Source organism: Lagopus muta, chromosome 20 (genome assembly GCF_023343835.1).
Source record: "Lagopus muta isolate bLagMut1 chromosome 20, bLagMut1 primary, whole genome shotgun sequence".
Classification (NCBI taxonomy): domain Eukaryota; kingdom Metazoa; phylum Chordata; class Aves; order Galliformes; family Phasianidae; genus Lagopus; species Lagopus muta.
Genome location: NC_064452.1, coordinates 10,000,338 through 10,072,426, shown reverse-complemented (window position 1 = coordinate 10,072,426; position 72,089 = coordinate 10,000,338). Strand labels below are relative to the sequence as shown.

Genomic DNA, 72,089 nt, shown 5'->3' with positions numbered 1-72,089 from the left:
TCGCTTATTTTCATAGAAATCCCTGTTTTTAAACCATAAATATCGCTTATTTTCATAGAAATCCCTGTTTTTAACCCTAAAATATCGCTTATTTTCATAGAAATCCCTGTTTTTCCCCTTAAATATCGCTTATTTACATAGAAATCCCTGTTTTTCCCCTAAAATATCGCTTTTTTTCATAGAAATCCCTGTTTTTCCCCTAAAATATCGCTTATTTTCATAGAAATCCCTGTTTTTAACCTAAAATATCACTTATTTTCCTGGAAATCCCTGTTTTTAACCTAAAATATCGCTTATTTTCATAGAAATCCCTGTTTTTAACCCAAAAATATCGCTTATTTTCATAGAAATCCCTGTTTTTAACCCAAAAATATCGCTTATTTTCATAGAAATCCCTGTTTTTAACCTAAAATATCACTTATTTTCATGGAAATCCCTGTTTTTAACCTTAAATACTGCTTATTTTCATGGAAATCCCTGTTTTTCACCTAAAATATCGCTTATTTTCATAGAAATCCCTGTTTTTAACCTTAAATATCGCTTATTTTCACTGAAATCCCTGTTTTTAACCCTAAAATATCGCTTATTTTCATGGAAATCCCTGTTTTTAACCCTAAAATATTGCTTATTTTCATGGAAATCCCTGTTTTTCCCCTAAAATATCGCTTATTTTCATGGAAATCCCTGTTTTTCCCCTAAAATATCGCTTATTTTCATAGAAATCCCTGTTTTTAACCTTAAATATCGCTTATTTTCATTGAAATCCCTGTTTTTCCCCTTAAATATCGCTTATTTTCATAGAAATCCCTGTTTTTCCCCTGAAATATCGCTTATTTTCATAGAAATCCCTGTTTTTAACCCAAAAATATCGCTTATTTTCATAGAAATCCCTGATTTTCCCCTTAAATATCGCTTATTTTCATAGAAATCCCTGTTTTTAACCCAAAAATATCGCTTATTTTCATAGAAATCCCTGTTTTTAACCTTAAATATCACTTATTTTCATTGAAATCCCTGTTTTTCCCCTTAAATATCGCTTATTTTCATAGAAATCCCTGTTTTTAACCTAAAATATCGCTTATTTTCATCGAAATCCCTGTTTTTCCCCTAAAATATCGCTTTTTTTTTCATAGAAATCCCTGTTTTTAACCCTAAAATATCGCTTATTTTCATATAAATCCCTGTTTTTAACCTAAAATATCACTTATTTTCATGGAAATCCCTGTTTTTAACCTTAAATACTGCTTATTTTCATGGAAATCCCTGTTTTTCACCTAAAATATCGCTTATTTTCATAGAAATCCCTGTTTTTAACCTTAAATATCGCTTATTTTCACTGAAATCCCTGTTTTTAACCCAAAAATAGCGCTTATTTTCATGGAAATCCCTGTTTTTAACCCTAAAATATTGCTTATTTTCATGGAAATCCCTGTTTTTCCCCTAAAATATCGCTTATTTTCATGGAAATCCCTGTTTTTCCCCTAAAATATCGCTTATTTTCATAGAAATCCCTGTTTTTAACCCAAAAATATCGCTTATTTTCATTGAAATCCCTGTTTTTCCCCTAAAATTTCGCTTATTTTCATAGAAATCCCTGTTTTTAACCTAAAATATCACTTATTTTCATGGAAATCCCTGTTTTTAACCTTAAATATTGCTTATTTTCATGGAAATCCCTGTTTTTCCCCTAAAATATTGCTTATTTTCATCGAAATCCCTGTTATTAACCCTAAAATATCGCTTATTTTCATAGAAATCCCTGTTTTTAACCCTAAAATAACGCTTTTTTTCATCAAAATCCCTGTATTTCCCCTAAAAAATCGCTTATTTTCATAGAAATCCCTGTTTTTCCCGTAAAATATTGCTTATTTTCATAGAAATCCCTGTATTTAACCCAAAAATATCGCTTATTTTCATGGAAATCCCTGTTATTAACCCTAAAATATCGCTTATTTTCATAGAAATCCCTGTTTTTCCCCTGAAATATCGCTTATTTTCATAGAAATCCCTGTTTTTAACCCAAAAATATCGCTTATTTTCATGGAAATCCCTGTTTTTCCCCTTAAATATCGCTTATTTTCATAGAAATTCCTGTTTTTAACCCTAAAATATCGCTTATTTTCATAGAAATCCCTGTTTTTCCCCTTAAATATCGCTTATTTACATAGAAATCTTTGTTTTTCCCCTAAAATATCGCTTTTTTTCATAGAAATCCCTGTTTTTCCCCTAAAATATCGCTTATTTTCATAGAAATCCCTGTTTTTAACCTAAAATATCACTTATTTTCCTGGAAATCCCTGTTTTTAACCTTAAATATCGCTTATTTTCATGGAAATCCCTGATTTTAACCCAAAAATAGCGCTTATTTTCATAGAAATCCCTGTTTTTAACCCAAAAATATCGCTTATTTTCATAGAAATCCCTGTTTTTAACCTAAAATATCACTTATTTTCATAGAAATCCCTGTTTTTAAACCAAAAATATCGCTTATTTTCATAGAAATCCCTGTTTTTAACCTTAAATATCGCTTATTTTCATTGAAATCCCTGTTTTTCCCCTTAAATATTGCTTATTTTCATATAAATCCCTGTTTTTAACCCAAAAATATCGCTTATTTTCATAGAAATCCCTGTTTTTCCCCTAAAATATCGCTTATTTTCATAGAAATCCCTGTTTTTCCCCTGAAATATAGCTTATTTTCATAGAAATCCCTGTTTTTCCCCTAAAATATTGCTTATTTTCATAGAAATCCCTGTTTTTCCCCAAAAATATCGCTTATTTTCATAGAAATCCCTATTTTTAAACCAAAAATATCGCTTATTTTCATAGAAATCCCTGTTTAACCTTAAATATCACTTATTTTCATTGAAATCCCTGTTTTTAACCCAAAAATATCGCTTATTTTCATTGAAATCCCTGTTTTTAACCTAAAATATCGCTTATTTTCATAGAAATCCCTGTTTTTAACCCAAAAATATCGCTTATTTTCATAGAAATCCCTGTTTTTAACCCAAAAATATCGCTTATTTTCATAGAAATCCCTGTTTTTAACCTAAAATATCACTTATTTTCATGGAAATCCCTGTTTTTAACCTTAAATACTGCTTATTTTCATGGAAATCCCTGTTTTTCACCTAAAATATCGCTTATTTTGATAGAAATCCCTGTTTTTAACCTTAAATATCGCTTATTTTCACGGAAATCCCTGTTTTTAACCCAAAAATAGCGCTTATTTTCATGGAAATCCATGTTTCTAACCCTAAAATATCGCTTTTTTTCATAGAAATCCCTGTTTTTCCCCTAAAATATCGCTTATTTTCATGGAAATCCCTGTTTTTCCCCTAAAATATTGATTATTTTCATAGAAATCCCTGTTTTTAACCCTAAAATATCGCTTATTTTCATAGAAATCCCTGTTTAACCTTAAATATCGCTTATTTTCATTGAAATCCCTGTTTTTAACCTTAAATATCGCTTATTTTCATATAAATCCCTGTTTTTAACCTAAAATATCGCTTATTTTCATAGAAATCCCTATTTTTAAACCAAAAATATCGCTTTTTTTCATAGAAATCCCTGTTTTTCCCCTAAAATTTCGCTTATTTTCATAGAAATCCCTGTTTTTAACCTAAAATATCGCTTATTTTCATGGAAATCCCTGTTTTTAACCTTAAATATTGCTTATTTTCATGGAAATCCCTGTTTTTCCCCTAAAATATTGCTTATTTTCATCGAAATCCCTGTTTTTCCCCAAAAATATCGCTTATTTTCAAAGAAATCCCTGTTATTAACCCTAAAATATCGCTTATTTTCATGGAAATCCCTGTTTCTAACCCTAAAATAACGCTTTTTTTCATCAAAATCCCTGTATTTCCCCTAAAAAATCGCTTATTTTCATAGAAATCCCTGTTCTTCCCGTAAAATATTGCTTATTTTCATAGAAATCCCTGTATTTAACCCAAAAATATCGCTTATTTTCATGGAAATCCCTGTTATTAACCCTAAAATATCGCTTATTTTCATAGAAATCCCTGTTTTTCCCCTGAAATATCGCTTATTTTCATAGAAATCCCTGTTTTTAACCCAAAAATATCGCTTATTTTCATGGAAATCCCTGTTTTTCCCCTTAAATATCGCTTATTTTCATAGAAATCCCTGTTTTTAAACCATAAATATCGCTTATTTTCATAGAAATCCCTGTTTCTAACCCTAAAATATCGCTTATTTTCATAGAAATCCCTGTTTTTCCCCTTAAATATCGCTTATTTACATAGAAATCCCTGTTTTTCCCCTAAAATATCGCTTTTTTTCATAGAAATCCCTGTTTTTCCCCTAAAATATCGCTTATTTTCATAGAAATCCCTGTTTTTAACCTAAAATATCACTTATTTTCCTGGAAATCCCTGTTTTTAACCTAAAATATCGCTTATTTTCATAGAAATCCCTGTTTTTAACCCAAAAATATCGCTTATTTTCATAGAAATCTTTGTTTTTAACCCAAAAATATCGCTTATTTTCATATAAATCCCTGTTTTTAACCTAAAATATCACTTATTTTCATGGAAATCCCTGTTTTTAACCTTAAATACTGCTTATTTTCATGGAAATCCCTGTTTTTCACCTAAAATATCGCTTATTTTCATAGAAATCCCTGTTTTTAACCTTAAATATCGCTTATTTTCACTGAAATCCCTGTTTTTAACCCAAAAATAGCGCTTATTTTCATGGAAATCCCTGTTTCTAACCCTAAAATATCGCTTTTTTTCATAGAAATCCCTGTTTTTCCCCAAAAATATCGCTTATTTTCATCGAAATCCCTGTTTTTAACCCCAAAATATCGCTTATTTTCATAGAAATCCCTGTTTTTAACCCAAAAATATCGCTTATTTTCATAGTTTTATTTTCATTTTTATTTTCATAATTGTTATAGATGTTCTTTGATCCTGGAAAATCATAAAAATAGTCTTGGGGGGCAGGGAGGGGGGTAGAAAAAAAAGCAGGTAACAGTCAGAATGGTAGCAAAATACACTAAACACTAATACGCCTGTATATACGTATGTATATACACAGGTATGTAATATACGTGTAGTGGAATACTGTTGAGAAGGTACATCCTCTATTGTCACACCACCAGCATCGGCCTCTGATATTGTGGATGAATATAATCAAATAGGAGACGTTACTGTTGAAGCAGACCTCATACATACACATTGAATCAGCTGTACAATTTTCTCTTCAGAGGCCTAATTTGCTTAGGCAATCAACACCATCAGTAAGAACATCTATTGTATAATGCACCAAGATCTACCTGACTTCCTAGTAATCGAGGTGCTGAGACTGTAGCTTGTCAACTGAATTAATGTATATTGATTTTATATTGCTTTTGCCACAGTGTATTTGGTGTGTTGATTTTATGGGCACCAGACACTCACTCAGCCTTTCTCTCACTCCCCCTCCACAGAAAGCCAGAGAGAGAGGGGAAAGCCCATGGGAATATTACCTCAGAAGTAAAACAAATTTGACTTAGGGAAAATAAATTTCATTTCTTCATCCCATTCCCCTGCTCAGCAGGTCTTCCTCACCCCTCCGTTTCTGACTCCTTCATCTGTCAAAGAGTAGCTCCTCTCCGCTTTCCCTTCCTCCTCACACCTCTCCCTGATCCAGCATACGCTCTTCAGGAGCTGCAGGGTGAGCGTTGCTGGGGGCACATATTGAACTGTGCATAAGCTTTACTTAAGAAGCCCCTTATGCAAAAAGCCACTTTTTCTAGTGGATGAGCACACACACTTTCTCTCAAAACAGTTTAATAAAAGGTTTATCTTAGTGCAAGTTAAAAGATTTTCAATGAAGTTGTTTTGGAGGTTATTCTTCTTACCAGACAGTGGCATGAAGATGTTGATTGGCTTTTTACTGTGTAGCTTACTGTACAGATGCTAGGTGGGAGCCTGCTCAGTATCTTTCTTTGTATTCAATTTGCAGTGTCATTAGGGGACATACAGCAACATGTATCTTTAACCTTTCTCAGCCACCAGCCATTTTTTTTCTTCATGAATTTTCAGTTATTCTCAACGTATTTGGAGCACATAGTAATGGGAATGTCTGATAGCTTTTTATCCAACTGTTGTTTAACCCATAGTGAAATCACTTGTGTACATGAATGTTGTTCCTAGATGATGTTGCATATTAACAGGAGTAAGAGGTAAAAACATGAGTAAAATGCAAGATATTTCATGATAAAATCAGCAAACACTCCAGGCATAGCAATTATAGCCTGATTATTCTATGGAAACATGGACATATGCTTGAAACATATATATACATGAAAGAATTCTATTAAGCGTGTTAAAATAACTGAAAGTAGATTTGTCCCAAGAAAACATATGTAACTAAGCTTCTGCTTGGCTTTAAGATGCACACACATTATTTCTTTGACTTGCAAAGACAAGCATGGGTGATACTTTACTGAGTACTGAGTTATTTCAGCTTTCTGGGAGCTGTATACTAATGCTGTGTTGTCAGAAGTCTTCTGAAATGAGGGTTTGATACTCCGACATCAGTAAACAGTATAGTGCTACTGATCTGTAACCTCTCAGCAGCAAAATGGAGAACTGCATGTAATCGATTCAGTGTCTGTGAGGAGAAGCAACACCTTTTAATACACCACCTCAGAGAGCTGGAAGAAAAAATAGACAAATTTTATTTTACCTGCTTCATCAAAGTACATACAATGGAATTTGTTTGAGAGAAGAATGAACTCCTATATATTGCAGATGGAAGGACAGAACCTGCCTGTACAAATCTACATGAATACATGGCAGAATACCTTAGCCATGAGCAGATAACTCTTTTCTTAAAAGCGCAACTTTTGACACTCTTGACAGCAATACCTGAAATGCAGTTTGTGAGTCTTGGAAAGGGAAGGCAGACAGAAAAAGACACCATTTAGTCTGGATTTGATTAACATTAGTCTGTTGCTCTCAGTTTGTTGCAGAACTTAACTTCTACAATGACAGGGGACGTCACTGACACTTTGCATCATATCTCTTTGAAATTCTAGGCCCCTTTCAGTCAAATTTGGCAGAGAGGAAAGAGTTTTGAAATTTTTTTTTTTTTTTTTGATTTATTGAAGAGGATAATGATCCAGTTGTAGCAGTAACATATTTCTATTTGAAAAGTGAGTCATAGTGGTATTCCCCAAGATCTATTTTCCAGCGTTTTTCAGACTTCACATATAGGAACTTCCTACCAGGTCAGTGACAGGTGAACACAGCTCCAACAGATAGCTGATCTCTCTGAAGGATAAAATGCACACAAGGCATGCGATTCTGAAGTTCAAAGGAGATTTCAAATGGTTGTATTTCAGTATGCTTAAATAATGTTCTACCTATTCTGCACTTCCTTAGAAAAATCTAAAATCTATTTTTCAGTAATTATCTTTTTTTCAGTTAAGAAGACATTCCAATAATTCATAAGCTTTACCTTAATTATCTCGTGTTCATTTTCATAGTTCCTCATTGCAGGAAACTGATGTGGCCCAATTTAACTAGCCATGATAACACAAAGCAGACTCATCCGTGCTAATAGACACGGCCACAAAGGGGTGCAGAGTTCAGTTGACAGCTACACACTAGCACAATAATGGTGATCAGGATACTGTAGGAACAAAGTAGTTATTTCCAAATTGTAAAGCCTCTAAAGCCTCCTCCTACTTCTGTTTACATTGCCTGACCGATGTGAATTTGACAACTACTGCCAGTACACACACACACACGCAGAAGGGAAATCAGATGAGTGTACTAGGCTTGTGAGATTTCTAATAATGTCTCTTACCCATTCTCCAGGGAAACCAAAGACTTCCCGATGTGTTGGATCTGGTTTACATATCAGGCCCTCTTTTTGCCTCGGAAGGTTGTCACTTAGAGCAACAGCCCTTCTTTTTTGTCTTGATGGAGGAGCTCACAATATTGGAGACAGGTTGACTATCTCAGGTGACCCTCCAGCCTCTTTCTCTTCCTTTGATATCTCAGAAAAAATATGTGATTTATATTTGCATTTTTTGCTTTTTTTGCTTTTTTTCTGTATATATAATATACAGATATATATATAATATATAATAATAATATATATATAGAAATATATATATTATATATATTATATATAACTAACCCTAACCCTAACCCTATATATATATATAAATATATATAAATATATATAATATAATAATATACTAATATATATATTTTCTGTATATAAGTATTTCTGATGTACAGTAAAATCAAATATTTTCCTTTTAAAAGAGTTTGGCAGCATTGAATGTTTTTTGGTACTCAATCCAGTTCTTTGATCTTCCTCCAACATTACCTAATTCTGTTTATAAGTTGTTGTGTTTAAGTGGAAAGAACTGACTTGTGGATAAGACAAAGCAGTACTCCCCTAGCATCTGATTCACCAACTGCTCTTGCATACATGCAGTTTCTCCAAAGGCGATAAAGGATTACATATTTTCTATGGATATTTTCTATGAGAATTCTTTTTTTGCCTTTGAATATACAAAATCTGAACATCCATGCTGCTTGTGATTTCATGCTCCTTCTGAAAATTCTTGCTTTTTTCCAGACAAGAAAACGTATATTTGTGTGATCCGTCTTGTATTATTTTTAGATAAAGTGATGACCGTTAGTCTACTCAGTAAGACTGACATTCACTACCTAATTTTTCCATAAGAGTGCAATCCTTATTCTTGAGATGTAGTTAATATAGCAAGGCTAGAAATGATGGAAGCCACACAGAGCTTGGTCTCTACTTTAAAGGTATCATTTTAAATCATATGTATTGAAAGTGAAAATGCCTAATCATTTCTGTAAGCTAGTTGAGCTTATTTTGATAGCATACGTTTAAAGCGTTGATCTGAGTGATCTTTTGTAAAATCTGGTGATATTCAGAAGGCAGACACCTTTGAAGTCTATAGAATAATATCACTTAGTTATACCAGTTATTAATCCACGTTTGCTCACGTTACTCATCAACTCATCAAGTCCGCACTCTCGGACTTGCCCTGCCCTCCATCAGGAGAGGGGTGGCCAGCAGGGACAGGGAGGTGATTGTCCCTCTCTACTCGGCTCTACTCGGCTCTTGTGAGGCCCCATCTGGAGTACTGTGTCCAGGTGTGGAGCCCTCAGTGCAAGAAAGACATTGAGATTTTGGAAAGGGTCCAGAGGAGGGCGACTAAGATGATCAGGGGGCTGGAGCACCTCCCCTATAAGGACAGGCTGAGGGAGTTGGGCTTGTTCAGCCTGGAGAAGAGAAGGCTGCGGGGTGACCTCATTGCAGCCTATCAATACCTGAAGGGAACCTACACCCAGGAGGGGAGTAAACTCTTCAAAAGGGCTGACAACAGCAGGACTAGGGGAAATGGTTTTAAGTTGAAGGAGGGAAGATTTAGGTTGGATGTTAGGGGGAAGTTCTTTACAAGGAGAGTGGTTAGGCCCTGGAACGGGCTGCCCAGGGAGGTTGTGGATGCCCCGTCCTTGGACGTGTTTAAGGCCAGGTTGGACGGGGTCCTGGGCAACCTGATCTGAATGTGTATGTTTGGTGGCCCTGCTAGGCAGGGGGGTTGGAACTACATGATCCTTGGGGTCCCTTCCAACCCGGGTGATTCTGTGATTCTGTGATTCTGTGTAAATGTCCATTTTCATTATGAAATGATGATTCAAAACTATTTTTTGAAAACTTCCCAGAGCCATGAAGAGTAGCGATCTTAAGATTATAGAGACAATATAGCTGAGAAATGAGTGTGATCAGGAGGATATAAAGGAAAACGAGTTCCCTACTCTTGCTTACCCACACGTGTTTTTTTTCCTATGCACCTTAGGTGCAAGCGTAAACACTCATAACTACTGGAAAACCACCTTGAAACAGAAACACGATCATGATGTATGTTCCACCGCCAAATGCTCTAGGAGTTCCGTAAACCAAGGTTGACGGAACCAAAATCAGATTCCTAGTTTCTGAAAGAGATTTGGTGAAGGCAATGGCTTTGAGGTTTTCAAAGGAATAAGCCATTGTGAGTATAAAAGACAACCAAGGACTAGGTAACAGTACCGAAACTGGTAGGTATGAGTTTGCGTCTCATCCAAGAGTAATGGCAGAGAGGTGTACCTATCGGTGGTAGAAAAAGAGACCTACATCACACGGATAGGTGGCAAGTTTCAATAAAGTGCAGGCCACATGGGCAGATGATGTACAAAAGAAAAAGAAAACAAATGAAATCAGAGTCAGCCTGAAGATATTTCTACTAGAAACACCTAAGAGCCATCACCTCCTTTCCTATCGCTGTTGTATCACTGTTCCCTGGGAGAAGAAGCTGACCTTCACCACACCTCAAACATGTTTCAGGGAGTTGCAGAGAGTGATAAGGTCTCCCTTGGAGCCTTATCTTCTCCAGACTCAACAAGCCTAGCTCCCTCAGCCACTCCCCAAAAGACTTGGATTCCAGACCATTCTCCACCTTCGCTGCCCCTCTCCGGACACATTCCATGGCCTCAAGGTCTTTCTTGGAGTGAGTGAGTGGCCCAAAACTGGATGCAGAGCTCATGTTGTGGCCTCACCAGGCAGGCAATCACCTCCTTAGTCCTCTTGAATGATCTTTGAACTCTCTAATATGTACTGGCTTTGTGTCTTTGTATACTTGCCTGTGAATTATTCAGGCCCCTCGATGAATTCTGTGAAAAGCATCATCATAAACTGCTAGCAAAGAAATCAATACGGCATAAAACTGCACAGTGATTAAACTAGAAACCTGGAATCATATACATGGATCATCTAAAAGTAATGGTTCCTATGTATTTATTTCCACGGAAACGAAAACTGATACAAAGGGCATAATAACAGAGTTTGATAGAGAAAATTCTCAGCTACAAAGCCTTTTTTTTCCCAACATAATCACTGTCATCAGCCAATTTATGCAGACGAGCTGCTTGAGACACTTTATTTCACGGTGTGACAGCAGTGCATGGCCATCCAGAAGGTGGCTTGCTTTTCACATTGCTGTTGCCACTGTTGAAATGCACTCCACGTGCTCACATCCACTGTTTGGTCTCCATAAACGTTCAGCAAGTGTTGATGAATAGTAATGGATGCCAATTTTTCCCTGCTGTGGAATTCAAATCCAAACCTTTGCTTCATAGATACTTCCACGTCACGCGCCACGTTGTCAGACTTGCACCTCTGTAGCTGTCAAGATGGCCACCAAGTGTAATGAAATAGGAACAGAAAGGTTCCACTTCTACCGCCGAACCAGAAACACCCACTTCTGAAACCATGAGCAAACATAATAGAACAGGAGGCGTTAATTTCAATGCAGCTCTTGTACAGCGTATGAATAAATACAAAATATTGGTATTCCAGAATTATTTGGATAAAACATCATGCTCATCAGTTATGAATTTTTGTCCAAATTAAAAAGGACTACAAGTTGCCATTATGCCTCTCGTTAGTGCCACATAGCTTACAGGTGTGTCCTTAGTGCCACATAGCTTACAAGATGCCTGCCTTCTGCATGGTCTCGAACAGGGGTGATGGCAGTGACCACACCATTTCATCTCGTCTCTACTGCAATGAAAGAACAACCTGGGCTATCCTATTGGTTGGTTTCACCCCAGGAAATTCAGCCAAATCTCATCTTTGTCTTTTGTAGTGAATTCCAACACAGTGGGACTCATGGTGGCTATACAAGCCAGTAAAAAAGGCGTTGCAGTTTCTTGTCACAGGCTACAGCTTTCTAATATGCCAGCACCACATGGCTCTGAGCTTGCTTAGGCCTGCCTGGAGACTTATTTGAGCTTCTTTAGCAACTGTCAGCAACTGTCTAATCACCAAGCCAATAGTACTTGCTTTTTCTTTACCTGGCTTGAAACAAGCTCCTGCTCTGACACCTAATGTATAATTGCAGCTATTGGACATTGTCCTGCTATGTGTACCTGCCGAGGTGCATTTAGAAAGACTACAGCACAAACACAGCGGAATCTGCCCAGGCAGAATATCAAAGACAGGAGGGGCTTGTAGAAATACATATGCAGTAAAAGGAAGGCTAGGGTGAATGTGCACCCCCAGTAGAACGGGGCAGGGCAGGCATTAAGGGCATGGAGGGCATGGAGACTCCTGTGCTGCATGTGATCATCCAAAACAAGATTGGAGAAAATCGTGAAGAGCTCAGAACCACAGTGTGACTCCATCAGTGCCAAGACAGAGATGTCATGGACAGCTCTGGGCAAGAAATTGTGGGGGGGACCAGGCACTGTGCAAGACACCAATGAAAAAGAGTGCCACGCATTTGTGAGAAAACTGGTGTTTCATGAGGGAAAATGCCACATATTTCGGGTACAAATGGTATTTCTGTGATCAAATGCCAAAAGTCTGGGAGTGAGTGTCATGATGAGGAGTGTAATGCAGTCTGTTTGGGAGGAAATGTTTGGGAGGTATTTCTAAGAGTACTCTATTTTTCTGGGAGAGAATGTCCTATTCAGGGAAGAAAAGTGGTATTTCTTACCAAAAACGCCATCCAGTTCGGAGACAATCTCCTATATGTGGGAGAAGAGTAGTATTTCTGTGAGAAGATGTCCTATTCTTGGTTGCAAGTGCAAAATTTGGCCTTGTCCTCTGATATTTTGGGGAGAAAACCTGTGGTAGTTGTAAGAAAATGGGTATTTCTGGGAGAAAATCTCCTATTTTTGGAAGAAAAGGTCAGCTTTCCAACCGAAATGTGGTATTTCTGTGAGAAAAAGACCTACTTGTTGGAGAAAAGGGGGAAATTCTGGGAAGGAATGTCTTGTATTTGAGAGCAACTGTCTTCTTTTTGGAGTGCAAACCGGTCCTTTGGGGAGAAAATAGGGTCTATATGGGAGAAAATGTCCTCTTCAGGAGTGTAAAGTAGCACTTTTGAGAGAAAATGGAAGGTATTTCTCAGAAAACTGCCATTTCTGGGAGAAGACAGCATGCTTTGTTGGAAAATGACATCTATTGGTGAGCAAGCTGGGATTTTGGGTAGAAAACGCCGCATTTTAAAAAATAAGCTGGTATTTCCGGGGGAATATGTCCCATCTTTGTTAGACAACTGGAATATCTGTGATGAAATGTCATTTTGATGGGAGTAAACATGATCTTGAGGAGTGTAAAGTAGTGCTCTTGGGATGAAATGTGAAGAATTTCTAAGGGTACTGGTATTCCTGAGAGAAAATGTGGTCGTATTTTGGGGGGAGAAACTGGTATTTCTGTGATAAAATGCCCTATTTCTGGGAATAAGTGTCATATTGAGGAGTGTGAAGTCGTATTTTTGGTAGAAAATGGGAGGCGTTTCTAAGAGAACTGGTATTTCTGGGAGAAAATGTCTTATCTTGGGGGGGAAAGTTCCTATGTCTGTGAGAGAACTGTGTTTCCGGGAGAAACTGTCTTCTTTAGGCAGAAAAGATCCCATATTTGCGAGAAAGCTGGTATTTCTGGGAGGAAATTTCATGTTTTTGTTGGAAAATGTCACATTTGCTACTGTCATGTAGTATTTTGTGGATGAAACATGAAGTATACCTAAGAAAACCTGTATTTCTGGTAGAAAACGTCATCTCTTTGGGGAGAAGACTGGTATTTCAGGGAGAAAAGATCCTTGTTTGGGGAGAAAGTGTCCTATTTTTGATGGAAAAGTGCTACTTGTGGGAGAAAATGCCATGTATTTGGGTGAAGGGTGGGATTTCTGGGAGGAAATACCGGAATACCAGAATACCGGAAGAAAGTGTCCTCTTTCAGGTTGAAATGTGATACTTGTGGTCGAAACTGTCCTATGTTTGGGCGAAAACTGGTATTTCTGGGAGAGAATGTCATTTTATTGGAGCAAGCCATGATTTCGGGGAGAGACTGTCTTATTTTTGGAAGAAAATGCGGTACCTGGGGGGGGGGGGAACTGGCATTTCTGGGAGAAAATGTCATCTTTTGGGGAGAAGATGTCACCTTGAGGATTGTCGTGTTGTCGTATTGTTTGGAGAAGGCCTGAGGTATTTCTAAGAAAAGTGGTATTCCCAGGAGACAGCATCATATTTTGGGGGAGTGGGGGAGGGGTGATCATCTATTTGCGAGAAAGCTGGTATTTCTGGGAGAAAACATCCTCTGTTGAAGAGCCAAGTGGTATTTCTGGCAGGAAATGTCCCACAGTTGGGAGTCAAGTGGCATTTCTGTGATAAATGCCGTATTGTTGGGAGTAAGTGTCATATGAAGGTGTGCAAAGTAGTCTAGTAGGGAGGAAATTGGAGGTATTGCTTTGAAAGCTGGTATTTCAGGGATAAAAACCATGGATTCTAACTACCACTGTTGCTGTATTTGTTTATAAAGCCAAGATCATGGCCTCAATCTACTGTGTAAAACTGCATCACTTGACATGCTGCCTTCCTCTAAAGAGGGATTAAAAACACAAATGAAATCTTAGAATCCATTTGAAAATCAATTTTACTTGATTTCCCTCAACTTCAATAATATAATGAAACCCAACCTTCAGTTAGAAGGATGAGTAACGTGAGCAAACGTGGATTAATAACTGGTATAACTAAGTGATATTATTCTATAGACTTCAAAGGTGTCTGCCTTCTGAATATCACCAGATTTTACAAAAGATCACTCAGATCAACGCTTTAAACGTATGCTATCAAAATAAGCTCAACTAGCTTACAGAAATGACTAGGCATTTTCACTTTCAATACATATGATTTAAAATGATACCTTTAAAGTAGAGACCAAGCTCTGTGTGGCTTCCATCATTTCTAGCCTTGCTATATTAACTACATCTCAAGAATAAGGATTGCACTCTTATGGAAAAATTAGGTAGTGAATGTCAGTCTTACTGAGTAGACTAACGGTCATCACTTTATCTAAAAATAATACAAGACGGATCACACAAATATACGTTTTCTTGTCTGGAAAAAAGCAAGAATTTTCAGAAGGAGCATGAAATCACAAGCAGCATGGATGTTCGGATTTTGTATATTCAAAGGCAAAAAAAGAATTCTCATAGAAAATATCCATAGAAAATATGTAATCCTTTATCGCCTTTGGAGAAACTGCATGTATGCAAGAGCAGTTGGTGAATCAGATGCTAGGGGAGTACTGCTTTGTCTTATCCACAAGTCAGTTCTTTCCACTTAAACACAACAACTTATAAACAGAATTAGGTAATGTTGGAGGAAGATCAAAGAACTGGATTGAGTACCAAAAAACATTCAATGCTGCCAAACTCTTTTAAAAGGAAAATATTTGATTTTACTGTACATCAGAAATACTTATATACAGAAAATATATATTAGTATATTATTATATTATATATATTTTATATATATTTATATATATATATAGGGTTAGGGTTAGGGTTAGTTATATATAATATATATAATATATATATTTCTATATATATATTATTATTATATATTATATATATATCTGTATATTATATATACAGAAAAAAAGCAAAAAATGCAAATATAAATCACATATTTTTTCTGAGATATCAAAGGAAGAGAAAGAGGCTGGAGGGTCACCTGAGATAGTCAACCTGTCTCCAATATTGTGAGCTCCTCCATCAAGACAAAAAAGAAGGGCTGTTGCTCTAAGTGACAACCTTCCGAGGCAAAAAGAGGGCCTGATATGTAAACCAGATCCAACACATCGGGAAGTCTTTGGTTTCCCTGGAGAATGGGTAAGAGACATTATTAGAAATCTCACAAGCCTAGTACACTCATCTGATTTCCCTTCTGCGTGTGTGTGTGTGTACTGGCAGTAGTTGTCAAATTCACATCGGTCAGGCAATGTAAACAGAAGTAGGAGGAGGCTTTAGAAGTTAGGAAAAAGTGCTGATACCTTGTACAATTTGGAAATAACTACTTTGTTCCTACAGTATCCTGATCACCATTATTGTGCTAGTGTGTAGCTGTCAACTGAACTCTGCACCCCTTTGTGGCCGTGTCTATTAGCACGGATGAGTCTGCTTTGTGTTATCATGGCTAGTTAAATTGGGCCACATCAGTTTCCTGCAATGAGGAACTATGAAAATGAACACGAGATAATTAAGGTAAAGCTTATGAATTATTGGAATGTCTTCTTAACTGAAAAAAAGATAATTACTGAAAAATAGATTTTAGATTTTTCTAAGGAAGTGCAGAATAGGTAGAACATTATTTAAGCATACTGAAATACAACCATTTGAAATCTCCTTTGAACTTCAGAATCGCATGCCTTGTGTGCATTTTATCCTTCAGAGAGATCAGCTATCTGTTGGAGCTGTGTTCACCTGTCATTGACCTGGTAGGAAGTTCCTATATGTGAAGTCTGAAAAACGCTGGAAAATAGATCTTGGGGAATACCACTATGACTCACTTTTCAAATAGAAATATGTTACTGCTACAACTGGATCATTATCCTCTTCAATAAATCAAAAAAAAAAAAAAAAATTTCAAAACTCTTTCCTCTCTGCCAAATTTGACTGAAAGGGGCCTAGAATTTCAAAGAGATATGATGCAAAGTGTCAGTGACGTCCCCTGTCATTGTAGAAGTTAAGTTCTGCAACAAACTGAGAGCAACAGACTAATGTTAATCAAATCCAGACTAAATGGTGTCTTTTTCTGTCTGCCTTCCCTTTCCAAGACTCACAAACTGCATTTCAGGTATTGCTGTCAAGAGTGTCAAAAGTTGCGCTTTTAAGAAAAGAGTTATCTGCTCATGGCTAAGGTATTCTGCCATGTATTCATGTAGATTTGTACAGGCAGGTTCTGTCCTTCCATCTGCAATATATAGGAGTTCATTCTTCTCTCAAACAAATTCCATTGTATGTACTTTGATGAAGCAGGTAAAATAAAATTTGTCTATTTTTTCTTCCAGCTCTCTGAGGTGGTGTATTAAAAGGTGTTGCTTCTCCTCACAGACACTGAATCGATTACATGCAGTTCTCCATTTTGCTGCTGAGAGGTTACAGATCAGTAGCACTATACTGTTTACTGATGTCGGAGTATCAAACCCTCATTTCAGAAGACTTCTGACAACACAGCATTAGTATACAGCTCCCAGAAAGCTGAAATAACTCAGTACTCAGTAAAGTATCACCCATGCTTGTCTTTGCAAGTCAAAGAAATAATGTGTGTGCATCTTAAAGCCAAGCAGAAGCTTAGTTACATATGTTTTCTTGGGACAAATCTACTTTCAGTTATTTTAACACGCTTAATAGAATTCTTTCATGTATATATATGTTTCAAGCATATGTCCATGTTTCCATAGAATAATCAGGCTATAATTGCTATGCCTGGAGTGTTTGCTGATTTTATCATGAAATATCTTGCATTTTACTCATGTTTTTACCTCTTACTCCTGTTAATATGCAACATCATCTAGGAACAACATTCATGTACACAAGTGATTTCACTATGGGTTAAACAACAGTTGGATAAAAAGCTATCAGACATTCCCATTACTATGTGCTCCAAATACGTTGAGAATAACTGAAAATTCATGAAGAAAAAAAATGGCTGGTGGCTGAGAAAGGTTAAAGATACATGTTGCTGTATGTCCCCTAATGACACTGCAAATTGAATACAAAGAAAGATACTGAGCAGGCTCCCACCTAGCATCTGTACAGTAAGCTACACAGTAAAAAGCCAATCAACATCTTCATGCCACTGTCTGGTAAGAAGAATAACCTCCAAAACAACTTCATTGAAAATCTTTTAACTTGCACTAAGATAAACCTTTTATTAAACTGTTTTGAGAGAAAGTGTGTGTGCTCATCCACTAGAAAAAGTGGCTTTTTGCATAAGGGGCTTCTTAAGTAAAGCTTATGCACAGTTCAATATGTGCCCCCAGCAACGCTCACCCTGCAGCTCCTGAAGAGCGTATGCTGGATCAGGGAGAGGTGTGAGGAGGAAGGGAAAGCGGAGAGGAGCTACTCTTTGACAGATGAAGGAGTCAGAAACGGAGGGGTGAGGAAGACCTGCTGAGCAGGGGAATGGGATGAAGAAATGAAATTTATTTTCCCTAAGTCAAATTTGTTTTACTTCTGAGGTAATATTCCCATGGGCTTTCCCCTCTCTCTCTGGCTTTCAGTGGAGGGGGAGTGAGAGAAAGGCTGAGTGAGTGTCTGGTGCCCATAAAATCAACACACCAAATACACTGTGGCAAAAGCAATATATAAGATAAACCTTTTATTAAACTGTTTTGAGAGAAAGTGTGTGTGCTCATCCACTAGAAAAAGTGGCTTTTTTCCTAAGGAGCTTCTCAAGTAAAGCTTATGCACAGTTCAACGAGTGCTTTGAAAATTTAGGCTGTTTAAAATGATTCTGATTTTGTAAGAATCAATTAGTATAGCGTCTACACTTCCTGAACAATTGAACTAACATTGTATTCCTAATAAACATCAATGCAATTTTAATCAATACACGTGTTGTATGTTTACACAATCCCAACTCACCTTTCTGAAACATTCCCTATTTAGTATGTGTGTACATCTCAGTGTGAATTGTAGTGTATGCTATCTGCGGTTCATCCTGTACTCCGTAATGTGGCAGTATGGCTTTACTCTTTCCAAAGCAGCATGCCTTTTCAGAAAGCACTTCACTGACAGCTGAAGTTGTTCCTGTTTTATTGAACTGTAAATGGGATAAGAAATGCCACGTGGAAGAAGCAGCTGTGCTGGCCGCCTCTTCTCTGTTGTCTGGGCGAACATCTGATAAGGTGACCATCTTGTACCTATCTGTGGCTCCAGTAGAATGTGTGGCAAGGCAGAAGCAAAAGACTTGAACTTTGCAGCTGGGAAAAAAGCCTACAAAATAAGGCAGTTACACACAGATTGAGATAAAAGTGACAGATGTGAATGATGAAGAAGTCCGTGTAATAACTGACCTTCTTCCTCAGAACAGAGATTCACTGTCAGACAGGCTGCTTCAGACATTGATCTCATGACACAGCTGAAGCAATGACAGCGTTTGCTTACTGCTTAAAGGGAGACCTCCAGGGTAAATGCACAGACAGGTGTACAAGAAGAGTTAGCAGTCTTGTCACTCTTCCCAAATGCACTGTGATATGGGATGTGTTCAAGGTAGCAGACTTGCTGGAGGGGCAGAATTACTTGCAGTTTTATAGGAGACCTGAGATATCAGTGCAGAACTTTACAATAAAAAACCGTTAGTAAAATCTATTGAAGAGGTGAATCCTCCTAGTTTCTGATTTCCATGAAGTTTGTGACTCCCTAGTAATGAAATTAAAATTTGTATTATTGAAAATCATGTGTTTGGTTATTTTGATCCAGCTGGACTTTAGTTTTAGTATTTACCTTCCTGCCTATCGGGGAACTTGAGTAATTTTAACCTGCTATGATACTGTGCAGCTCCTCCCTTTGACAGAGTGTTGTAGGCTGTTATCAGCTTGTCTGAGGGAGCTGGGATTGTTCGATCTGCTGAAGAGGAGGCTCAGGGGAGACCTTACAGCTCTCTCTAACTACCTGAAGGGAAGTTGCAGTGAGCTGGACTCGGCCTCTTCTCCCATGTAACCAGGGACACGACCGGAGGAAATGGCCTCAAGCTGCACCAGGAGAGATTCACGTTGGACGTTAGGAAATACTGCTGCTCTGAACGAGTGGTCAGGCACTGGAATGGGCTTTCCCAGGAGGTGGTGGAGTCACCGACCCCGGAGGCATTCAAGGAATGTTTGGATTTTGTACTGAGGGACGTGGTTTAGTGAGAACTGTTGGTGATGATCTTGCAGGTCTTTTCCAACCTCGGTGATTCTCTGACAGCAGGAGAAACAGTTATTGCTTATGTTTTTTTCTATTCTACGTCACTTTGTATTTGGGCTGCTGCTTGGGATCTGCTCAGGAACACAGATTATCTTAGATACTTTTGATCTGTAAAGATGAAAATGAGAATGAAGATGGGGTGGATTTTAATATTAGCTATTGGGTGAATACCAAGGATGTAAAAAGGGATTTGAAATATTTGATGGATTGAGATAAAAAAGACCTAGTGGAGATTGTAGTGATTGAATTGTCTTTCCTTCTTCATGTATCAAATTGGAAAGTGCTCTTCAATATCAGGCGAAGGTGACAAATTTCAATTAAATCATATCTCTACAGATTTTTTTCTGTTCTCATAAAAACGAGGTACAGAAGACTGCAATATTGAAGAGGAAGAGTGAGATTCAATTTCCTGCCAACTACTTTCCTGAACATAGGTGTCCTTACGTTGGTGTCCACATGGGAGCTAGGAACTTGACTCAGGTCCCCACATAATGTATATTAAGCTGGCTAGCTTAACCAGAATATCAGTGATTAAACAGATGCTCTTCAAGGTTTCTTTGAGTAGATGTGTGCATGGGAGATACACATGAACACAGAAATCTTTTAAGGATACGAAGAATATATTAAAATTCCACATGTACAAAGCTAAGTATAACTGAATTGTTGTATCTAGTATTTTCTGTTCTCACCTCAGGACCAACTGCAAGTAGAGTTCAGTATTTCACTGCTAACTGTAATGTCAGAACCTTGAGAAACAGATGAGGACTCAACAAATCAATCAACAGAATTATGCTCTCCTTTTAATATAGCTGTCCCTCCTTGATGATAGCAGAGAAGGGACAGTTTGCATTAGTGTTTAATCAGTAGGTTCCCTGACTTGGTCTTGAAATGTCAGTTCTTATTCCCCCTTGCCTTGAAAAATGATGATACTGGAATTTGGTGTAACTCCTTTGTGTCAGAGGTACAGTCCTCCTCCCAGTATTTGCCTCATGGAAGGGCTTGCTCATAACCCATAGTGTAGTGCTCATAACCTCACGTAGCGCAGTGAGTCTTGACAGAAGACTCAGTGGTAAACTCAGAAGTTTTCTCTGTTTATTTTCTTCAACCTTTTACACATTAATTTTTAGTCATTTTATTTAAACCTTGGTTTCGAGAAAATGTTACCAGTAAAACCTGGTCAGGAAAAAAGCAGGATAAAATTATTCACTCTGCTACAAGTTTTCAAATTATGAAGGTAAATGAAATCCCATCTATTTGAAGTTTCATTAGAAATACCCAAGAATTTTCCTTCCTACCCCGATATACCTTAACCTAGAGGTGGCAATTAAGTCTTTGTTATCCTACAAAAGGAGGTTGAGTATGAACTGAGAAATCTGTCAATTTCTAATGGCATTTCTGTACGCCTTGTGGTGAAAGTGGTGAAGACAGATGAAAGGCAAGTAGGTTGGTCTATTAAATGATCATTCTTCACCCTGAATAGCAATTTCATGCACTTTGAATCCAAGAATTAGAGCCTCTTGTTTTGTAACTTGATCACAGCACAGTAACTCCTAAGCTAATTTCTTAAAGGCTCATCTGTAGTCTTAGCTGATTATCCTCCCACAGTGAAATGTTTGGGATGGAAGACAGCAGCAAGTAGAGATCGCTGATTTATTTTATTGAAGCCATTATGGCTACCCTAGGAGGACTTGTAAGCAAATTCCGTTTTCCATGGATTCAAGCTAGAGTGAACCTTTGCCCCAACTGTACTAAATGTAACTATCTGAAATGCTTGTTAGTGTCTCAGTAGTAAGGGTGAGCACTCTATTCAGAGTCACTGCAGTCAAAGACTTGCAGGTAGTTTTCAGAGTTCAAGACAAGTGGCTCTGTGGGCATGTTGTACAGCCACGGTCCCTCATGCATCCCTACTGGTGGACTGCCAGAGTGCCCTGTGCTTCCCTTTCAGCCTCTGCACCTTTGTTTCCTTCTCAGGGAATTGGGGTAAGAGATCAAAGTCGGAGATAACATGCAGAGTGCTTTGCACACCTGTATTTTCTGGAGAAGTGCCTCCAGATGTCTTGGCACAAGTTTTCCCTAATGATTTCGTAGTGCTTTGCATATGGCTGCAGACTAGCACTGTAGGCCAACTTTGAACACACAACATAATGTAGGTGCCCTGCTCACAAAGAAGCAAAACTGCTTCTGACAGATTCTTGGAGATAGCAGGCAAAGTATTCACAGGTAGACCAGTAATCGTAGAAAGAAAAATTGTGCTCACCCAACTAGTGAAGGGGCTCTATGGCTACACAGCACTCTCTTGTCCTGGTTTTGTTTTTTGGTCAGTATTCCACACCATCACATCTCGCAGTGCACTGGAGTTAAAGGCTTAGTACTGGCGTTCTGTGGCTTGTCAACATTTCTGGTTTCCTGGTCTCAGAAGACAAGAGTGAACTACAACTCCCAGAGGACTTCGTTGTTCCATTTCCATTTGAACAAACAGATAAAATGACGGAGTCTCAAGACTGCCTCTCTTTGCCGTCTGTGCTCCTGGCTGTCTCACCTGTAGCATTAGAGTAAGGAATGCAGTTTTGTAAACTCTCCTATTTTATTGATGAGCTTCAAATCCCATCATATTCTATTATCGTACATTCTGCTATTATATTTTGTAAATTAAGTTTTTCCCTTAGTTCACTGCTGCTGGTTTTCTTGCCTAGGCCTAACTTCCCCCACCCTTTTCTCTTCTCAGTCCGTAGATCCCTTAGCTTCCTATCACCAAACCTGGCCAAACGACAACAGCTTTCTTCAGTGACTGGCCCTTACAGGAGCCCAGGCTAACAGAAGCGGTCTTATTTTCTGGAGAACATTTCTGTTCTTTTGTTTTTCTTTTAGGAACTGTGCAAGCTTTGGGTAGCAATGTCATGGTAGCGAAAGGAGAACATGTGAACTTACCAACAGGCAGGACACAGTGCCACCTGCAGAGCTGACTTCAGACAGAGCACAGAGGGCACCTGAAGAATATGGGATAGGGCATAGTGGATATAGCTCATCTTGCTGGAGGATCGTTAGACGAGGTAATTGGAGGTAGAAGGTAAAGGAGTTTACACTGGACAGCAGGGATTTATCTGAGCATCAGCTTAGTAAAGGCTGTGCAGAATATCTCATTGTGCCAACCTAGCTTCTCCCCATCTCACTTTTTGTGAGCATTGCACAGACTTTTTGACGTGCTGTACGTTCTGACATGGTGGGACTCAATAGTCAGGAAAAAGAGGAGACAGACCATACCCTCTCAACCCACTTGGAGGGTTTGGTTTGGAAATGTCTTGGGCTGATGCAAGTGAACAACTCTGAACCACTCAGGAAATAATTTTTGCTACTGTATCTTCAGTTAGTGAGCAGATGTAGCTTGTGAGCTCTCAGGGCCAAATCAGATAGTATTCAGGAAAAGCAGCCTCACCTTTAGGTGAGGGTGGAGCCGCTCATGTGATTAAGTTCTGAAGTGTGGTCTAAACTACTTAAAAGTAAACTCCAGGTTGAATGAATATAGCTTCACATAAAAAATGAAGATGCGTAATTGCTTACAACACAACAGTCTTGAAAAATACAGCTCTCTAGGTGTTAGATTCTTATGTCCTACTGGGGAAAGAAACGGTGTGATTCCTAGTGATTGGATCTGGGAGCATCGAAAGGTACAAAAGGAGTAATTTCAGAGAATTTCAATTGGAATCACAGAATCGCCGATTCTGTGAATACTTCACTGTTCCATTTCCATTTTCTGTTTAGAAGGAAAGAGAAAACTGGGAGTCATGAGACTTCTATTTCTGCTTGGCTCTGCAGTGTATGCTCCCTAGCTGTCCCACCTTCAACATTAGAGTAAGGCCTTCAGTTTTGGACAATCTCTCTCCTGTTTATTTGATTTATTAGCTACAATTCCAATTGTATTGTGCTATATTGCATTCTCTCACATTGTGCTATAATATCTAGTAAATTAATTTTCTCCCTTAGCTCGTTGCTGCTGTTTTGTTTTTAGACCCATCACAGGGCATGGGTCCATGGGTCCCCCTGTGCCATTTAGTCAAGGATCCAGGTCAAACCGGGCCAGAGCTGTGACCATGCTGTATCTGAATAACCATGTATAAGGCACTAAGTGCACTGAGTAGGACTTCTGCTTCTCCGTATGTTTTTGTTGAGTTTGTAATATGGAGTTGGTTGTATTGAAACGGAGCTTAATTGTAACTTCCCTAAAATCAGAATGCTGTAATGTCATAATTCCAAAGATGCTCACTGTATGTTTCCCATTTACAAGTATTTACAGCTGACCTACTGTTACTGAATCCTTGCTAATTTTATATTTACTTTTATTCTTTAAAAGATACAACTGTTAAGTGAGAAGATGAAAAATTCATTGTACTCTGCAGAGAAGAAAGACAATTTTCTTTGTATGAATGGCAGAACAGCCCCATGGCAGGATTCGTAGGGTGAGTTAATACCTTTCTCTGGACTAACTTCTCACATAGAGAAGACATGAAAGCTGCTTGCAGTTCTGAAATGGGGGACGTATGGCAGAATAATTAATATTGACCTTCGAAGGTAAATACAGACTGAGAACAGTTGTAATGTTTATAAATATCTGGTTTATTGTAAGGTTTATAAATACCTGAGGTGTGGGGGCCATAGTGGTGAGGCCAGTCTCTTTTCAGTGGTACGTGGAAACAGGACAAGGGGAAACAGACATAAGCTGCAGCATAGGAAGTTCCACATGAATGCGCGCAAGAACTTCTTCAGTTGAGGTGACGGAGCACTGGAACAGGCTGCCCAGGGGGGATGTGGAGTCTCTTTCTCTGGAGATATTCAAGAGTCGCCTGGACACCGACCTGTGCGACCTGGTGTAGGGAACTGCTTTGGCAGGGGGCTGGACTCGATGATCTCTAGAGGTCCCTTCCAACCCCTACAATTCTGTGATTCTGTGAATGACTGCAGCTGCACAGTGTTGCTTAGTTATGAAAAAATTAAATGTAATGCAGTGGAGAATGGGGAAAGAAATGAAGAGTTGAGTGTTCAGATCACATACACTGAGCCAGAAATTTCCATATATCACGTGTGAGGTGCGTCTGCCAAGTGAAAAAGTATCATTGATTTTTACCCCTAGAGTCTAATGGGAGAAGTGAGAGGAAGCACCATGAATTTCCACCAAACACTGTAGGTATGCTTGCTTCATCACTTTTTTTCCACTCTCTGTCAAGGCTAGTGGGGTAAGAATCCTCAACAAGGGAAAAACTGGGGCGAAAGTACTCAGAGAATCTGCTGGGAAAAGGTGAAAAGAAATTGGGCAGTGTTGTCTATGAGAGTGGATGTGGTGATGCCCCAAACTGCAGGTGTATTTTGTGTTGGATGTTGGTAGCAGTGTTTTCTTTGTGTAGCTCTGCTTCATGGTATGAGTGGTGAGAGGCAGTCAGAAAGCTCACTTGGCTGTCTGCTCAACAGGCATCACATTGAACCTCTATTTCAATGGCGAATATATGATGTCTGCTGGCAGTCAGTTTGGGTATGCAATTTCTGTGGGAAGAAGGATGGGACTGAGGAGACAGCTGGCCTTTAGAGAATATGGCCTTCCAGTTGTCCCTAAAAGCAGCTTATGCTGCCATGGCCCGGAGTCACAGAATCATGGAATCATAGAATGGCCCGGGTTGGAAGGGGTCTCAAGGATCACGAAGCTCCAACCCCCACCACAGGCAGGGCCACCAACCTCCACATTTCATAGCAGCCCAGGCTGCCCAGGGCCCCATCCAGCCTGGCCTTGGACACCTCCAGGGATGGGGCATCCACAACCAGGCCTTCCTGAAAGATCTGAGCATTCACTGTAGGGACTACATGAGTTCAGGAACTCCTCTGCTATCCATAGAAGTACATGAAAATTGTGAGTGAATGATACTACAGCACACCAACCAATATTAGTACTGCTGCTAATGCTGATGGAGGAAAATGAAGAGATGTAAGAGAAAATGTGAAGTTAGAAGACACAAAGTTCTCCTAAAACATTTGCTGAGAGTTTTACTCACATAAGTGTTTCCGTGTATTAAAGTGGTATTGTTCACATGAATAAAGGATTCAGTCTTTAGCCATGCCATCTTTTTCAGTGTAGAAGATTTTAATGTGACCGTTGTACATTCTTTATAAGACAAACAGATGTTTTACTGCAGTATTCTTTTCTTCTACATCTTTTTAGTTAAGTTTTACAGAAACTGCTTTACATATGTGATTTTTTGAGAGCTCTTATGCTTCTCTTACTGTATGATTGTCAATTTCTATCTTTGATTCAAATTAATGACTTTTTAAATTGTAATACATTCTACTGGTTGTATTGCAATGAGATTGCAATTGCAATATGTGATAATGCATATCACAAATATGTCTCATGCTCAACTTCCTCTCATTCCCTTTGATCACTCTGTATGACTGATTCCTCAATACTGCTGTGCTGTCTTTCATGGTTTTTGTCTTTTCCTTTTGCAGAAATTGCTGACCTTCACAAACCATTCATCCACACTCTGTTCTCATAATAGTTAATATAACCCCAAGCTTTAAGCTTCTTTTTAGCTTTACTCTTTCTCATCAATCATAGATGAGCTGCATTTAAGTTACAGCCAACAGTACCTCCTTGCAGGTCCATGCACTGGAGATAATGGAGGTCCTTGCTGTGAAAAAAGGGGAACAGAGATGCAAGGCAATGATGGAGCTGGAAAGAACAATAAGAGAGTTTGGCAGACTTTTTTCACAGGACATTCGTTGATCAGTTAGCTCTCTTCTATTAATGAATCATCTGGAAGTGGGCTTTGCCACAGTGTATGCTAATCTCTGAGTTGCTTTTGAATTAATTACTATGACTATCGGCCGTTCTATTAATTTGTAACGTGTAATAATCCAAATCACCTGTGTGATATTTTTCCCTTGGTTCAAAGGTTCATTAATCCCACAAATGGCTTTCAATATAAATGTGAATACGTTGATATAACTTTCTGTTCACAAATTTATGTTCGGAGAATAGAAGTTGTCCTATCTTAATTTTTTTTTACAAACTGCTTACAAACTGCCATAGGGCGCGCTTTCAAATTTACATGAAAAGAACACGAACAATTTATTGAAGGAGAATTTACAGATATACAGATATCATTGTGTAATATTTGCCCACATTTAAGTGTTTATATAAGTATCATACATGAGGAAGAATCAGAAACCCATTAACAGAATTTTATGTACCTTTAACATAAACAGTATCTACTAAAGACTCCAATTAGGAAAGCATAACATGGTTAATGTCTGTGACTCAGCTGAATCCCAGTGTTAAACTTGCTGTGATTAAGTAATGGATGGCTTTTGGGAAATGAATTGATGGTCCCAGGCTTGTTCCTGCTGCACAGTTATCACCGTCATACAAATGAAATTGTTGTCCTATTGCTTTTCAAACTAAGGAGAAAGATAACGAACAGAATAGATAAAGCAGCAGAACTGTTCCTTGTCCTTAAAACAAGTGGCATTTAATCATCTGGATGATATGGTAGTAACTTATTTTCCCACTGGCCTTGCTGAAATCTTTGGGGCAAAAAATATGACTTCAAAGGTCTCTAAATCTTTCTTATCAGTGACATCTCAGATATAAACATTCACGCAGGTTCCCACATCAGGTTGCTCTTTTTACTGTTAGGGTTTTACACAGAAAGCTTTACTGCTTACTGGGAGATGAGTCCTCACTTAGAAGGAACCCGGCCCTTGAAAACCAAAATGTTGGTTAAAATAAAGCAAAATAACAATATGCAGTAATGCAATATGAATTAAATAACTTGTCTCGGGGAAAGAGGTCATAAAGTATTTTTCATCAGCTCACAAATGTTCAAGAGGAGCCCATCTATTAAGAAGAGCTCAGATACTTTCAGTACTTAGAGCTGAAGATACATATTATGACGTGTGAAATGTCAGGAGATGCCTTAAGATACCGACCTCTCCGTCAGTGCCTGGCAAGACAGGATCAACCACAGATGTATCATTCTGTACCACTGTCTGACTTGTTATTGAAACTCTCAGATGATGTAGATCCTGTCTGTTGAACCAACAGTACGTCTCATTGTTTAAGTAGCTCTGCTTTATTTTTCCTCATGTCTGCTTGGATTCTTCCTACTTCAGTTTAAGCTGTGTTTTGTCTTATTGTCAATGGATTTATGTAATCCATACGTAACATGGATGTATGATGCCATGGGCTTCTGCCCTATACCCTTACAAGGCTTTCTCCTCTCCATCGTATAAACCAGTTGTGAAGATTCTCTTTTAATCCTAATGGTTAATATTTTTCTTTTTCATCTTTACTATTTTGTCAGTGTTCAAGGAATTGAGAAAATGACAACGTGGCATAGAACTGGTGGCTCAAACTCTCTTGTAACAGCTGTCACTAAACCAGCTGACTGTGCAGTATCTGTAAGAATACTGCTGTTCTAGCACCTAACCACTCTCTCTGTAAAGAACTTCCCCCTAACAGCCAACCCCAGTCTTCTCTCCCTCAACTTAAATCCATTTCCCCTTGTACTGTCATTATTTACCCTTGTAAAGAGTTGACTCCCCTCCTGTTTAGGCTCTCTCTAGGTATTGAAAGGCTGTAATGCAGCCTTTTCTTCTCCAGGCTGAACAAGCAAAGCTTCTTCTGCCTGTCTTTGTAGGGGAGGTGCTCCAGACCTCTGCTAACTTTGAGGCCCTCCTCTGGATCCTCTCCAACTGCTTTCTGTCTTTCTTGTATTAGGGGCTCCAGACCTGCATTCAGTACTCCAGGTGGGGCCTCATGAGGGCAGAGTAGAGAGGGACAATCACAGAATCACAGATCACACAGAATCACAAAATCACCCGGGTTGGAAGGGACTTCAAGGATCATGTAGTTCCAACCCCCCAGCCTAGCAGGGCCACCAAACATACACATTTAGATCAGGTTGCCCAGGACCCCGTCCAACCTGGCCTTGAACACGTCCAAGGACGGGGCATCCACAACCTCCCTGGGCAGCCCGTTCCAGGGCCTGACCGCTCTCCTTGTAAAGAACTTCCCCCTAACATCCAACCTAAATCTTCTCTCCCTCAACTTGGATCCATTTCCACTAGTCCTGCTATTGTCAGCCCTTTTGAAGAGTTTACTCCCCTCCTGGGTGTAGGTTCCCTTCAGGTATTGATAGGCTGCAATGAGGTCACCCCGCAGCCTTCTCTTCTCCAGGCTGAACAAGCCCAACTCCCTCAGCCTGTCCTCATAGGGGAGGTGCTCCAGCCCCCTGATCATCTTAGTCGCCCTCCTCTGGACCCTTTCCAAAATCTCAATGTCTTTCTTGCACTGAGGGCTCCACACCTGGACACAGTACTCCAGATGGGGCCTCACAAGAGCCGAGAGGGACAATCACCTCCCTGTCCCTGCTGGCCACCCCTCTCCTGATGGAGCCCAGGATCCCATTTGCCTTTCGAGCTGCCAGAGCGCACTGCTGGCTCATATTCAGTCTCTCGTCCATCAGGACCCCCAGGTCCTTCTCTGCCGAGCTGCTCTCAAGGACCGCTCCTCCCAGCCTGTACAGGTGCCTGGGGTTCTTCCGGCCCAAATGCAAAACCTTGCACTTTGCCGTGTTGAACCTCATTAGGTTCACCCGAGCCCAGCCCTCCAGCCTGTCGAGGTCCCTCTGAATGGCATCCCTTCCTTCCACCATATCAACCGCACCACTCAGCTTGGTGTCGTCAGCAAACTTGCTGAGGGTGCACTCAATTCCCTCATCGATGTCATTAATAAAGATGTTAAAGAGCACCGGTCCCAAGACAGACCCTTGGGGGACACCACTTGTTACCGCCTCCACCTGGACATAGAGCCATTGACCACCACCCTCGGTCTGCGGCCTTTCAACCAATTGCTTATCCATCGGGTCGTCCACCCATCAAATCCACTTCCCTCCAATTTGGAGATGAGGATGTGGTGGGGAACCATGTCAAAGGCCTTGCTCAGGTCCAGGTAAATGACATCGGTCGCCTTCCCTTTGTCCACCAATGCCGTCACTCCATCATAGAAGGCCACAAGATTAGTTAGGCATGACCTTCCTTTGGTGAAGCTGTGCTGGCTGTCTCGGATCACCTCCCTGTCCCTGCTGGCCTCCCCTCTTCTGATGGAGCCCAGGACACCATTTGCTTTTTGAGTTGCAGGAGCACTCTGCTGGCTTATGTTAAGTTTTTCATCCATCAGGACCCCCAGGTCCTTCTCTGCAGGGCTGCTCTCAAGGACCGCTCCTTCCAGCCTGTATAAATGCCTGGGATTCCTCTGGCCCAAGAGCAAAACCCTGCACTTTGCCGTGTTGAACCTCATCAGGTTCACCCAGGCCCACCTTTCAAGCCTGTCGAGGTCCCTCTGTACGGCATCCCTTCCTTGCACCGTGTCAACCACACTGCTCAGCTTGGTGTCATCAGCAAACTTGCTGAGGGTGCACTTGATTGTCTCACTGATGTCAGTATAAAAAGATGTTAAAGAGCACTGGCCCCAAGACAGGCGCCTGGTGGAAATCACTTGTTACCATCCTCCACCTGGACATAGAACCATTAATCACCACCCTTTGTCTGCATCCTTTCAACCAATTCCTTATCCATCAGGTGGCCTCAATTTGGAGGATGCAGTGGGGGACCGTGTCAAAGGCCTTGATCAAGTCCAGCTAAATGACATCAGTCACCTTCCCTTTGTCCACCAATGCCATCACTCCATTGCAGAAGGCCAACAGATCGGTTAAGCATGACCTTTCCCTTTTTGTTTTTATTTTTGTTCTCCTGTTAAAAAAACAAACAAAAAAAAAAAAACAAACAAAAAAAAAAACAAAAAAAAAAAAACCCAAACTTTTGTTGCTTGCATTCTCTATAAGTGTTGACATGTTGACAATGTCAAGCTCTTTACCAATCTATTGGCCTTTCTGGTTTCAGCAAGAAATTGCACTTCAAGTTTGTGCACTTGTTTTTGTTTCTGGGATAATTTCTACTCCTACAGTATCATATCCTTTTGATATTTCACAGTTGAACAACTAGAGTAACAGGAACAGAGAGTTTTGGCAAATGCAGAAGCAATCAAAGCACAGAAAGCAAAGCTTTGTAAGTGTTCCATAGTTTGTATCATATCTGATCATAAATTGATAATCATAAATTAAATAAAATATCTCATGGCTTTACCTTCTCCAATCAAAATGGAAAGGACTCATAGCCCCTTACAGTGAGGATTATCTACTTAGGTTTTATACACAACGTGCTCTGGAAAACTGTAGCAATTAAAAACAGTACAAAAAGAAATTTGAGATAATTATAGTTGGCTAATACATTGTAGCTATGTAAAGAATGGAGGAGAGGCAGAATTCAGAAAGTTTTTAGAAATAGTTCAAAGACATTAAAAAAGGTTTCTTGCTAGGCTTCAACCCTTGACAGAGCTACAGACAATTTCTATGTATGTTTGGTGATTTCTGGCAGGTCATTTTCTGACTTACACTCATAGAATCACTCAGGTTGGAAAAGACCTTAAAAATCATCGAATCCAACCATAACCTAACCATACTACTTTTCCTCTAACAACCCTCTGCTAAATCATGTTCCTGACACGATAGCACAATAAATTCTGTCACCTGTAATTAACTTGATGCCATAGTTCACTGCTGCAGATAATGTAAAGATTGCTGGGGCAATGCTTTCAGGGCCAAAACTTCAGCCAGACTGTTGTGTGTGTGAAGGAAAGCACTGTAAATCTCTGAATTCTGTATGGATGGGGCCTTATAAATATTTCTATAATTAGTCAAAGCACAGTAATTATTTTTTCCTACAGGTTAAATACTGCTGATTAGCTGCTTACTTTTTAGACAGTTCTCTGTCCTTAGTATTTACACGAGTCTTTTTCTGACCTGCTGTAAGCCCGTTAGTCCAAACCAGATAAGGAGTCTAATGTAGTGTAACACTGTTAGTAGTTGATACTTGCTATTTCATTGCATTCTAGGATTATGTAATAAACAAAAGAACTGCCTCCTAGAAGAGAATGACTTATTAATTACAATACAGTAGTGATCTTGTTTTTGGTGTTATGATTGCATATGTATATCTGCCTTTGCACTGTTAGTTCTAGAAGATACTGTCTACAGGTATTGCTGACAATTTTCTTCCCCATCATCTCTCTATCTCTCATTGTCTTTTTCATAGTTTCCATTGTGTTTTTTTTCTTGTTCTTCGTTTCTTTTTTCTTTTTTTTTTTTCTTTTTTGTTTGTTTGTCTATCTGTATGGCTGTTGTTTTAGTTTTTGTTTGTTTGTTGTTTTTTTTGGGGGGGGGGGGACAGGGGATTTTGGGAGGGCTGAGTTGGTTGTTTTAGCTTGGTTGTTCTGTTTTTCTGTCTGCTTCCAAGTGACTTCAGTATATGTCCATCTCAGAAATCTGTTTGTATTATGATCTTTAATGCAAATATGAAAAATATTTACTACAGACACCTTTTCACTGATATTCTGATACTTCACTCAACTAAGGAAACCTCATTTTTCTTCAAGAGTTCATCTACAAACTGATAAGTAGAGGAGAAGCCACTAGTAGTAACAAACAATTAAGAGGCCACGGCCACCTGATGGAAACCTCATGGTGTTTTGTTTTGTCCAAGGAAAACCAGTTGATTATTTTCAGAACTTGCATAAATTAAAAAATAAATAAATAAAAATGATAAAAATAAATAGTAATAATAATTAAATAAATATTTAAAAAGACCATTCAAGCTGCATGAAAATAAAATCATGGATTCTCACTACCACTGTTGCTGTCTTTGTTTATAAAGCCAAGATCATGGCCTCAATCTACTGTGTAAAACTGCATCACTTGACATGATGTCTTCCTCTAAAGAGGGATTAAAAACACAAATGAAATTTTAGAATCCATTTGAAAATCAATTTTACTTTATTTCCCTTAAGTTCAATAACATAATGAAACCCAATCTTCAGTTAAAAGGATGAGTCACATGAGGAAACGTGGATTAATAACTGGTATAACTGAGTGATATTATTCTATAGACTTCAAAGGTGTCTGCCTTCTGAATATCACCAGATTTACAAAAGATCATTCAGATCAACGCTTTAAACGTATGCTATCAAAATAAGTTCAACTAGCTTACAGAAATGACTAGGCATTTTCACTTTCAATACATATGATTTAAAATGATACCTTTAAAGTAGAGACCAAGCTCTGTGTGGCTTCCATCATTTCTAGCCTCGCTATATTAACTACATCTCAAGAATAAGGATTGCACTCTTATGGAAAAATTAGGTAGTGAATGTCAGTCTTACTCAGAAGACTAATGGTCATCACTTTATCTAAAAACAATAAAACATGGATCACACAAATATACGTTTTCTTGTCTGGAAAAAAGCAAGAATTTTCAGAAGGAGCATAAAATCACAAGCAGCATGGATGTTCGGATTTTGTATATTCAAAGGCAAAAAAAGAATTCTCATAGAAAATATGTAATCCTTTATCGCCTTTGGAGAAACTGCATGTATGCAAGAGCAGTTGGTGAATCAGATGCTAGGGGAGTACTGCTTTGTCTTATCCACAAGTCAGTTCTTTCCACTTAAACACAACAACTTATAAACAGAATTAGGTCATGTTGGAGGAAGATCAAAGAACTGGATTGAGTACCAAAAAACATTCAATGCTGCCAAACTCTTTTAAAACAGCTCAAAGGAAAATATTTGATTTTACTGTACATCAGAAATACTTGAAGGAAAGAAATCTTTATACTCTAGGTCATCAAAAGCCCAAAATGTAATGCTAAGTCCCAGTGCTACTGATGATACAAAAAATGAAAAATTGTCTTTTAATGCAAATATAAATCACATATTTTTTTCTGAGATATCAAAGGAAGAAAAAGAGGCTGGAGGGTCACCTTAGATAGTCAACCTGTCTCCGATATTGTGAGCTCCTCCATCAAGACAAAAAAGAAGGGCTGTTGCTCTAGGTGACAACCTTCCGAGGCAAAAAGAGGGCCTGATATGTAAACCAGATCCAACACATCGGGAAGTCTTTGGTTTCCCTGGAGAATGGGTAAGAGACATTATTAGAAATCTCACAAGCCTAGTACACTCATCTGATTTCCCTTTTGTGTGTGTGTGTGTGTATTGGCAGCAGTTGTCAAATTCACAGAGGTCAGGCAATGTAAAAAGAAGTAGGAGGAGGCTTTAGAAGTTAGGAAAAAGTGCTGATACCTTATACAATTCGGAGATAACTACTTTGTTCCTACAGTATCCTGATAACCATTATTGTGCTAGTATGTAGCTGTCAATTGAACTCTGCACCCCTTTGTGGCCGTGTCTATTAGCACGGATGAGTCTGCTTTGTGTTATCATGGCTAGTTAAATTGGGCCACATCAGTTTCCTGCAATGAGGAACTATGAAAATGAACACGAGATAATTAAGGTAAAGCTTATGAATTATTGGAATGTCTTCTTAACTGAAAAAAAGATAATTACTGAAAAATAGATTTTAGATTTTTCTAAGGAAGTGCAGAATAGGTAGAACATTATTTAAGCATACTGAAATACAACCATTTGAAATCTCCTTTGAATTTCAGAATCGCATGCCTTGTGTGCATTTTATCCCTCACAAAGATCAGCTATCTGTTGGAGCTGTGTTCACCTGTCACTGACCTGGTAGGAAGTTCCTATATGTGAAGTCTGAAAAACGCTCAAAAATAGATCTTGGGGAATACCACTATGACTCACTTTTCAAATAGAAATATGTTATTGCTACAACTGGATCATTATCATCTTCAATAAATAAAAAAAATAACATTTTAAAAACTCTTTCCTCTCTGCCAAATTTGACTGAAAGGGGCCTAGAATTGCAAAGAGATATGATGTAAAGTGGACAATGAGGGTCATTGCAAAAATTGTCCTTCTTTAGGGAACAAAACTTGCCTCCTTTTGAGTTTAATGACAGTCCTACTATTGATTTGTGCATGCCCTATCTATTCATTTATCTGATCCCCTGATTTTTTCTCTTTTTCACTTCTGCTCAGATTAATGACTTGCTTCATTCCTTAACTTTATCCTCTCTTCCCGAAAAGTGTTGTCACTTAAAAATGGCTTAGCATATCTATTTATTCTATAACACCCTTGAGTTCTGCATTTTAGTTGAAAAACTCACTATCACTATAATCACCAGGAAGAAGAAATAGTTGCTTTAAACTTCTAAAGAAGTAAGATCTCAATCCTATCAGTCCTACAACTGAGAGTGTGATGAATGGATGTCACAAAAGGAGAAAAAACACAATCATCTGGAAATGTAAGGGTTAATGAAAGGTAATATGTCACTTCATGGCAATAGTAACACTTTTCTGATCATACAAAACAGGGCATGACAGTCAGCAGTATGCTAGGGTTGATGTAAATTGGAGAAGTATGAAAAGGCAACTGCAAACTGCACTATTTGTTACTGAAAGTTGTAAGGAGCAACATTATCTGTTTTGTACCTTCCTCAAGGCAGTCTAATTTATCTATAGAGGAAGGTAGGGAAGGAGGTGGTTTCTTTCCCTATTTCTGCTATTTTAATGTCCTTGTCTGATTGAACTGTATCTCATTCTTTTCCTGTTCACAGTACGTTGTGCATTTCTGTATCACAAGGCTTTTAACTTTTTATAACTACCATAAACATAATATAACAAGTTGTTTTTTTCTTTTGTTTGGTTTGGTTTTTATTTGGTAAGGCTAAAAACCAGTTCTACTAAGATTCTAGGCTTGTCCTACCTGAAACCCACAGGACACACACAGCCCAGCTCAGCTCACACTTCCACCTGCTCACCCTGCCCCATCATCTGCCTCCTGGAGCAGCCCAGCCTGGCCAAGGGGCACAGGGAGGGCGTAGTGCAGTGCAGACAAATAGCATGGCCCCATGCTTAATGCTTTGCAAGAAAATGGTGTCAGCTTTCAAAGATTACAATTTGAAAATATATGAATTTGGAAAGGGTCTAGAGGCCCAACAGGAGAATGATCCTGTGATGGAACAAAGTATTCTGACAGTTTTACAGGCTGTAGATGCAAATATCTGTTCCTTTCATCTTATTTTATTGATTTTTAATTAGGGAGAAACCTTGCTAACTTATCTTGTTTTACAAGGATTTGTTTTGCAAGCAGGTGTTCCACTTGGGCTCTGTATCATGTGTTGGCTGCACGGATACAGCATGCAGGTGGAAAAAAATGCTGCAGACTCTGAAGAGAGTAAAAGCAGGAGGGAGGCTGCAGTGGAGGAGTGTTGCATTGCGCAGCTGCCGACAACAGAGGAGAGAGGAAAGATGCACTTGGAAGCAGGGAATGCCCTGCTGACATGTTTTGAAAGCACTGCAGGCAGACTCCTTCCCAGAATTTCATCCCTCTCTCAAGGTCAGTAAGTAATATTGTGCTTGCTTAGAGAGATTCTGGTTTAGCTTACTAGCGCTCCTATTGCACTTGCTTAGGGAGTTTCTGCTTGCCATCTTCTGGGGCTATCAAAAATGGATACCTGTGCGTGTGCATATGCCAAATAAAACTCATAACTCTGTGCTGCTCTGACTGTGTAGTTCACTTGCCTCTGCTCCTGAGACACCCCGTCTCTCCGATGCAAACATATCCTGAAACAATATTATAGGCAGAAACACATTGCAAAATGTGCTGCACATCAAGAAATGCTTTGTAGAAACAAAACAGCAGAACTGGAAATAGCCTGTCACCTTAACAAACTATTTTGAACCAAGTTAAAACTCCAAGGGAATCCTTAATAAAACTTGATAATGCGGCAGCAAATCTGATTGCAAAAAAATCAAAACCATTTTCTGATTGTGAGTTTGTCTCACAAGACTGTAGCCAGCTGAACTGAAGAAATATGAAAGTCTTTTGAAAAAAAATTGGAGAGTTAAACTGCTAATATCAATTCCTATGCTTTGGCTGTGGGTGAAAATGCTCATGTTAAATACAGTGGCTCAACTAATCATTTTTGTTAGAGGCATTCATAATGAATTTCAGTATCAGTGAAGAAATGGCTCCTTTGGTGGCACTGAAAAACAAAGAATTCTCCTGATTTATGTGAAGTAGAAAAAAACCAAGAAAAAACCAAAACAACATGAGAACAATTTTCTTTAACCCTTGTCAATATTTCTGGTACATCTACTGACAGTGCTCCAGTGACAGTTGGTTAAAAAAAAAAAAAAAAAGTGAGACTTATAAAATTAAGATATAAGAATATTACGTGAGTGATAAAAAGTGAGACTCATAAAATTAAGATATAATATTCCTACGTGCTTAGCAGAGGTTTGCTGGGTGTAGAGAAGTTTTCCTTGGTTTTCTTCGTCTTTTTCCAATTGACGTAATTTTCTCCTCCCTCAACCCCCATCGAACTGCCTTTTTCCTCTGCTATCACGGCAGGGAGACGAGCGCCAGAAGCTGCGGCGCGGCTGCGCATCGAGCCAGTCGTTGTTGTTTCCGCGGTCTCCAGTGCCCCCTCGTGGCCAATAGGTGGAATTGCGGCCGTGTTTGTTTGGCGCCGCAGGCACCAGGGCGCATGCGCACGGGCACGCGGTGGTGATGTTCCTCGCTCTGCGCAGCAAATCCGCCGAGCTTTGTTATGGTTAGTCCTCGAGGCAACAGAGCGCATGCGCCAGGACACTCGTAACTAGCATTCAAATCTACAAAGCCTCGAGGTGCAGGCGAGCAGTCGATTCCTGGAGCCTGCCTCGGGAACAGCCTATTCTGGCTCCCAGCGGCCCCTGCGCTCCTCGTACGCGTCATGAGGAGTCGAAAACAACGCACGCGTAGGTGAGTACTCGAAACTAATCACGCGAAATAACCTGCCGGGCCGGGGCTGGCGCGCGCCGCGCTGCCGGGCCGGGCCGGGCCGGGGCTGTTCGCCGCTATGTTCGCTATTACCTGGAGGACTGATGACCATAGAGAGGCGGCGGATTAGCTGAGTAGAGCGGTTAGAACGGCACTTCCGCATTTTGTACGCGCATGCGTTGTGCTGCTTGCGGGACGCAGCGGCCGTTCCGCGCATTGGCCAAGAGGTGGCGGCAGAGACCACGGAAAGAACTTTTCCGACGGGACTGGGGCGATCCGGTCTGTGTGCTGTGAGGACGGGAGAGGAGCACGAAGTTAGAAGTGGAGGGGTTGTGGGGGGAAAGACGAAGAAGAAAGAGGGAAACTACTCCAAACGCAGGAGAGCTGTGCCAAGTGCATATAAATAGCTTTAAAAAAAAAAAAAATTTTTTTTTCTTTTTTTTCTTCTTTCTTTTTGCCAGCGTCTGTTGCATTGTTTCTAAATGTTCAAATACCAAAATGCAACTGCCCAGCAAATTTAATGATAATGGGATTAGAGCCCATTGGCAGAAAGTGCAGAGCCATATTAATGTTCATTCAGCCTCTGTCTTGTTTATACTTCCACGTATTTTTCTTCGAAAGCCTTTCTTTCCCTGTGGGTTTCATTTTTGGCTTTTTGTTCTTTTCATGCCATAAAATGGGAAGTTTTAGGTCCTAGCAAGTCTAAGCAGCCAGATCTAGCACAAAGCTGCACTTTTGAGTTCTGTGTGGACCATTACAGTGTTGCTACAAAGATTAACAAAAACTGCAGTTCTCCCCCTAAGTTTACAGATGGAAAAAATTAATTCACCTCCCTAGAAAGAATTGATGTGTCACAGCTGCCATTGGCAAGATGGCCCGAGAGTTGTGTGGGTGCATCTGGCTGTGAGAGGAATGTCTCTGTGGAAGGACAGCTTGTTCCCCCCTCTGATGGGGGCAGCTTCTCAGCTGCCCTACCCTGGTCTTCCTGCAGCTGGACAGATAGCCCAGAAGGGCGCGGGGTATGCAGACCCTCCCCGGCCAGCTGCAGCAGTCGCTCCTGCCAGCACTCCCTTTCCCCTCGACCATTCCCATTTCGCAGGCTGGAGCCCCGTGTGGCAGAGGAGGAGAGAGCTGCGGGCAGAAGGAAAACAGGGTGCTGGGATTCCTTCAGCTCGCTGCCAGCTGTCTTCTGTGACATTTTGGGGGTGGGCAGGGGACTGTGGGAGCACCCTCAAGGCTCTGGGCAGGAGGGAAGGAAGCAAAGATGCAGCTGCAGGCAGCGGGCTCCGAGCTGGAGCAGTGCGGCCGGGCACTGTGCAGCTCACAGTCTGGGCACACGGAGCAAATTTGTCCAGCTGAGGGCTGCAGGGCTGTCCTTATCAAGCACTCCCCCATCGCACAGGTCTGCAGCGACTGCACCAGTTGCTCGAGCTCTTCCCACTGCAGGAGCTCAGAACTGACAAGAACCCTGACCAAAGCAGGTAATGGCAACATATGCACACAGATACACACCTGATACAGAATCTGGCACTTGACATTCCTCCCAGAGCTTCTTGCTGCTTTTTAGGCTGCTCTACAGCTATTCTGTCTTTTTGCCCCTCATTCCCCTATGTCTTGCCCTTTCCTTCGCCCTGTGCCTTCCCCATTCCTTTTTCAGGCTTTCTCCTTTCTTTCCTCGCTTCCTTCCCTGTGCCTCCCCCTGTGACGACCCCATGTTCTGCTGCTGTTCTCAGCTGACAATCGTTAAACTGCACTTTTCAAAGACATGGGATCAGGCTGCATACTATCACTGACTTAAAAAAACAAACTAAAACAAAAACAAACAAGTGCAGTATTATGTATAGATAACGAACTCCTGCTTGAAAACCAATAGCATTTCCACATCCCAGAGTGTCACCATCACCCCCAGGTTGGGCTGGTGCTGCTCATCTGTCCTGCAGTGCTGCTCAAATGGCACCGGCACCTCCTGGCACGGCCTGCCACCACCCTGTGTCACCTCATCTCACCTCTGCAGTTCTGACCCCACACCTCCACCCCATGTCCCCCCATGTCCTCACATGTCCCTGTGTCCCCACACATCCCCTCATGTCTCAAGTCCCCCCACATCCCCTGCCCCAATTCAGTCCATGCTGATGTCACCATGGGATTGAGGACGGGGGCAGGGATGCCTGTGGGGTGCGTGGAGTCTTGGGACAAGTTGATAGCTGTGCGCAGGGGGGTGATGGTGCCCTCGGCGCACGGCTGTGACAGGGGGGTGTGAGTCATTGCCCCCAGAATGGGGCTTGTGCCCCACGCATGTGGGCAAGTTGTATGGGGAGTGCTTTCTGGAGATGATCTGTCTTTTCTCCAAATCTGCAGCGACTTCAGCAATCCCATGTCGTACCGCAGCAGAAATGGGGCACTGCCGTACGTCAGCGATCTCTGACTCAAGCACAGGGGCTGCACGAAGGACACACGCTGCAGCCTCCCTGTTTCTGTGGGGTTTGGGATTGATGTTTGAGCCAAAAGGCCTCATGGTGCCATACAGGCAGGTGCTGGGTTCACCCACTGAGGACACCAAATCCTAAAATAATGTCACAGCAGTCTTTAATTGCTGTGCGAGGAGATGACGTGCATTTCTCCCTGGGGGGCTGTAAGCTGACCCCACAGTGTGGCAGACAGCACCAAAAAGGGATGCCATCCTGTACTTTCCTACCCTAGTAACTCCTGGTTCTGCTGGTACACCTCTTGTACCTGGAGCTGGCTCTCCATCTGGCTGAGACGTCATCTTTAACACTTCAAAACAAGCCTAAGGAGAAAAGATTTTGGTGATGTGACACGAAAATAGACAGCACAAATATAGACCAGGATAACAGAAGATGTACACGCTGGGTGCTGAGTATCATTTGGAAACCAAACCCCAGGTGAGAAGTCTTGTTTTATTTGGTTCACTTTTGCTAATCTCCCGGAGGATCAGGAGGTCAGTAGATGTAAACTAGAGATGCATCACAGGGATATTCAATCAAGGTGATGCAACACATATCTAGTTGTTTTTTCATAATTACAATGACTACTAGATATTAACATGATAGTGACTCTCTTCCTAGCTTAATATATGTTAACGCTAAATTTGAAACTGGCATACTAATAAATAGGGCTTCTGAAAGAGGCGTGTTGGTAAAACCACGCTTTTGTCTACTTGTTTTTCATTGTAATATCAATATATTGAAACATTTGCACAGGGCCAAGTAATTGTGAGGGGATAAAACAGCACATGAGGTTATAATTACTATGTTAGGTAAAACAGAGCATTATCAGTCTTCATTGTTGGTTTTTTTTTCTTTCTTTCCGGTTACTTGACAGTCCAGGAAATTTTTCACAGCTGAGCCATTGTGTTTTCTTCAGAAGTTAGAAATAAGATTGGCAGATTCGTGTCCGTATTCACCCACGCAGCAAAGTACTGGAAGAACTGCATTATTTCATCCCACTCTTCAGTGAGTTTCTATTATTTACCATGTAAGAACAACTTCTTTGTAATGCCTCCCTTGTAGAAAAATGACGTGTTTATCTTCATTGCCAACCCTTGATTTCCAGTGCATGTTCAAAATAGTTGATGGGTGAAGGAATGCTGGCTGGTTTTATGTTAAGAAAAAAGCCTCCACAAGTTCACATTCAGTACAGTGAGTACACTTTTATTTTTGCTAGATGGTCTGCTGGTTTCTCCAGTCTTCTTATGTAACACGAGGGAACGTTTTGTTGTTTGAATTTCTATAACTGCCTATTTTCTGTGTTCAGAGGGGTAGATTCCCTTACATATGGGGTGTTTTTAACTGGGTAATGTAACTCAGAGTAATAACACATAAAAACAATCTTCTGTGTTGGTTGTTTGAAAGAAAGCTGTTTATTCATTAGAAATGTTAGAAACATAATAATCCCACTTGGTAGTTAGTTTTTCATCAGCCTATGAAGTTCCGAGTAGAAAACAGCACTTAAGTTCAATTGCATGTTTTAAGCAAGTTTTAATGACATACACCTTTTTAAATATCCCTCAGTAATGCATGCTATTATTGTCCTCAGGACCACTGGATCACCTTGTCTTAATGGTTCAAAGCATGTGAAAAATCTTTATCTGGAAGAATATGACAACTGAGATTTTTCATTGGTACACGATAGCACAATAAATTCTGTCACCTGTAATTAACTTGATGCCATAGTTCACTGCTGCAGATAATGTAAAGATTGCTGGGGCAATGCTTTCAGGGCCAAAACTTCAGCCAGACTGTTGTGTGTGTGAAGGAAAGCACTGTAAATCTCTGAATTCTGTATGGATGGGGCCTTATAAATATTTCTATAATTAGTCAAAGCACAGTAATTATTTTTTCCTACAGGTTAAATACTGCTGATTAGCTGCTTACTTTTTAGACAGTTCTCTGTCCTTAGTATTTACACGAGTCTTTTTCTGACCTGCTGTAAGCCCGTTAGTCCAAACCAGATAAGGAGTCTAATGTAGTGTAACACTGTTAGTAGTTGATACTTGCTATTTCATTGCATTCTAGGATTATGTAATAAACAAAAGAACTGCCTCCTAGAAGAGAATGACTTATTAATTACAATACAGTAGTGATCTTGTTTTTGGTGTTATGATTGCATATGTATATCTGCCTTTGCACTGTTAGTTCTAGAAGATACTGTCTACAGGTATTGCTGACAATTTTCTTCCCCATCATCTCTCTATCTCTCATTGTCTTTTTCATAGTTTCCATTGTGTTTTTTTTCTTGTTCTTCGTTTCTTTTTTCTTTTTTTTTTTTCTTTTTTGTTTGTTTGTCTATCTGTATGGCTGTTGTTTTAGTTTTTGTTTGTTTGTTGTTTTTTTTGGGGGGGGGGGGACAGGGGATTTTGGGAGGGCTGAGTTGGTTGTTTTAGCTTGGTTGTTCTGTTTTTCTGTCTGCTTCCAAGTGACTTCAGTATATGTCCATCTCAGAAATCTGTTTGTATTATGATCTTTAATGCAAATATGAAAAATATTTACTACAGACACCTTTTCACTGATATTCTGATACTTCACTCAACTAAGGAAACCTCATTTTTCTTCAAGAGTTCATCTACAAACTGATAAGTAGAGGAGAAGCCACTAGTAGTAACAAACAATTAAGAGGCCACGGCCACCTGATGGAAACCTCATGGTGTTTTGTTTTGTCCAAGGAAAACCAGTTGATTATTTTCAGAACTTGCATAAATTAAAAAATAAATAAATAAAAATGATAAAAATAAATAGTAATAATAATTAAATAAATATTTAAAAAGACCATTCAAGCTGCATGAAAATAAAATCATGGATTCTCACTACCACTGTTGCTGTCTTTGTTTATAAAGCCAAGATCATGGCCTCAATCTACTGTGTAAAACTGCATCACTTGACATGATGTCTTCCTCTAAAGAGGGATTAAAAACACAAATGAAATTTTAGAATCCATTTGAAAATCAATTTTACTTTATTTCCCTTAAGTTCAATAACATAATGAAACCCAATCTTCAGTTAAAAGGATGAGTCACATGAGGAAACGTGGATTAATAACTGGTATAACTGAGTGATATTATTCTATAGACTTCAAAGGTGTCTGCCTTCTGAATATCACCAGATTTACAAAAGATCATTCAGATCAACGCTTTAAACGTATGCTATCAAAATAAGTTCAACTAGCTTACAGAAATGACTAGGCATTTTCACTTTCAATACATATGATTTAAAATGATACCTTTAAAGTAGAGACCAAGCTCTGTGTGGCTTCCATCATTTCTAGCCTCGCTATATTAACTACATCTCAAGAATAAGGATTGCACTCTTATGGAAAAATTAGGTAGTGAATGTCAGTCTTACTCAGAAGACTAATGGTCATCACTTTATCTAAAAACAATAAAACATGGATCACACAAATATACGTTTTCTTGTCTGGAAAAAAGCAAGAATTTTCAGAAGGAGCATAAAATCACAAGCAGCATGGATGTTCGGATTTTGTATATTCAAAGGCAAAAAAAGAATTCTCATAGAAAATATGTAATCCTTTATCGCCTTTGGAGAAACTGCATGTATGCAAGAGCAGTTGGTGAATCAGATGCTAGGGGAGTACTGCTTTGTCTTATCCACAAGTCAGTTCTTTCCACTTAAACACAACAACTTATAAACAGAATTAGGTCATGTTGGAGGAAGATCAAAGAACTGGATTGAGTACCAAAAAACATTCAATGCTGCCAAACTCTTTTAAAACAGCTCAAAGGAAAATATTTGATTTTACTGTACATCAGAAATACTTGAAGGAAAGAAATCTTTATACTCTAGGTCATCAAAAGCCCAAAATGTAATGCTAAGTCCCAGTGCTACTGATGATACAAAAAATGAAAAATTGTCTTTTAATGCAAATATAAATCACATATTTTTTTCTGAGATATCAAAGGAAGAAAAAGAGGCTGGAGGGTCACCTTAGATAGTCAACCTGTCTCCGATATTGTGAGCTCCTCCATCAAGACAAAAAAGAAGGGCTGTTGCTCTAGGTGACAACCTTCCGAGGCAAAAAGAGGGCCTGATATGTAAACCAGATCCAACACATCGGGAAGTCTTTGGTTTCCCTGGAGAATGGGTAAGAGACATTATTAGAAATCTCACAAGCCTAGTACACTCATCTGATTTCCCTTTTGTGTGTGTGTGTGTGTATTGGCAGCAGTTGTCAAATTCACAGAGGTCAGGCAATGTAAAAAGAAGTAGGAGGAGGCTTTAGAAGTTAGGAAAAAGTGCTGATACCTTATACAATTCGGAGATAACTACTTTGTTCCTACAGTATCCTGATAACCATTATTGTGCTAGTATGTAGCTGTCAATTGAACTCTGCACCCCTTTGTGGCCGTGTCTATTAGCACGGATGAGTCTGCTTTGTGTTATCATGGCTAGTTAAATTGGGCCACATCAGTTTCCTGCAATGAGGAACTATGAAAATGAACACGAGATAATTAAGGTAAAGCTTATGAATTATTGGAATGTCTTCTTAACTGAAAAAAAGATAATTACTGAAAAATAGATTTTAGATTTTTCTAAGTAAGTGCAGAATAGGTAGAACATTATTTAAGCATACTGAAATACAACCATTTGAAATCTCCTTTGAATTTCAGAATCGCATGCCTTGTGTGCATTTTATCCCTCACAAAGATCAGCTATCTGTTGGAGCTGTGTTCACCTGTCACTGACCTGGTAGGAAGTTCCTATATGTGAAGTCTGAAAAACGCTCAAAAATAGATCTTGGGGAATACCACTATGACTCACTTTTCAAATAGAAATATGTTATTGCTACAACTGGATCATTATCATCTTCAATAAATAAAAAAAATAACATTTTAAAAACTCTTTCCTCTCTGCCAAATTTGACTGAAAGGGGCCTAGAATTGCAAAGAGATATGATGTAAAGTGGACAATGAGGGTCATTGCAAAAATTGTCCTTCTTTAGGGAACAAAACTTGCCTCCTTTTGAGTTTAATGACAGTCCTACTATTGATTTGTGCATGCCCTATCTATTCATTTATCTGATCCCCTGATTTTTTCTCTTTTTCACTTCTGCTCAGATTAATGACTTGCTTCATTCCTTAACTTTATCCTCTCTTCCCGAAAAGTGTTGTCACTTAAAAATGGCTTAGCATATCTATTTATTCTATAACACCCTTGAGTTCTGCATTTTAGTTGAAAAACTCACTATCACTATAATCACCAGGAAGAAGAAATAGTTGCTTTAAACTTCTAAAGAAGTAAGATCTCAATCCTATCAGTCCTACAACTGAGAGTGTGATGAATGGATGTCACAAAAGGAGAAAAAACACAATCATCTGGAAATGTAAGGGTTAATGAAAGGTAATATGTCACTTCATGGCAATAGTAACACTTTTCTGATCATACAAAACAGGGCATGACAGTCAGCAGTATGCTAGGGTTGATGTAAATTGGAGAAGTATGAAAAGGCAACTGCAAACTGCACTATTTGTTACTGAAAGTTGTAAGGAGCAACATTATCTGTTTTGTACCTTCCTCAAGGCAGTCTAATTTATCTATAGAGGAAGGTAGGGAAGGAGGTGGTTTCTTTCCCTATTTCTGCTATTTTAATGTCCTTGTCTGATTGAACTGTATCTCATTCTTTTCCTGTTCACAGTACGTTGTGCATTTCTGTATCACAAGGCTTTTAACTTTTTATAACTACCATAAACATAATATAACAAGTTGTTTTTTTCTTTTGTTTGGTTTGGTTTTTATTTGGTAAGGCTAAAAACCAGTTCTACTAAGATTCTAGGCTTGTCCTACCTGAAACCCACAGGACACACACAGCCCAGCTCAGCTCACACTTCCACCTGCTCACCCTGCCCCATCATCTGCCTCCTGGAGCAGCCCAGCCTGGCCAAGGGGCACAGGGAGGGCGTAGTGCAGTGCAGACAAATAGCATGGCCCCATGCTTAATGCTTTGCAAGAAAATGGTGTCAGCTTTCAAAGATTACAATTTGAAAATATATGAATTTGGAAAGGGTCTAGAGGCCCAACAGGAGAATGATCCTGTGATGGAACAAAGTATTCTGACAGTTTTACAGGCTGTAGATGCAAATATCTGTTCCTTTCATCTTATTTTATTGATTTTTAATTAGGGAGAAACCTTGCTAACTTATCTTGTTTTACAAGGATTTGTTTTGCAAGCAGGTGTTCCACTTGGGCTCTGTATCATGTGTTGGCTGCACGGATACAGCATGCAGGTGGAAAAAAATGCTGCAGACTCTGAAGAGAGTAAAAGCAGGAGGGAGGCTGCAGTGGAGGAGTGTTGCATTGCGCAGCTGCCGACAACAGAGGAGAGAGGAAAGATGCACTTGGAAGCAGGGAATGCCCTGCTGACATGTTTTGAAAGCACTGCAGGCAGACTCCTTCCCAGAATTTCATCCCTCTCTCAAGGTCAGTAAGTAATATTGTGCTTGCTTAGAGAGATTCTGGTTTAGCTTACTAGCGCTCCTATTGCACTTGCTTAGGGAGTTTCTGCTTGCCATCTTCTGGGGCTATCAAAAATGGATACCTGTGCGTGTGCATATGCCAAATAAAACTCATAACTCTGTGCTGCTCTGACTGTGTAGTTCACTTGCCTCTGCTCCTGAGACACCCCGTCTCTCCGATGCAAACATATCCTGAAACAATATTATAGGCAGAAACACATTGCAAAATGTGCTGCACATCAAGAAATGCTTTGTAGAAACAAAACAGCAGAACTGGAAATAGCCTGTCACCTTAACAAACTATTTTGAACCAAGTTAAAACTCCAAGGGAATCCTTAATAAAACTTGATAATGCGGCAGCAAATCTGATTGCAAAAAAATCAAAACCATTTTCTGATTGTGAGTTTGTCTCACAAGACTGTAGCCAGCTGAACTGAAGAAATATGAAAGTCTTTTGAAAAAAAATTGGAGAGTTAAACTGCTAATATCAATTCCTATGCTTTGGCTGTGGGTGAAAATGCTCATGTTAAATACAGTGGCTCAACTAATCATTTTTGTTAGAGGCATTCATAATGAATTTCAGTATCAGTGAAGAAATGGCTCCTTTGGTGGCACTGAAAAACAAAGAATTCTCCTGATTTATGTGAAGTAGAAAAAAACCAAGAAAAAACCAAAACAACATGAGAACAATTTTCTTTAACCCTTGTCAATATTTCTGGTACATCTACTGACAGTGCTCCAGTGACAGTTGGTTAAAAAAAAAAAAAAAAAGTGAGACTTATAAAATTAAGATATAAGAATATTACGTGAGTGATAAAAAGTGAGACTCATAAAATTAAGATATAATATTCCTACGTGCTTAGCAGAGGTTTGCTGGGTGTAGAGAAGTTTTCCTTGGTTTTCTTCGTCTTTTTCCAATTGACGTAATTTTCTCCTCCCTCAACCCCCATCGAACTGCCTTTTTCCTCTGCTATCACGGCAGGGAGACGAGCGCCAGAAGCTGCGGCGCGGCTGCGCATCGAGCCAGTCGTTGTTGTTTCCGCGGTCTCCAGTGCCCCCTCGTGGCCAATAGGTGGAATTGCGGCCGTGTTTGTTTGGCGCCGCAGGCACCAGGGCGCATGCGCACGGGCACGCGGTGGTGATGTTCCTCGCTCTGCGCAGCAAATCCGCCGAGCTTTGTTATGGTTAGTCCTCGAGGCAACAGAGCGCATGCGCCAGGACACTCGTAACTAGCATTCAAATCTACAAAGCCTCGAGGTGCAGGCGAGCAGTCGATTCCTGGAGCCTGCCTCGGGAACAGCCTATTCTGGCTCCCAGCGGCCCCTGCGCTCCTCGTACGCGTCATGAGGAGTCGAAAACAACGCACGCGTAGGTGAGTACTCGAAACTAATCACGCGAAATAACCTGCCGGGCCGGGGCTGGCGCGCGCCGCGCTGCCGGGCCGGGCCGGGCCGGGGCTGTTCGCCGCTATGTTCGCTATTACCTGGAGGACTGATGACCATAGAGAGGCGGCGGATTAGCTGAGTAGAGCGGTTAGAACGGCACTTCCGCATTTTGTACGCGCATGCGTTGTGCTGCTTGCGGGACGCAGCGGCCGTTCCGCGCATTGGCCAAGAGGTGGCGGCAGAGACCACGGAAAGAACTTTTCCGACGGGACTGGGGCGATCCGGTCTGTGTGCTGTGAGGACGGGAGAGGAGCACGAAGTTAGAAGTGGAGGGGTTGTGGGGGGAAAGACGAAGAAGAAAGAGGGAAACTACTCCAAACGCAGGAGAGCTGTGCCAGGTATTGCTGACAATTTAAAAAAAAAAATTACAATTCTTATTTATTCTTGGAAATATATTTCTTTGCTTGCTATGAATCAATTGATACTGAGCCATGATATTTTGCTGTGCTAGTGCACTTTATTGAATGTATCAAAGTACATAAGACATATTGATATTGTAGCAATTAAACACAGAAACAAAGACTGTGTCTGAAAAACAATTCCAAAGTTTTAGGAAGGAAGGATTATTATAGAATTCTGAGACTGCTTGATACAAGAAGAAAGTGGTTTAGGCAGATGCACATAATTTGACTTAACACACTCATTCTATATAAAAGAATTTAATCTCAAAGACTGTCAAGCAAAATTTTTAACAGGAACACTACTACGCAAATCAAAGAGCAGTTCTGTTATCATGCTATGTACTAACTGCCAGACACTTGTTTGCTTTACAAAATATGCATTAATTTATCAAATTACCCCGCAAAATAAACAATACTGAAGAAAACCTATGCATTTAAAATGGTTAGGATTTGACAAAGAAAAAATATAAAATGTTCAAAAGTAGCAAATCCAATTTTTGTTTCTTCAGAAACAAGCTCATTTCAGGTAAAAGCTATTAGATACTGCTATGTGAAGAAAATACAATTTATAATGTTCAGTGTTACAAATAAGAACTAATTTTGAAAAGATAATCAGTGGATTTCATGATGGCATAACTACATCAGCGGATGAGGAAAATGCTTGATGTCATCTATCTTAATGTCAGTAGAGACTTCGACATAGTCCCCATAGTATCCTTCTTTTCAAATTCAAAATGTGTGGATTTGAAAGGTGGACTGATGAACAAAGTTTAGTCTAGTCATACCTTGAGAGTGGTGGTCATTGGCTCAATGTCTGGATAGAGAAAGTAACAAGTGGTGCTCCTCAGGGGTCAGTACTGGGACCAATGCTCTTTAATATCTTCAGCAGTGACATTGACAGTGGGATCAAGTACATTCTCATCAAGTTTGTGGATGACAACAAGCTATGTGATAAGGTCAAGATGACTGAGGGATGGGATGCCACTCAGAGAGACTTAGACAGCCTTTGTCAGTGGGGCAAGGAGAACCTCATGAGGTTCAAAAAATCCAAGTGCAAGGTACTGCACATGGGTAATGGCAACCAACCCCTTGTATCAGTACAAGTTGAAGGGTGTAAGGACAGAGAACAGCCCTGCCACAATGGGCATAGGGATACTAGTCAACAGCAAGTGGACATGAACTAGCAGTGTGTACCCTCACAGCCCAGAAAGCCACTCCTGTCCTGGACTGCAACAAACGAATGGTGGTCAGCAGGTCAAGGTAGATGGTCCTGCCCCTCTGCTCTGCATTGGTGAGACCACATCTGGAGTACTCCATCCTGACGTGGAGTTCTCGAGTACAGGAGAGGCATGGATCTGTTAGAGCATGAGCAGAAACGGAATACCTCCCCTGTGAGGACAGGCTGAAAGAGCTGGGACTGTTCAGCCTGGAAAAGAGAAGGCTCTGGGGAGATGTGATAGTAGCCTTTCAGTATCTAAAGGAGGGCTATAAGGAGAAGAGGACAGACTCTTCAGCAAGGTCTATTGCGATAGGACAAATGTAAATGGTTTTAAAATATAAAAGGATAAATTCACATTAGATACAAAGAAGGTGGTTTTTACTTTGAAGGTGGTGAGGCACTGAAGGAAATCACCCAGAGAGGTGGTGGATGGATCACCTGTCCTTGGAGGCATTCAAGATCAGGCTGGCCCAGGCTCTGAGCAACTTGTTCATATTCATTTCAAGGGAGTTGGATTAGATGACTTTCTAACTCAGAAGATTCTGTAATTTTATGATAATACTAAACTCAAGTAATGTAAGTTACCCAGCAAAGATATTCATTTCTTGCATTTAATTTTGGTATGAACCAGTTAACACTGAGCTAACTGAAGATCACCAAAATATTTCTAGAGTTTAGGCATTTTGAAACATTGGTCACATTTCTTAAAGTATAAATTTAAGGATCTATATCTATACTTAGAATCAGAGATAAATGTTTGGGTGTTTTTTTTTCTGATAATATTTTCCTCTCTCCAGTTGCCATACACTTTCTCTCTCTCTAAAAAAAAAAAAAAAAAAAAAGTGTTTAATTTATATATTATTTATAAACATACAGAGATGTTTTCATCTTTGCAGACACTAATAGGTAGCTGATTCCAAGGTACACATGTCCTTAACCAAAGTTAAAACAGGATCACGACTTTCTCTCTGTTCTATTAACAGCAATTCTGTAATAGTTTTATAGCACCTACCTGAATCAGTATGGGAACGCGGTCGTTTCTCAGTCGCTCTATGCGTTCGTCGATTAAACGTTTCCCGTTCGTTTCTCGGCGCTTCTGCTCGCGGTCATTTCTGCAGCTCCGGTAACCCACCCCGTCCCCGTGCCCTCCGCCGGGTAAGGACGGGGCGGCGCAAGCGGCCGTGTCGTAGCACTGCGAGCGCCGGCCCCGTTCCTCCCCCCGCATCCCCTCCCCTCCTCGGCACCGCGTGGGAAATGGTTGGGGTGGGATTCCGGGAGAGCTGGGGCGGCTCAGCCTGCAGAAGAGGAGGCTCGGGGGATCCCGGGCGCGGCCATCGGTCCGTGCAGGGAGGCGCGGAGAAGACGGAGCCGGGCTGTGCCCGGCGGTGCCCAGCAGCGGGACCGGAGGCACTGGGTGCACGCTGCAGTGCAGCAGGTTTGTCACTACTGAGCCCCCGGCTCGGGTCAGCGCTGTTGGATATTTTTGCCAGTGATCACGATGCAGGAGATGAGTGCATCCTTGTGAAATCCAACGGGCATCCTAAGGCATGAGGTGCTGCTGGCATCCTGAGGTTCTTACGGGGCAGCAGGGAGAACTGGAGGGCGCAGGGCAGTAGCTGGGGGCTCTTGAAGGGGCTTTGAGGTGCTGTGGATTCAGAATTGTTGGTAGAGCAACAAAGTACTCAGTGACTGTCTGAAGGAACTTCTGTGCTGCAAAAGGCTGCTCAGAAGTGCAGAGAGCCAGTTTAGGACAAGTAAACAATCCTTTGTTCATGGCAAATTGATCTACTGGGGTTATTTAATCTGGCTGAGTCAGCCGTCTTTATAGCTGGAATATCCTGAGCACAGCTTGCAGCTCTCTCCTTTAGCGTGTGTGTGTTTGCAAGGCTTTGTCCCCAGCAGAAATAGCACTTTTGCTGGGAGCTGTTTTGCTGCAGGACCAAACATCTTGCAGGACTGGTGATGTTTACTAGATACACTTCCTAAAGAATAAGCATAGGCCAGAATTTTAGAGGGTAAGAATTGCAGAAGCAGCAAGGCCGATAAACGGAAGCTTTGTAGGTGATTGAGGTCTCAGGATGAAATAAGCATTAGAAAGAAACTAGGGATGACTTTTTTTCACTCAGAAGGTGGTGAGGTACTGGAACAGGCTGCCTGGAGAAGCTCTGGGTGCCTCTGGTCCTGATCATCCTGATCTAATGGGTGGCTTGTAGCAGGGGAATTAGAACTGAGTGGTCTTTAGGTCCCTTCCAATTCAAGCCATTCTATGATTCTATGGTGTTCAAAGTCAGAATTCATGCAGTTAGTACTTGACTATGTGAAAACTTGTTTCTTACTTTCAACGTGTTTCTTACTTTCAGCAGAGAAGGGATCTTTTTGTCTGAGAACTAGTGGAATTAGGGGGATAGAGGATAATTTTTAAAAATCCTGTTTGAAATCATAATTTGGGGCACTCCTCACTTTGCCCTCACTTTCTAGAGCATTTCTGAGCAAACTGTGTACTTCTCCCCCATTTCTGCTGCTGCTTTCAATAACTCAGGAAGCTAGCACTCTTTCCTTGCAAGGGAGGGATGTAGGACTGACTCAGTTTCTGTACAGGACACTGAGAATGAAGATGCTCTGTAGATGATCATTAGTAATGTAAGGCTGTCCTCTTCCTGGCAAAGCCATTGGCACTGAGTCTGCTAGGAGTGAAGCAGCACTGTAATGCCAGGCAGAGCTCCCATTCCCTTCTTCCCTGCTTACCATCATGTGCTCCTCAACAAATTTTCCACTGTTTACTTAGAAATCCGTAAAACAAAAGACTGAGGCTGAAGAAGCTCCACCTGGGGAAGTCAAGGTCAAGGAAACCCCTGCTGCTGCTGTTGTGGGAAAGGAGGCCATCCCTGCTGAGCCAGATGAGCCAACAGAGCAGGCTGCGGTGAGTGATCTGTCCCCCATGTCCATCTCCCAGCCTCATCTGAGCCATCTCTCATCACAGTGAGTGTGCCTGCTGTATTTCAGCCATCCCCTCCGTTCCTCATCATGGCTGGTTTTGTCAGTGTCCAGCTGTGTCACAGCATGCCTCTCCAGCAACATTTGCTCCTTTTGGTCCCAAAATGTCATTCCTTTTAAGACTGGCATTTTAGCTGGAAGTTCACCTGCATGGTCTTACAGGCAGTCAGAGGTCAGTGCAGAGCATCAACAAAAGGTTTTCAGATATGCAGATACTCTAGCCTTGCATGGATCTTTCTGTGGAGCTGATTGTGTTTCACATTCCTGCTAGGGGCAATGGCTCAGGCACTGCAAGCCTGATTGTGACATTTATTAACGTAGGGGAACAGCGTTAGGAAAGTGTACAAACAAAAGTGAAGAGTGGCTTGGAAATGGTCTGAAGCTCTACTCAACCAGTGTCAGGTTGGTTGTGTGCTGGTGGTGTTGGACCACTGCAGAAGCCACTCATGATACCAGGCAAACTGTGTGCAGCAGAAGGCTCTGGAGTACAGCTGTAGTTTAAAGGACTTCTCAAGGACAGATAGATGATTTTGCCTGGATAGTTGCAACTGTGTCACTGGATTAAATACTGGTATCAAATGTGAATGAAATGAAAAGGCAGGCTGAGCTTTAGTTGCAGCACCTGCCTGGTTATCATTTCTCCCTTGCTCCTATCTTCCTAACAGGGTAAAAAGCACCTAGCTTTACCAGAAGGCATTTTATTTCCCAAAACAAAAGTGATGTAGGAACTACCTTCAGTTGGTTGTTCATAAGGACAAAGGCTGCCAAAATTGCCAATGGAGTCAAATTAACCAACACCATTAACTAACAACATGCTACAATGAATGTGCATCTTAGTTCTTCAGCATCTGGATCAGTCTAAATTGCTTTTGGAGGTGCAATGAATTTAATTTGCTGAGTTCCATCCCCAGACTAAATTCTGTTCTTGTCATTTCCTGACACTTCTACATGTGTGCGTCTCCTTGGGGCTAGCAAAAAGAAATGCTGCACTTTCATATGAACAGCATATCCACTGGATCCTGTGGTCTTCATCACAGTCTGAGCGGCTCCTCCTAAAAAAAAGTTTTAATTCTTTCTCCATCTCGATTTCCACTTCATCCGATCTCCTCTTTCCTTTCAGTAAGTCCCCTCCTTGTAAGTAATGAGCCACAAGCACTGATCTAATATTTCATTATGGCAGTGTGCATTACTACCATAGCACATCTACATGGCATCCAGAAGTCACAGCTGGGGCTGCAAGACTCGCACACTAAGCACATTCAGGCACAGAAATCCAGCAGCATCTGGGCTTCCCACCCATCTGAACGCCAGCTCCTGTCAGTCCCTCTCTGCTCTTTGCTCATCTGCCACTTTGTTTACCACCAAGTGGGAGCCCATTCCCATCCTTTAAGGTTTCACCAGAGAGCAAGTGAACAGCCCGGGTTCATAATTCAATAGCAGAGGTGTTGGGATGGAAGGATGGAAACTGAGCACTCGAAGCTCCTCCATCCTGATGCTTGAGCAACTCTGCGTGTGTTCTTCTGGTCACACAGATCTGCATCACAGGGGTACTGTTCTAATGGCAAATAAAGAAGGTCGGGCTAGAGACAGCAGGCTGGAGATAAAACAGACAGGTCTTGCAGGAGCTGGCTGAAGTTTCCTCATGATAACAGCAGTCATCATCATCATACATTCTGATTCACCAAAACAATCAAAGGAGAAACGCTGCGTGAATTTTCAACCTTGGTCAGAGCAAAGTACACAGAAACTCTCAAGTGAACCAGCTGATAAATAAACAGGCTCTTGAAAAGCCAGGAGGTGAAAGGAGAATTTTTGAGTCAGCTGGGAGTCAAGCTGGACCTTTGAAGGGATCAAGGAGGGCAAGCTGGCATCTGTGGCAGAAGCTGCAAAATCCTTGCTGGGTGAGAGCAGGGCTCTGCTGCACAACCTGGTCAGTGTGCTGAATTCCCAGCTCTCACCTGCCCAGCCTGGGAACCAGATCTCTCAACCTTGCACAGAAAAGATACCTACAGGATGCACAAATACTGCCTTTGCAAGCATGGCTAGGAGCTGAGGTGCTACAGGAAAGGCTTGTGTATCAGTCTGAAAGCTCTGGTTATAATAATGTCTCTTCTGATAACAAAAATAAGCTGTATGATAAAGACCCCTATTTGGTCTCCACAAAAAAACCCGAAATAGTTTCCCTAGCTGCAGCTCGCCCGCGCTCGCCCCCATCTCCTCCGCGCCATCATTTGTCGGCCCGCGGAACGGGGCGGGCGCCGCTCGCGGGGTCCTTTCTGTCTGCAGTCGCGCCGTCGTTGCGTCATCACCGCGCGCGTCCCGGATGGCCCCGGCCCGGCTGCCCACGCCGATGCCTGTCGCCGCGCACCCGCTCCGCTTCCGGGGCCCCGGGGCCCCGGGGCGGCCGGGCCCCGGCCGGGCCCCGGCCGGGGCTACGGGAGGAGGAGGGCGGGGACGCGGGGGACCGCGGTGAGGCCGAGCACGCGACGCCCCGCTCCGTGCGGGCCTTCCTGGAGAGCGGCGAGCACGGGCCGCATCCGTGCCGCCTTGAAAGCGCCGAGCGGGGGTGCGCGGCGGTGTTCAGGGCGGGATGAAGCGCGTTTCTTTGTGCCTCCGCCGCTGTTTCTGGAGCGACGAATGACATCGACTTCGGCTGCTGATGATTTGAGCAAAGCAGGAACCAAAGGCGCACGCCTGACTGCCAGGCTCCAACACGCCTCGATCCATGGGATCAGTGCCCCTCCTTCGGGGCTGCCCGGCTCAGCCAGGAGCTGCTCCTGGACACCAGGCGGGTCACAGAACCACAGAACCGAAGGGGTTGGAAGGGACCTCCAGAGGTCATCGAGTCCAACCCTCTGCCAAAGCAGTTCCCGACTCCAGGTCGCACAAGTCGGTGTCCAGGCAGGTCTTGAACGTCCATGACCTCCCTGGGCAGCCTGTTCCAGTGCTCCGTCACCTCACCTAAAGAAGGTCTTGTGCCCATTTGTGCAGAACTTCCTATGCTGCAGTTCCTGGCCGTTCCCCCTTGTCCTGTCTCCACACGCTGCAGAAAAGAGTCTGGCCTCTCCACTCTGCCCCCCACACGTTTGATATTTATAGACCTGGGTCAGTTCCCCTCTCAGTATTCTTTTCTCAAGGCCAAAACAGACTCAGCCTTTCTTCACAGGGAGATGCTCCAGGCCCCTCACCATCTTCATGGCCCTCCGCTGGACTCTTTCCAAGAGATCCCCATCTGTTTTATACTGGGGAGCCCAGAACTGGACGCAGTACTCCAGATGAGGCCTTACCAGGGCAGAGTAAAGGGGGAGGATCACCTCCCTCGACCTGCTGGCCACGCTCTTTTTAATGCACCGCAGAACGCCATTGGCCTTTTTGGCCATAAGGGCACACTGCTGGCTCCTGGCCGACCTGTCGTCCACCAAGACGCCCAGGTCCTTCTCTGCAGAGCTCTCCTCTCCAGCAGCTCATCCCCCAGCCTGTACCGGTGCATGCAATTATTCCTCCCTAATAATCACGGTCAGCCACCGCTTCTCACAATCCAGCAGTGCCTTGCATTCCCTATCATGCAAAGCCTCTGGGAAAATCAAACAGTACAGTGCACTGTTAACAGCTACACTGAGAGCAATGGGTGCTGAGACATTCAAATGTTGGGACCCACGTGTAGGAAAAGCTGCCTGGGCAGTCAACGCTAGGGGATCTGCCCACCGTGCTGGTCCTGAATAACCTGTCAACCTGTTATTCTCTATCCCCCAAATTTTACTAGTCCTCAGACAAAAAGATCCCTTCTCTGTTGAAAATAAGAAACACGTTGAAAGTAAGAAACAAGTTTTCACATAGTCAAGTACTAACTGCATGAATTCTGACTTTGAACACCATAGAATCATAGAATGGCTTGAATTGGAAGGGACCTAAAGACCACTCAGTTCTAATTCCCCTGCTACAGGCCACCCATTAGATCAGGATGATCAGGACCAGAGGCACCCAGAGCTTCTCCAGGCAGCCTGTTTCAGTACCTCACCACCTTCTGAGTGAAAAAAAAGTCATCCCTAGTTTCTTTCTAATGCTTATTTCATCCTGAGACCTCAATCACCTACAAAGCTTCCGTTTATCGGCCTTGCTGCTTCTGCAATTCTTACCCTCTAAAATTCTGGCCTATGCTTATTCTTTAGGAAGTGTATCTAGTAAACATTACCAGTCCTGCAAGATGTTTGGTCCTGCAGCAAAACAGCTCCCAGCAAAAGTGCTATTTCTGCTGGGGACAAAGCCTTGCAAACACACACACGCTAAAGGAGAGAGCTGCAAGCTGTGCTCAGGATATTCCAGCTATAAAGACGGCTGACTCAGCCAGATTAAATAACCCCAGTAGATCAATTTGCCATGAACAAATTGCTCAGCATAATATGAACCTCAAAAGCTATCCAGCTGCTTTGCAGTTGATAAGATGCAGCTGGTCAGAAGGCCTTCTGTAATGAAGAGACTTCTCTGAAGTTCTTCAAAATACGAAAATCTGCTCCCTGACATTTTTCAGAAAACAACAACAAAACAAAACCAAACAGAAAAACCAACAAAACAAAACACACACCAAAACATATACTTTCAATTCCTTCCTCATCTATTCCTTTAGCAGGCTTATTTTTAATGAGGTATAGAGAAATCTGCCTAAGCACCACCTTCAGGATTTTGCAAAGAATAAAGAAACATTCATTATATTACATCACACTGTGCAGAAGTCTGTCTTGTGTGATAACACCAGTTGGGATGTTCTGTGATTCTATGATCTTGGTGGTTTGCCTGGAAAATACCAGGTGGTTTTTTTCCCTCATTTTTTCCTGGCATTTGAACTTGTAGTTTCACTTCTAAATGTGAGAGTGGAGTTGGACAAGGGGAGGGTAAGTTGCTTCTTTATTTTCTGTTCTCCCAGGTGGGTCTGTGTATTTAGTGCGCAAGTTGTGGTAGCTCTGTAACTGGGAATGTTCCTAATGGTCATAAAAAGACTCTGCTGCCAGCACAGAATTTGGCCACGGGACTGCCTGCTGGATTAAGTTCTGTAGATTAATTATCTGCCTAAGCACCACCTTCAGGATTTGCCAAAGAATAAAGAAACATTCATTATATTACATCACACTGTGCAGAAGTCTGTCTTGTGTGATAATACCAGATCTAAGGAGTTTCACAAAGAAAAAACATGACTGTATGAGAAACAAAAGGCAGATTTATCCCAGGTCAGATGGCTAATGAGTTTCCTGGGGCTTAATACTGGAAGAAACTTTCAGGCTTAAAATCTGAGGTAATGTGTTACAATGCAGATTGCACTGATGTGCTCTGAGTCACTTGTGCACAAGCAGTCTTTAGGCTACTTGCCATCTGAACTACAAATACAAATACTCAGAATGCTCTCACGGTGCTCAGTGACGAAAGTCACATCAACAAACAGAATCACCCTTCTGCTCTCAGTAACGGCAGCGTTCACCCAGCAATGCTGCCACTCCATATCCTTCATTCAGGCTAACCAAAGACAGCAAAAGGAGCCCAGAAACCACCAAAGTATGATCGCTTTCAGCAGTATTCCCCCCCTTAAAAGATGGTACCTACTAAAATGTGGAAGATAGATAAAGCTGCAGTAATATTAGAGGTATGTGTACCGACAGCACACGTGAGCACTTCCTGCTGTACACTGGACCAAAGCACTCATTCTTGCTTTTCTTAAGTGCAATATATAAGTAAACTGACTGTACCTTCAAAAATTAAAAGTATCTAGGCATCCTGTTTTTCCTTTTTTGCAGTGCTATCCTAGTGAAAGACTTTCAGAAAGTACAGATTTACAGCTGCAATGGTATACCCACCTATTCTTTCAGGTCAAGATTTAATGAATTAGAGGATGGAAAACACCCATGTTTTTGTACAAAGGAGCAAATATTTTTGTACAAAAAAAAAAAAAAACCAGTACCCTTTTTTTTACACACCATTTAAAAAAGAAGCAAAATCCACCACTTACCAGAGTCTCTGTCACATTCTCATTTGATTGCACTGTAAATGCAGCGGCATCCTACCTATAGAAAATAAAAACAACGCAGCAACAATATTTGGCATGGGATGTATCCAGTAAAGACCTGATCTTTTATGGCTTACTCATAACCATCAATAGCTGAGCTTGGATGGAAAATCGATAATCTAAATAGGCACGAATATCAATATTAAAGATCTTCCTTTTTCAAAAGTGTTCCACGACTCTAAAATGTTTCAGGTTGTTCAAACAGGTGAGGAATCCTTCGCTGAATAGAAGTGAATTGCAAGGACTTTGCTTCAGGCACACTGCACTTCTGAACAGCGAATGCCAGAAGTTTATTTTGCCAGACTGCACGTGCACAGGGAGTGCAGAAATGCCAGAAGTTTATTTTGCCAGACTGCACGTGCACAGGGAGTGCAGAGCTCGGAGTTCCTTACACATCCTCTGGACTCTGTGCTTTTATTTGTACAGTGCACACACTGCTCAGTAATTAGAGATGTGAAGCTTCGTATGCATTAATTAGAGAAAGCGGTGGCAGCTTTGTATTTTAGCCCTTCCTTCTGAATACTTCACTGATGTAAAAGGCCTGGAGCAAAATTAATAAGCACTGAAAGACTCGTTTTCAGCCTTGCAGATGCCGAGCTTTTTTGTGTGCATATCTAAACAGTGGTGTGCAGAGCATGCTGTGGGTAAGCCAGCCTCTGAAAGGTGCTGGAATTTAAGAAGGCCCCAGATTATCTGCATTATCACTTGGGATGGGGGCCCTGGAATTTGAGAGCATAAGTGTGCACTGCACTGCCGCAGTGCCTTGAGCAGATCCTCAGCATTATCACAGCAGTAAATAAACAACTCAGATTTAACTCTCAGACTAAAACGTATGTTAGGTGAAAACAACATTGCAGAAACAAATAAAGCTCATTTCATGTATAAGTGCATAAATACACAGAGTCACTGAACAGGTGTGAAAGCTGTGAGGAAGCCATGCTTCACAGGATTTTGAGATTGTTAGAAAAATCCAAAAAAGAGAGCAAGAAAAATACTAATCCAGCTCTTTCATATGGAAAATAAGAAGACAGTCCTGCTAAGCTAGTGGGAGTTTTCCACTTAAATTCAGCTAGGCCAAGAATATTAGCAGCCTTCTAGGAACATCCAGGAAGACTTTCTGAGGGCAGACAAGTTCAGGATTCGTGTCAGCAGGACATTATTGTGCAGCTGGTCTGCAGAGCAGAGTTTTCAAAACTGTGCAGCTAGTCTTAATCTCTTCCGTTTGCGCCGCTCCGTCCTTACCCGGTGGAGGGCACAGGGACGGGGTGGGTTACCGGAGCTGCAGAAACGACCGCGGGCAGAAGCGCCGAGAAACGAACGGGAAACGTTTAATCGACGAACGCACAGAGCGACTGAGAAACGACCGCGTTCCCAGCCGGCTCCCGTCCGAACGGCGACTGCGGATGACGGCTCGGGGCCGACGGGGGACGGACGGGCCCCCGCGCCGCCTTCCCCTGAGAGCCCGGCGTCCCCAAGACACGGGGCGGGCGGCAGCGCCGGGGACGCGGGACGGCGGAGCGCCACTTTCCCCGTACGGAGCCCCAGGGCTCCGCTACCGCCAACGCCATCGTGGCGGCCCCGCGGCCGCCATTGCCGGAGAGCCCGCACTCGGCCCCGCCTCCTCCGCGCCGCCATTGGTCGGCCCGCAGAACGGGGCGGGCGCCGCTCGCGGGGTCCTTTCTGTCTGCGGTCGCGCCGTCGTTGCGTCATCACCGCGCGCGTCCCGGATGGCCCCGGCCCGGCTGCCCACGCCGATGCCTGTCGCCGCGCACCCGCTCCACTTCCGGGGCTCCGGGAGGAGGAGGGCGGGTACGCGGGGGACCGCGGTGGGGCGAGCCCGCGCTGCCGCGCTCCGTGCGGGCCTTCCTGGAGAGCGGCGAGCACGGGCCGCATCCGTGCCGCCAGGAAACCGTTGAGGAATGCAGCCTTGTCTCCTCTTGCACCAGGCGCTCGTGCTCACGTATTGGTTCGGGCTGTGACTTGGAAATTCCTCCACAAGTCACAGTAACTGAGCAATTGGGGCAGGCGATGTGATAATAGCCTCTTAGAAACAGTCGTGATATTCCCTCCTATTCTACTTGTAATATCAGGATAATCTACGCCTGACCTGGTACAAGACCTTTCTTGTATTTTCTTCCATCTCTTTCCCTGTGGTCCAACAGCCAATGAGTTTCTGTACAAGAAGAGAAACTCTTCTCAAAAAATAGGGCAGTTCTTTTACCGGATGCATAACCTGGGGATGGTTTAAGGTCAGAACGCTGAGGGGGGGCTGCCATTCCTCTGCTTCTCTTTATCTCTTCCCTACAAGTCACCCAGCTGCAGTGTCTTGCACCAAGCACCACCCAAAAACCCCTTCTATTCATACCAGGGATCTAAAGGAGAGTGAGTTGGAAGGAAAAAATCTCCTCTCTGGCCTCACACTTAGCTACACCTTTCACATGCTGCAAAATCATGGGTTTTGCTCTAGTCTGTGTGTCACTGGAACAGAGCACCGCATTGGAAAATGAGAATCTTGGGGTGCCAGGGCTCCAAAGAATGTGGCCACCACATCTGTCAGAGCCAAGGGGCTGTGGGAGAATCCTTATCATCCCTCTCCAAGGAGATGGCACGGTCTTGCTCCCATTATGAGAGCGAGAGGAGGTTCTAGTCTATGTTCACCTGATGACGAGAGTCATACACAAAGGGCAAATGTCAGCCCGTCCAGTTTATTACGAGTGCTGGTCACTGGGGGAGACGGGGAAGGGAAGATAGGAAATAGAAAAGATCAGAGGGTGCAGACCTTGGGATGCGGAGAGAAATGAAGGTAGAATCAGATGAGGCGTCATGGAGTTACCATGAGTAACCCAAAGTGGTGGAATCATCTTGAGAAAACGAAATAGGTTTTAATGAAAGAATGAAATGCTCCAGCTTATTGAAAGTATGCAAATAGAGTGGTAGTTGTACAAGACCAAGGCATATTTTCTCTGTCACTTTTTCAGTGAATGAGATGTTTGGCAATTTTGAATAGCTTCCACAGCATCACTTTCTCTCTATAGATACCAGATACTGATGTTTGTACTGCAGTAGCAGGTTTCCTTTCTGCATGACGTGACTGTGGTGATGTAAGGCTTACTGCTGAAAAAGGGATGGTCAGACATGGAGCAGTGGCCCTACATGCCGTTCATACAGCTCTGAAAACAACCAGTTGTACTCTTTTACCAAGTAAGATGTGATCTGCTGATCAGTGGTGCTAGAGGCAGAACTGAATAGTAACAAGACAAACTGCAGAAATATTCTTCTGCTTAGGAATGATTTATTTTTTTCAGCCTTTTCTGATGCCCATGCTGTCATGGAACTGTTTTCTTGGTTAGCTAATATGCAGAAAATGTAGTTGCTTACAAAGTGATCTAGTGTCTGCAGGCAGGCAGTGTCTGCAGTATAAACATCTACTTGACTTTGGCTGCAAAGAATTGTCAGGCCGGGGAAAAATTGTAGAATCGTAGAATGATAAAATGGTTGAAAAGGACCCCAAGGATAATTTAGTTTCAACCCCCTGCTATGTGCAGGGTTGCCAACCAGCAGCCCAGGCTGCCCAGAGCCACATCCAGCCTGGCCTTAAATGCCTCCAGGAATGGGGCATCCACAGCCTCCTTGGGCAACCTGTTCCAGTGCCTCACCGCCCTCTGGGTGAAAAACTTCCTCCTAATATCCAACCTAAACCTCCCTTGTCTCAGTTTAAAACCATTCCCCCTTGTCCTATCACCATCCACCCTTGCAAACAGCCGTTCTCCCTCCTGTTTATATGCTCCCTTCGAGTACTGGAAGGTCACAATGAGGTCTCGTCGGAGCCTTCTCTTCTCCAAGCTGAACAAGCCCAGTTCCCTCAACCTTTCCTCATAGGAGAGGTGCTGCAGCCCTCTGATCATCTTGGTGGCCCTCCTCTGGACCCGCTCCAATAGCACTGCATCTTTCTTGTGCTGCACAATCAGTGATGTAATGTTGAACAGAAAATCAGCTGTCCCTAAATCAGCTGGCTGATAAAACCAATCAAGGCTCTAAGGTTAACAGATGGAAAGGCAAATATACTGAACATTTAGGAAGAACTGCAGTTGGGCGAACTCTTGCTTCGCCCAAGGAGTGGAGCAAAGGTCAAATTTAAGACCAAAATGTATAGAAGATAGCCTTATGACTGTAGCTCCATCACAGTGCCTATAGATAGCATTAGAGCACTTTCTGACATTTCATCTGAGGCTGCAGGGCCAGTGAGCTGGAAATGTGTAGCCCAGGAACTCTCCCCATCCCTTGCTTCTCCTACTCTCTTTACTGACAACAGTTTTTGTCCTCCCCCATGAGGTGCCTGTAAAGTTCTGCTTCCCTTCCGATTTCTCTCCAACATGGACATCACATCTGTGCTAAGCTTTTATAGGATCAAAAAATGCTCTAATTTTCAAAGTGTTGCTGGTGCTGCAGGCCTCTAAGCAAAGGGTGATACTCTCTTGTTTCCTTAAGGGGACATTTTTCCCTCATTATTTAGAGTAAAATGCTACTGTCATTATTGTCAAGAATTTTTCCCTTGGTGAAATCTAAATTACTCTACAGTCAAACTTAGTGTCTACTTGGCTATTGCCACTGTGCAGTGCAGAAGAATAATATTTTGCCATTTTGTAATTCAGTTCATTTTATCTGCCGCAAGAGCACAACATTACTACAATAAAAAAACATGTAAAGAAACACAAACCTTTATTTCTACAAAAAAGACTATTTCTATAAGAAAGAGTAATTTCTTATTGAATACAGTGAGACATTTTCAACTTCATAGGAACTAGAAGGACCTACTATTTTTTAATTAATTCTATAATAAATACAAATTTAAATATAAAGTATATAATGTATTTAAATTATAAAACTAAACTCTATTATTGTATATTATACATCTAATTATATGATTCTTATAGATATGCAGTCATTAAATGCTACTGCTTCCTAACTGAGACAAAATAAAAACAGTCCAAGAAGGGCGTAGGAGTAGGAGAGAAGGTTTCCTGGTGTTTCGGGAGCATCCTCTTCGGAGATCGAGGTGCATTATAGATAGTGAGTGCTGTCAGCTCATGCTGCCATCCATGGGAGTTGAGATGGAATTCAACCTTCTGCAAGAGATTTAATATGTTATAATTTAGCTTTATGAGTTGGGAATTGAACTTGTCTTCTTCCGTCTCTTGACTGAGCACCCTGCAGCGTTAGTATAGGATTTACAGCTAACTGTAACCCTCTCAACTGCAGTTAGATATCTACTTCTATGTTATAAGGGTCATTTTTTACACCATTGTTAGCACTTAATGTAGCATTACTATGAAAAACCCCAGTTAACTCACACATCTTAAAAAAGAAAATTAAAAACACACATGCTATTAAAAAGAGAATCATGCTGTCTTTGGGCAATTAAAGCTGCAGTAGTCAGAAGGAACTAGGATCTCTTTGGGTCGAGCAAGGTAGCTTGAGATATTTTTTTACACTGGTTCACTGTGCAGCAGGTGATGAAAATATGACCACAGGCCAGTATGCAAGTGCCCGTAACCGTATTTCATTTATGAAGGCAAGCTAAGATTTGTTTTGCACGTAGCCTTTGCTGGTTCAATTCGTGAATCACTGTGACTTGAATAAGCAAGTAACTTAAGTTTTGAATAGAAACTTCTTCACTGTGAGTCATACTGTACTGATGAGTAAATTAGACTCCGTACTGGTTAAGTGAAGTTGAGAATTTTGTCAGTGAAATCTGTACCCTCTCATCATCCATTTGTAGATGTAAAGTGATAGAAATTGAAATATGATGGTGAAATGGATGATCAGATTAACATTCATTTCTATTCATTCTTGCAGAATGTAGACAAGTGGTCCTTTGACGTATTTGCACAAAACGATGCCAGTGGAGATCATGCACTGAAGTTCATTTTGTATGAACTTCTCCCACGCTATGATCTGATCAATCGTTTCAAGGTCAGTAGTTACAAGATGGGTCTCTTCTTCCATCTTGCATTTTCTTGTATCTCGTTCTTATTCTACTTTGTTCTATTCAGAGTGCAATGATTTTAGCAGTATTTGAAAGTGTATGTGAAGACTTTGCAGTCACTGTCATTCCCCCTAAACGGGGAAGAGAATCTTTCTACAGCAACCAGGACCAAACATCATTCAGGTAGAACAGTTAATTGCAATAGGACAGCATGAAGCAGGTACAGTTCCACAGTCTTATTCATGAAATGCAGAGGGAATGGTACTGTAATTCTCCCAGTATTCTTAGGAATCTTAAAGCATGCAAGCCAAACATGAAAACTTGGTTTGCTATGGGTTTCAGAATACAAATGCTATTTAAGGGGGAGTAAAAGGTACTCCGTATCTTTTCCTTTGAACAGTTCCTTTGTAACTGTGAACAGAGTTACATTTGGGTCACTGAAGCATTGCCCTGAGATGTTTCCCATTCTCCCCACGCAAAGATTCCGTGTTCCCTTTCTCTGCTGACACTTAGTCTGGCAGGACTCCTACTTTCTTCGACTCCTGGACTTCTTCAGGGACTTCTCACGCCTGATGAGAAATGTTTGAAGATGATAACAGATTAGAAATGCATTGTCCCATACTCAAGAGGGAAATAGCTGTGCAACTCTAACGACAGAACGAGAGAGGTGTAGGGTACAGCAGGTTGTGCAGAGCACTGAAGAATCCCTGCTGCTTGTTGCATATATGTACAGCTGCCACCACCTACATAGCGTGCTTTCTAGAAATCCCCCAAATGTGGTTTTATGTTGTGCATACAGTTATACTCTGGGAGCCAAAAAAAGCATGGCAAACTCATAGTACGGGAAGTCTGGATTTGGCAGTAAAAAACCAGAAATATGATAAACAGTACTCCTCATCATAGAGTATCTCAGACTTGCTATATGATGCATTTCATTACAAACCTCTAGAACATGAGTGGTAAAGTAGTGATCTATACTAGATTATTGTGAGAGGATGAGACAGACCTGTGTGTCCTGAATAGAAATATTTCTCCAGGAACAGCACAACAGCTACGCTCTGTTACTTCTGGCACTGCTTGTGTTTTGCAGGCAGCATTTCACAGTGGACTGACTTGCGTATGTTTAAGTGCATGTGTGATTCATCCATCATGTAATTAGGGATGGGAAAGCCATTTTGAGGAAGTGAGCTTGATTCACTCTCTCTCTTGAGTACTTCTTTAAGGTGCTTAAAGATGTTATTTATTTGTGAAGTACAATCAGTACAGACTGCTCTTTGGAGCCTCTCCTCCAAATGCTAGCTATTACAGGTGATTCTTTCATTTTTAATTGTGTGCTTCTTTTCTTAGATCCCCATTTCTGCCCTGGTGTCCTTTGTGGAAGCTCTGGAGGTTGGATACAGCAAACACAACCTAATGCATGCTGCCGATGTGACACAAACAGTCCATGACCTCCTTTTCAAGACAGGTGTAGTGGTACCAGGTACAGGAGTTGGCATCCTTAATATGTAATGAAATGGCAGTAGTTTTTGTTCGGTAAGGAGATGATCATTATCCACAGCAAACCCATTTGTGCTGTAGAAAAAATGCGATTTGCAGTGGCTGTGCTAATGGAAGTAGGCATTTGGGATTACTTAGAAGAATTTGGGTGAGGATACGGGTAACTGTTTTAATTGATGGGAGAGAGGATGAGTGAAAAACGCAAGCTGAATTCTCCCCTCTACCATCAATCTCCTGGCTGAGTCTAGCAGGTCAGTTTGTTGGGATTTCATTTCCCTTTCTGTGAAGAAACAAACTGCCTAAGCTTTCTTCACAATACAAAATGAAGTAATTTATTGCTTAACCCAGTTTGGCACCCCTTTTCAAGCTATTGCTCACCGTTTTCTCTTGCTGTCCAGTCTCCTTGGGCGCTGTCTCCTGAGCGCATGTGGAGGTGGGTCCACCTCCATTGGCTGCTGTTCGTCTGGAGGTGGATCCACCTCCATTGGCTCCACTTTCCATCTCCTCCCCATGAGCCTCTTCTTCTTCTGGGGAGGAGGATCCATTTGTGTGAGGTGCCTCCTCGCCTCTTGCTGTTGGTATGGCAGTTGGAGGGCTTGGAACACTAGGCAGTGACATCAGCAGTGTTCCATGGCAACCCAGAAACGACAGAGTTGGGGCCTATGGCCTGAGAGTTGCCCCTGTTTTGAAGGAGAAGGAAGGACATGGAGAACTGAAGAACTCTATCCTGGGAAGGGCTCATCTGTTGCATTGTGCTCGCCAGAGAGAATTTGTGGCACTTGGGCAAAAGGCCCCGTGGAGACTCCCTTTCTTCATCCCGTGCCTCAAATCCATTTGTACTGATGAGTGGCAGGTAGAGAGTCCTCTTCCTGGCAGCAGCTGGGTTCCTGCTAGTGGAGGCCAACAGTACTGTTGCCCAACAGTAGTGGAGAGGGGACAGACACTCCTCAGGAAGCCTAGGGACATGCAGTCAATAAAGAACTGCTGAATTTCAAGGGTGATGCGAGTTCTCTTTTCCTGACCTTCACTCTTGCTCCGTAGCCTAGGAGCGCTAAAGGTAATCCCAAAGAGAAGGTGATGGTGGGAGAAGGCTGGGATGCCTGTACAAAGCATCAGGGTAACACTGTGACGTTTTACACGGGGAAGGGAGTGTTACATCCAACTACACACAGAATCATAACCAGCTGTTTTCAACAAATCAGTAGATATGGCTTGAGCAGATTCCTTTGTCCTCACCTTTGTTGGTGGTACATTGGTTGCAGCAGTTCTTCAAAGACAATGCGAGTTACAAGCAGGTGACTGGCTACTGTAAACAGATGGGCCAGAGGTAGCAACTGAAAAGGAACACCAAGTAAAGAGTTTACACGCAGTTTTACTTCTGACTTGAATGAACATTCCCCAGGGATCAGTTTTACTCATTCATCTCAGAACACTGCAGAAAGGTTTTAATAAGTCTTATTCTCTTTAGCTAAATGGTCAATTAAAAATTCAGCATCAATTTACCCTTCAAAGAAGCTTCAGGAAGATTTTGTGCTCTCTGATAACCATGTGACACAGTATCAGTTCCATAGCATTCAGCAGGCCAGTGATGAGATGGCACACTTACGCTGCAACTGTTACATTTCATTTCCCGTATTTCATTCTGTTAAAGATAGGGTTTCAATTAAGAGAATGCTAACGTATTAAATATAGGTATTTGCAGAAAACCTAAGGAATGATTCCTATACTCCTTTGCTATTTAAAAGCACGTTCAAGATCTGAGACAAAAAAAAAAAAAGAAGAGTTAACTGCTACAATAATCCATCATCTGCCCATGCTTTACAAAACCGAGATTGTTCCCTGAAGCTACAAATAAACCCAGAACCAAGATGGCAACAGCTAAGCTGAAGAAAGCACAACTTTCTGCACACACAATCCTCAGGATTACTTCCTATATCTGAATACCAAATTAGAGTTTGTAGGCAACAAGGTTTTACTCTTGCCCTGAATTTAAGCAGATGTTTATAGCATCTGCTTGTAAGTGAAGCTAAGTTCAATGCTTGGATCACAAAGTACTTACCAGAACAAAAAGATCAACTGTTCTGCACTGAATATAGTGACAAAAGTTGTTTACCTTTAAAGCTTCCATTTGCTGACACAGCTTTTGAAGTAAGGACTTGTGATCTTCTGCCCACTGAGGGAGAGCCTTAGAAAAGAAGAAAAGCTTATTGAACTTGATTTTCTTATACAAACATAACACTTCCCTAAAAGAGTAACCAGCTAATATACCTGGTAGGTATTAGTTGGTGAGAAAGAGAACTTCTTGGGTGATGGAACTGAATATTTCATTTCCACGTGTGCAGCTCGTGAGATATTTCCAGAGGCAAGACTTCCCTCTTCATCGTTCTCTCCAAGCTCCCGGATCACTGCATTCAGCATTTCCATGACAGCTTTAACAGATACCGGCAGCTAGAAATTCATTTGAAACGCTCTGAGGAAGAACTGCCACCACGACTTGCAAGAGACTGTGTTCTGATCTACGGCTGAACAGTGCACAAGGCTTTCTGCAGAAATTCTGGGTGTTTTTAGTTGTTATTTTCCCCCAGGAAAGCCCTACATCTGTTAACATTAACGTAAGAGGACAATTCACACAAGCATTAATTCTTTTACTTACTTTGTCAACTACTGACGGGTCAGAGGAGTTTTCATCAATGATCTTCATCAGGTAATGCTTCCTTTTAACAAGATAGGCTTTGCGTTCTTCCTGTTCTTCTGGTAGCATATCATCACTCTCAACCTCCTCTGCCTTTCTTTGACAAAGCTAAGTAACAGCATATCGATTAGGAAGAATTGGTCAGAATGCAAGTGACAGAAAAGCATTTTGAGGTAATGCAATTTACAAACAGTAAATACAGTGGCAAGATTCCAGTATGAAGCCACATTCTTAATAGCTTCAAACGCTAATAAAGCATGATCAGTTTTGCCTTCAGCCACATCCAGCATTGCAAAAGCTACACGTGCCTCTTCTTCATAGGTCTTCCAGGTTGCAGACTACAACCAAAGCAAAAGACAAGTCACACATAACAGAGTGTGGACACTTGGAACAGTCGGTGACTGTAAGCATCTAGTAAGTAGGCGGATAGGAGGAGGTTAATACTATTCCTGGTTTCCCTGTATTACAGGAAAACAGCTTTTCAGAAAGCTGGTACTAAGGGAGTTCAGTGTCTTCCAATCAGAGAGTTTTAAAACTCAGACGAGTTCAACAGAAAGATACTACCAAATCTCAGCATTAGCAGTACAGTGATAAAAAAAATAAAACCACCACCACCCATCAACACACAAAGCCAACCAAAACAAAAAACAAACCAAGCAACAAACAATTCATATGCAAGCCTGTGACATACAACCCCTCTTACTCTCCTCTTTGAATAATCCATCAGTACCTGGATGTCCACATTATGGAAATGCTTGAAGAGAGGATCAGCAGGTTCAGGAATACTTCTGTGCTTTTTGATAGTTTTCAAGCTAAACAAAATATTCTTCCAGTAGTAGACGCTTCTTCCAATATATTCTTTCTGGTCGTAGGAGTTCAGGCTAATGCCCTGTTGAAGAAGAGAAATTCAAACCATCACAAAAAATTCAAATAAAATGCAATTCATACTTTTTCTTCTCTGATACAGTTGTTTTCTTGAGAAGTTTCAAGAATTTTTCTCTGACACTTGGGACGTATTTCAGAAGGTCTCTCTATAGACGCAGAAAGTAACATGGGGAGAAAATAACATTGCTTTTACCTGTGCTGTTAAGAGAGTAGTGAGGTAGCGTACTTGTCAGGCAAGGTAGTTACTCCAGTCATGCCATCAAAATTAGCAGCACTTCTCAATACTACATTCTCATCTGATTTTATTTAGTCTGTTAAGTTTGCAAATTAGAGAAAAAACAGATGGTACTTATTTACAGATAATCTTAACTTACTGGTTTTTTGCAGGCTTCTTGCCCAGTGTATAATTAAGGCAGGCTGAAGGTCGTGTTTCTCCAGGGCTCGCACAGTACTCAATCCATGCTGTACAAGAAGCTTCAGTTTGGCTGCCGAGTCTGGTCTGAATATCAAAAGAAATATTCCTCAATTAGCATTCCCTCTTTTTCATCTGTTCACATGTCATTTGTTTGATGAACACAACAAGCAGCTTTAGTCCTAAGCTAGCTCTTCTTTACAAATGCAATATCAGAAACGTAAAGCCTGTTTTTAGAAAGTTCTTCACCATCTCACACCCCTACAGCAAAAAACCATTCAAAGGACATCAAACAAAAGGAACTGGTTTCACACAACCCATGGCAATCAATTCAGAAGCCCTCTGGAAGTTTAGTTCCAATATTTCCAAACTGAAGAATTCTTACGTTGTTTTTTTCTGCATGAGAGTACACACAGCATCCCACCAGGATCTTTGCTTCTCAGTACAGTACTGTTCGCACAGCAGCAATGGTGAGAAAGGAGGATGATGCGTGCCACGCTGAGTATTAAACTTCTCTTGCAGTTCTAAGTTGGTAGTGAACACCATCCCAAGTAAAAAAAACGTGTTTTGGCAAAAATAAACAAACAGAAGATATTAGGTACCAAAAAACCGTCATTTAAATGCATTTAAGAACTTGGGAAGCTTGCTTACTTCAAGGACCAACAGGCATATGGATTCAGGAGCATCTGTTTCCATTCTCGATGTCTCGTGGGGCAAGTGAAAAAGTTGTAATGATCGGCGCAGTGGGAATAACACTGACATAGAATTCCACTGCAAGCCAAGCCATGCAAGGTGCTGGAGACTACAGCTGTGCATCCAAACAGCGCCTGTGCAATAACAAGGGTTGTGAGAAGCTAGGGTCTGCGTCCGAGTTAGGAAGACCTGCATCTGATCAGAGCTGGGTTTCACTGCAAGAGGAGCGAGCTCTGAATATTTCTCCCATCAAAGCACTTCCCCACCAACCTCCTCCCACCTGCTCGCCTCTGTCTAACAAGCTGGAACTAAGAATTTTCAAGTAAGATGTCGCTTTCTTCAAGTGATTTCCACACCTGTTCACATTACACTAATAACTTCTGCAGAAGCAATAGCTACTTCATAGTAGTGCACAACCAAAGTACATTAACACTTGTCAATAGTTTTGACAAAGCAAAAAATGGAGATAACATCACACTTCTCTAACAAGGAAAATCTTTGGCCTACGAACAAGAAGCACAAACCGTTTTTTAAATTGTGCATTACATATTTAAAGACATGATGAACAAACTTCTTCAGAGAGGCCGTAGTAGCATAAACTTCTATTTTATACATAAAACAGATATATAGATATAAAACACATGTAAAGAGAAAGGGCCATAAGCCTTATTGCTTTGCACCCTGGTCGGCAGTTTTAGACTGATTAGTCTACATGTTTCTGACCACTAACAGCTAAGGAGGAGGCTACTAGCAATCTACTCTTGTTACGCTCAAATTCAAAGCCAGACTTCATCATCAAGTTAAGCTTAAAAAATGGGAAGATCTCATTAGTTCACAACTCATCCTGGAATTATTTCATTTTTAACCTCTAACCTGTGTTCACAGATTACACATAAATAAGTACAGGCTTCCTATCAGCACTTACCAGCGTACAATCACAAAAAGCTCAACAGGCAGCTTCAACTGGAAATGAATCAGAACAGACCAGAAGACAACAGTGTGGAAGCAGGAAATACGTGAGAAATTCTTCAGAACCTGGCATGACAATACTGCCTCTCAGCTGCAAGTGAAACTTCTTGCAAAGCACCCTCTCATTAGGGGAATGATGAACAGCTATGACAGACACTGGTCTGTTGCTGCAAATGAAGCACTTGGAGAAGAACCTCTGATACAGAGTCACGTGTATGCAG

The 72,089-nt window shown here is 41.5% G+C and overlaps 2 protein-coding genes across 2 annotated transcripts; one reads left to right on the top strand and one right to left on the bottom strand.

Annotated features, from left to right (window-relative positions):
• Window positions 1–47,966: 47,966 nt before the first annotated feature.
• Window positions 47,967–67,997, top strand: LOC125703189 (dual specificity calcium/calmodulin-dependent 3',5'-cyclic nucleotide phosphodiesterase 1-like). The gene is made up of 6 exons (XM_048967322.1): window positions 47,967–47,991; window positions 48,215–48,406; window positions 50,849–51,123; window positions 52,474–52,608; window positions 64,591–64,707; window positions 66,068–67,997. Exons 1-6 carry the CDS (start codon window positions 47,967–47,969, stop codon window positions 66,227–66,229), a joined length of 906 nt encoding a protein of 301 aa, XP_048823279.1. The 3' UTR covers window positions 66,230–67,997.
• Window positions 66,822–70,902, bottom strand: LOC125703188 (RANBP2-like and GRIP domain-containing protein 8). Its single transcript, XM_048967320.1, has 7 exons — window positions 70,858–70,902; window positions 69,640–69,798; window positions 68,871–69,017; window positions 68,486–68,665; window positions 68,331–68,402; window positions 67,454–67,551; window positions 66,822–67,173 (listed from the first exon to the last, which is right to left on the bottom strand). The coding sequence occupies exons 1-7, from the start codon at window positions 70,900–70,902 to the stop codon at window positions 66,822–66,824; spliced, it is 1,053 nt and encodes a 350-aa protein (XP_048823277.1).
• Window positions 70,903–72,089: the final 1,187 nt, after the last annotated feature.

Bases quoted from the DNA above. Each gene is read 5' to 3' on its own strand.
- LOC125703189 (XM_048967322.1), top strand. From the start codon at position 47,967: ATGAGGAGTCGAAAACAACGCACGC. The intron at 47,992-48,214 runs GTAGGTGAGTAC...TGCGGGACGCAG, and splicing joins GAGTCGAAAACAACGCACGC to CGGCCGTTCCGCGCATTGGC. The intron at 64,708-66,067 runs GTCAGTAGTTAC...TTCTTTTCTTAG, and splicing joins ATCTGATCAATCGTTTCAAG to ATCCCCATTTCTGCCCTGGT.
- LOC125703188 (XM_048967320.1), bottom strand. From the start codon at position 70,902: ATGGAAACAGATGCTCCTGAATCCATATGCCTGTTGGTCCTTGAA. The intron at 68,666-68,870 runs GTAAGTAAAAGA...ATGAATTTCTAG, and splicing joins ACCCGTCAGTAGTTGACAAA to CTGCCGGTATCTGTTAAAGC. The intron at 68,403-68,485 runs GTATATTAGCTG...TTCTTTTCTAAG, and splicing joins CACCAACTAATACCTACCAG to GCTCTCCCTCAGTGGGCAGA.